Here is a 61,902-nt window from a genome sequence, read left to right as displayed (position 1 = left end):
TAGTGGTGGTTTGCATTCTCCCTGCTTAATTAAAGTCATAGCATACGTTGATTCAGGTCATAACATCTCATTTGCACTCTAACATTACTAGTCACACATGACATAACCACAATTATTGTGGTAACCACATAACCACAATGTATCTTATTTAAATTAGCACATTTACAGTATATATGCCAAAACCCAAAAGTGATGTCCAGACAAGGAAAACTGACCCATCACCCTTTAATCAAAAATTATTAAAAATGTGTTAAAGATTTTGTAAGCATATTGCATAGCTGTGCTTAAAAATTATTTGTTTTATTTGTGATAACGCAATGAAACATGCCAAATTGTGAGACACTAACCCAGGCTGTTATACAAAAATACACACACACACACTGCAACTTGTAGGAACTGGATTTGTTATACTAATATACCATATTGCTCATGTCATATTTATTTACTATGTTTTTGTGTTGTTACTTTCTCTATATTATATATTTTTTATACAATTTTAACAATATTTGTTGCTGCAAACTTTTCAATTCCACGTGAATTCAAGCAAATACATGTAATTATAACATATAATAATAAAGCCAAAGTTTATGTATGTTTAAGCAGTCTACTTTGTATCATGTATAATAATAGTTATATTTTAGTGTATAATCTTATTTAACTGTGAATTAGTAGCGCGAGTAATTTAGGCCTCGGCACAGTCGGCAGTGATTGACAGGTATGTGTGCAGGCACGTGCACAGGTAGGGCTCAACCATAGAGGGCTCAACCTGTGCAGAGCACATGCCCTTTTTGCTCTTACACTCGAAGTACCCTTTTTTTTTGTGGTGGTGTTTTTTTTTCTTCTTCAATAAATCAATGCTATTGGTCACCCTTTACGTCTGTCTGCCTGTTTTAAAAAATATTTAGCCAATAAAAGTTCTTAAAAAGAGCTTGTGTAAATCTTGTTCGATCCTCAAACTGTCAGTAAAGCTGATAACTCCGCCCCCTCTATCGTGACTAAATTAACTGAAGCTCCGCAGCGACCGCACAGCAGCTGAACGGAGTTTTGCAAGGGTAAATAAGGATCTTGTTGTTTGAATAAGTACTAAACACTTTGTCTATAAAAGCTCATATTTTATTTATTTGATGTCTGACTGAGACATGTGGGACCTGTCACCTGAGAGAGAGGTCTAGGCTAGAATTTGCCATCTAGTCATAACCAATACATAGCCTACACTTAAATAGCCTGTGCATACAGTAGCTTTTCATCTTTTATAAAATGCGATTTTGGCCAAATGTATTTTACAACAGGAAAAACTGAGCGCCTATATAGCTACAACAAACTTAACCCGTTGATGAAAATGTAACTTAATGTGATGCCGCCGGCGCCGTTTAATGACGGACAAAATGCACATTTGCACACATTCGCTGTTCAAAAACCCCGTAACTGTATTTGAGTTTGACTTTTGTAAAATGTTAACAATATATTCATAAGTAATACAACGTATAACTTGTTTTTACCATCGGAAAATCATAAGCACAGGTGCGCCCCCGCGCTGTTTCGTTCTGAAACTACACAAAGCGACTGAGTGATCCTCGTCGTCACCTAGATAATAGCCTATATTTTTAAGAAATTTTCTTCTTTGATTTATGATTGCTGATACACTTAATTTATTAACATTTCATCTTGTTATGGCAATAATATTAAATTATGGTTAATTCAAGCCTGTTGATATGCACGTATTCGCTATATTTTTTTTAATCTGGTATTCTATACTCTCCGCTCGTCCTCACATGTATAAATGTAGTAAAACATGGTTTTACTACAGTAATGTTGTAGTAGTAACTAAAAAAAACATTACAGAAATCTATTTTAAACATCACTGTGAAATCTTTATATTTTATCATGCAGAATGTAATTCATGATTTAATTCATTCCAATGCTTAATTTATTTGATCCAAAATACAACAAAAACAGTAATATTGTGAAATATTTTTACAATCTAAAATAACTTCTCTATTTAAATATTTTAAAAAGTAATTATATCTGTGATCAAAGCTGAATTTTCAGCATCATTACTCAAGTTCAGTACTCCTCAGTGTCACGTGATCCTTCGGAAATGCTTTTCACTGCAACTGTACTTTTCACACTATTTTATTTATTTATTTTCATTGCTGGCTTATTTTAGGGAAAGTGTAGTGAACAAGGGACCTTCAAGAGACCAACATTCCTGGTCCTCCACAGTATCAAGTTTTTGCCAGGTAGGCGGATACATGTTGGATATGCTATAGTTGTATGGCTACCATTGTATGGCTATAGTTTCTTATAATCTGGAATTGAGTTGGACACAATTATTTAAATTATATTTCAAAATAGTTTCTCAAAAATACTTGACTCATGTTTATGTGTGACATTGAGAAGAGGGGAAGGTAGAGTAATGTTAACCAAATAATACAAATTAGCTTATGAAACCAAACAGAATAGCTAAAAAATATATATATTTTATTGAACTTTTTGTGTGCAAAGAACAAAATATATATATATATATATATATATATATATATATATACACACATTTTTTATAACTATAACATTTATAAAAAATATATAAATGATATAACTATTTTTTGTACTTATATGAATTCTGATTACATGGTGGGGGAAAAAAGGGAGGGGGTGCCCTTTGTCAGTTTCAGCACATGCCCCTCAAAAGGTCTGTGCACGGCCCTGTATGTGTGTGTGTGGAGTTGAGCAGAGTGAACTGTATGCTACAGTAATTTTAAACAGGAGGTGTGTGAGGAGTCAGTGTCTGTGTGAGAGGAGCAATGGAGGCTCTTGAATGGAAAATTTGACTTGATATCAGAGCAGTCAGTCATCTCATGTCAGATCTCACCACAGATCATAGATGTACAAGACTTTTAATAGATGCTCATTAAGTGATAAAAGTTATTTATCCTTACAGTAAACTAGGGTACCAGATGGCAACATACCATAATGTTTTCTTACACTAAATGGTTAACATTATACCATGGTATGTAGTAGCCTAAATGAACTCCAAGGTACTTCTCACAAATAGCTTTAGGCATTGTTACTTGAAATAAAATAAACGTTAATTGAAATAAAATATTTAAAACAAACGTATTTTATTTCAGCTATTTGCTGATTTTCATTAAGTGATGTAACGTTAGACTACTAAATTAACTAAAGTTTGATTAACTTGATGTAAAAATACATCATTGATCTATAATAACTAAAACTAGAATTAAATTAGAGCATGAATAAATACAAAAGGTGCCAGATAATAATAAAAAAAGGTTACTGCGCTAACGTTACTGATCTATCAATATTAAACTAAACAATTCATCTAACGTTAACGTTACGCTATTAAAGCCGTTTTGCTTTTGCCACATACGGTATAACGTTAGATATGGATCAGCTAGAGACACATTTATGTTTACAATGACGTCTCATCTTGTGCAATACTCATGTTGCTACGGAAATAATTGCGTTCACTACAATACTGTACCGTGAGGATCTCGCCATGAAAATAGTCTGAATAGCTTACCTCGGGTTGTTGGTTTCTGACTGTGTAACAGAGTTAATAGTTTTTGGTTTAGTCTGGTTTCTCTTTCCTTGTGTCTCAACCTCCTCGATGATGTGAGGCTGGCTGTTATAAATGTTTAGTAGAACAACCGAGTCCCCAGACCCTAATGTAAAGCAACTGTTTTGATCCGTACTTGAGGGAGTGGGACCGTTGATCCGCCCTGCTGGCAACACTGCGCATGCGCGGTATAGTAGGAAACGACTGTGACCTTAGGACTGTGACAGCCAGTCAGTGGGAGTGTCTCCACAAAGGGCCAGTTGCACACTGAATTCAGAACCGCATACTACTCTTCCTATTTCCCCCTATTTCTTTCTATGGCACAATCAATTAGAATGCTGTTTTGGCCAGTAGCAGTTTAACCAAGCGGTAGTAATCAGTCTTACTTCTTCAATTCAAATTAGACCGTGAGCAGTAGGTAGGTTATGTGACTTCAGGCAGTAACAACTAATTGACATTATTCCAGTCTAAATATCATGAAAGTAAGCAGGAAATACAGAGAGAATATTTAAATTGGGGGGGGGGGGGGGGGGGGGGGGGGGGGGGGGGGGGATTGTTACAGGGATAAATCATGATAGTAGGCTACTGTGAAACATTTCCAAACACAAAACTATCTCTCAACATAAAAAAGCAACAACAGCAAAATTAATCAAATTGAAAACTCGATATATTTATTTAAACAAAAACTATGTACTATAGATATTTCAGACAGGAAACCAAATAAAACTGTGCTGATAGTCTCTATGGAAACTAACTCTGAAGGACTGTGCCACTAAGTATTCAAGAATATATTTGTTACAAACAATCTTTCATCGTTTTAAGTATTTGGTTTATTTAGTTACATTGTTTTAAAAGTGACTGAACTTTATTAAAATGCAATAAACACAAAAACTCATCAGTTCATCTAAGCAACATATATCTTTTTATTACAACATTTATTACAGCAAGTATATACACTAGATATATTCATTTTGGAGCTGGTGTATTTGTGAATGAAAAAAAATCTTAAAGTAGATAGTTGTCAACCTTGAAACATTTGAAATATATAATATATAATATCAATATAAACATTTTTTTAAAAAGCCTAATGAGCATAGGCAGTGCTGGTCTACTGTTCAAGTTTCACAAAAGATATAAAACACACATATGACAACAATTTTATACAGTAAAACAGGAACCGAATCAAACAGATAGTAGCAGTCTAGTGTGCCACTAAAATGAATGGGACTTCCCAGTGCACAATTCCTTTAGACTGTTCAGCTCTTCTATCAATGTCTGTTTCTGGTTCTCCATCATGGCGATGCGCGACTCTAAGCTCCGCACATAGTCCTTCTGCCTGCGTCTGTACTCTTTGGCCGCCGTCCTGCAAAAAGCACAAGCAACACGGGCAACACACCACACATTGACTGCCTCTGGAGCCTCTGGCCTCCAGCAAACACACATGCACACATCACCATCTTTCGCACGCGGGACAACACAACCATGCAGCTGTCATCTTATCGAATATTACGAGCGGTGTCTAGACATTGTGTGAAAAGCACGTTTGCCAATTTGTGGCAGCTCTGTAAACGACATAGTCTTTAGTGTTCGGCTTGCAATGGACTGCTATTCGGTTTTGTGACAGTATAGGTCTTTAAGAGCCTTGAGTTCTTCAATGAGCATCTTGTTTTGTTTTTCAAGCACGGCAACTCGGTTCTCGAGACATTTGACATATTCTTTCTTCTTCCGCCGGCATTCCCGGGCAGCTTCCCTGGAAGCAACAACAGAGAGGCTCTGTGAGCATGAATCCTGTAAATCTTACATTTTGTTTACAGGTCCCACTTCATGCAAGTCAGAAATGCAGAATATCATCGTGGCAAGCATGGAAACGCAAATTAAGTCCAAACCCGGAAAGCTTGAGTTGTGAGTACTTGTATACAATATGTGCATGTGCAACGCAAATGATTCCACAAGCCGAGTTTTTCTATTCTAAGCATTGCCATTAAACAACAAAGGCCTTTAGCACATGCTCCACACACTGAGACATCATTTTCAAACCCAAGCTGAAACAAGTATGAAAGCTGAAAGCAGGCCAATGGATGCAACAGAAGAACTTGTGAGGCCTCAGATGCGGAAAGAGCTGATGGAAGGACCAACCAACACACCAGGACAGACAAGCTGCTTATAATATCATGCAAAAAGAATAGGCTGATATAATGATTTCATGCTCTTAGGCTACAGAAAACAGTGGTAATCCTGGAATGGGGAAGGATGCCTGGGCATTACCTGTTTTTCATCAGTCGGTGTTCCCTCTTGCGTGACGCGTCCTCAGCCAGCTGCTGAGGGCTGGGAAGAGACCCGGATGAGCTGTCATTCACCTGGGAAAGGCCAGATGCCGGAGAGGAAACCTGATATGCAGACATACCTCCAGGAGTGGCTGCAAAAACACACAAACATATCCGTTTATAGAGGAACAGGTGTTTTCAAAGAGTTTTTTTTTTTTTTTTTTTTTTTTTTTTTTTAACAGGGACAATACACTAAGCATTGTTGCACATAGACAACCGATGCTGTGTACATAGGGCATATAGCATAAAGCTAGTTATTAGAAAACATTTACTGGACATGTTGTCATAAACAAGAATATTTTTATTTGCTGGCAAGTAGTTCAGTTTTTGACCCTGCTAATACTTTTATTGGCTACAAAAATACCAAAATAATATTTCATTTTTATATTTATAATAATCAATAAACTGTGCGTTTTATTTACAAATGAATAAAACTATTTACAACATATGACCCAAATCTCTCTCACATTGGTCCCAGGTCATCTTTATTGTTTAGCCCTGCACCAGCAATATTTAAGCAATAACAGTACATTGTTGTGGTTATTGTTATGGCTGTGCTGGGCATTACTGCTATTCCGGTTATATACAGAGGTCTCAGAGAGTATTTGGACACTAATGGCACGCTATGAACACATATTAGGCAAAATATTAAACAATTGTAAACCATTTTAATTCAAGATTTCAAACAAAACATTTCACAAAAATAAGTGTTCTAAAGCTTTTTTTGTGCCCACTTTATAACCAAGCTAATGAGTGAGTTATTGTTTTTATACAAAAGCACTGTGTATGCATTATGCAATACAAAAATAAATAAATAAATCTGAAAATAAATGCTTTAGTAAAGTTAAAATTTCAACAAAAACAACTAATTACTTTCCAGGAAATTTATTCTAGGTAAGTTTCCTATTACATGAATTATAAAATTCAAGGTTTTCCAGGATGAGTGGGACCCCTGACGGTTTGCAACAAACATGTCAATTAGGTCAAGCAGAGATTAATGACTTTCTGCCTATGACAGCTAGAGGGTGGATATTATCAAGACAAACTTTACAAGCATACCAGTGGTGACATTTAGACGTCAATGTGGTTGAGAGTTGCAATTGCTGATCTCCATGATAAAACAATCAGGGGTTAATTTGAAATGACATATTTGTCATGGTACTTGTCTCAAATTTAAAATAGAAAGAATGAATGCAAACACATCTCCATATTCTTATATGCATAACTTTAAGCATAAATAAAAAAGAATATTATCATTTATATTTACAGATTATAAAAGATTATACTGACATGGAGTTGTGATAGAAATATTTTATGTAATGGGTATTTTCAACAATAAATTAATGTACAGAGAAATGCAGACTAAGGATGCTCAGGTCAAAGACCATAATACTTACCCAAAAAGTGCTTAACACAGTAGAACTATTATGATTATCTTAGATCATTACAAACCAATTACTGTAACAAATCACAGTGAAGAGGACTTGAGTGACATTGATTTTTACTCAACTGTATGATTTAAATGTACATGTATCTTTCTATTCAGGAGACTCACTTGGTTGTTGTGACCAGTGATCTGACTGTGAATTAAACTTCATTCCTGCAAAGAGCAACTTGGGAGTCGTGTCAGGTATATTCTACGCTCAAAAAACCACCACAGAGACAGTGATAGTGTTGGAAGATTATAGAGCCGACCTCGGGGTGAGGCTATAATACTCTTGGTATTAATGATCCTGTGTCGGACCAGCGTACACCTGAGAAGGACGGTGAGAGTGTATAGATGCTAAAGATGCCGTCACCATCCTTCAGGGAAGTATTGGATTGTAAGTATTCAGGGAATTACCTTGAGATACTGTAGTTATTATTATTAACAACTGAAAGTTGTTTAAATTGTCCGTGGTGAAGAAGTCAGATTTAGTAGGTTGTATTCGTATTGATTATTTCTACAATTGAGAGTCTGATAGCATGAGTCCATGAATATCACCATGCTACTAAACAGGTCTGAGGATCAACAGAATCAAATGTCTGCAAGGTCCACAGGCATTGAATTAATACCCACTAGAGATCAGCAAACACATTGTGTTGCCGCTGAGTATGTCACAGTGTTAGACTGTAAACAGATCTACTCGTGGTGAGGTTATAAACTGGATTTCACACCAATAAAGGCTCCTACATATTTGTGCAGATTGCAACATGCAACCATCCTGCTCTTTTGAAAGCAGAGTGAATCAATTTCCACCAGAAGCCGCAAAACTATGTGGTCACAGTCACATATTACACCAAGCAGCAGGTCACATGGGAGACTTGCATGATTGAAAGTTCTTACTTTTTGATCTCTCTTCACTGAAACTAATGAAATAAATGTACAAAGCTCATGAACAATTAAAAGAAATACACAGCAAAATAAGCAACACATCTTTACGTCTCTGATTCTTGTTGTCTCCTTGGAGACTGTGGCACAGTCTAAAAGATGATTAATTTAGAAGTCTTGCTCTCGCAAAAGGAGCTGCTTGTATTCACAGCATGACTCTGAACTGACGTCAATGTACATCTTATTTTCTGTTCAGCATTTACATTTCCCTGCTGGTGTTCAATTCCAGGAAACAAGATGACGTCAGCTGCACTGTGAGTGGGCAGCGCATTCATGCGTTTCAGAGAGAGAGAGAGCAACAGAGGTGCTGACAGAAACAAGTGAGGGTAACAGAGGGACTCAACAGGGAGCAATAAAATCACTTATGTGAAAATTTAAATTTTACCCTGTTGCATGCTGTAGAGATGACCCATAGCAAGAATATAATAAGAAAACAGATTCGATACCCAAAAAAATCGTACATCATTTTCTAAGTACCATCTCTGTGTGTCTCTACCAAAACTTCAAAGTTTTGTTTGGGCATTTGAAATATTGATTGTCAGTTTATATTCTCTGAACATTGCCAAATCAAATTTAAAATTACCCAAGCAAATCCAGAGGATAAACAACCAAAATAAACGGAGGTATTTTAAATGCAATCTTTAAATGTATTAAATGTATTGTTAAACGCGGTGAAAAGAGCAAAATAACCACAAGAAACACCCAACGTACCTGATTCTGTGTCATCTCCAGTCACAGCCATATATAGTGAGCTGAAAGCAAGTCTGTCTCTCTCTGCTGTCAGCATGCAATGATGCCCAAACCACAAGCTAAGTGTGCAGTCACTGTCAGGGCCATTGACATCACTATGACATCATTGGCCTCCTGATGTCAGTAACGCAGTGGCTAGCGGAGCCAGCCCTTCCTTCCCCCACCCCCCTCTGTCGTCATTCACACATCAGACAGTGAACCGGACCAAAGCAGACTATAGAAGCAAAGGCAGTTTTTTATGTATAAGACTGTCTCTAGATTTTGTTTTCTATAATGGTTTCAACAGAAATAAGATGTATTATGTACAATGTCATGTGAAATTGTTTTGGAAAGCCTGCTTTTCATTTCAAGCAAGCAGTGCTGACATGAATTTATGCACAAAGGTCTTTGTAAGGCTGTGAATTGCATGAAACCTGTCAGGAACATATACGGATCACATTTCACCCAAAAATAAAAAAAAGAATTACAATACCATACATATTGTTGGGGCATTAAGATGTTGTGAAAGAAATTCAGTAAGGAAATTGATCAATGGCGACACAGAAGACTTGTACACTGTTATAAAGAATTCAGCATATTAGAATGATTTTTGAAGGATCATGTGACACTCAAGACTGGAGGAATGGCTGCTGAAATATCAGCTTTGCCATCACAGAAATAAATTACATTTTAAAATAAATTACAATAGAAAACATTATTTTATTTCAAGAAAATCTTTCTTGAGAAGCAAGAGGCTTCTTTCTAAAATATAAAAAAAATATTACTAACTCCAAACTTCTAAACTGTATATAAAAAATAATTAAAGGCACAATATGTAAGATTTTTTTCGCCACAAGAAGGCGCAGTTTCCAACAATAACAAAGGCGTAGGTTGATGACGCAGTGATGAGCTGAATGATGGGACTTGCTGACAAGCTGATGGATCTAATAATGTTTATGGATGAGTGCAAACATTCATGTTTTTTAACATTACAGTGGTATGAAGCAGGTCGTGATTGCTAAAGAGACAGATATCACACGCGAGTCCCGCGGATATAAAGGAATAAGGACATTTAATTCTATCGAACTACCCGCAAATGCTGGAATTACTCACACAGGTCAGTTTATTAGACAAATTAAACTTGTGAGGTAACGCAGCGCTGCTTCACTTGGTCTAATGTTACACTATCACACTAAACGGCATTTAAATGTGTGTTGTAAAGTTATAATGTTACGTGTTAGTTCGTTTGCTATACGAAACTAGCAGTGAGCTAGATCAACATTAGAATAACATACTGACCATATTCTAACATTTCATCATGTTGAGCTAACGTTATATAACATTGATTTGTTTTATGTACATGATTTGCTCACCTGTCTAATAAAGCTGTCAAGTTGTGACTCTTGAAGCTCTGTCAAGTCCAAGTTAGTCGCGGACGTGGAGCTCTCGGCATCTCAAAAACGCCACGCTGATATTGATCCTCATTTTAGTTCCCCTTTTTTGTCCCAAAGTCTCCTTGCAATGGTCTATGTTTGCAAGAAACAAGAACTGCGTGCCGCTAAACGTTACGCACTACACAGTTGTCCACGTCTGTCGCCATGGTTACGTCATGGCTATGGCAGTATGAACGGAAACCGAGGATAGCGCGGATATTGCGTCATTGACAGGCGACATTTTTTTCAGGGACGGCCACTTATTTAAAATAGGAATTTCTCTGAAATAAAAAATCTTTGGAGACTTTTGGGATATTGTAAGTACACAACTGCAGGAAATATATCACACTGTGCAAGTGATTTTTGGATATTTTATTACAAAATTCTTACATATTGTATATTGTATTTTTACATATCCTATTTTTAGAAAAACTAAGATTTTTTTTGCAAAACCGTTCTCGTTACTTAATTGTCATGGAAATAATGTCAAAGGCAAACAAAAATCTTTTGGTAAAAAAAAAAAAGTATCATTGTCACTATGCAAAATATAATTTATTTTGGGGCCAAAAGTGACCAGAGCATGTTCTCATAAGAATTACCCAAGCTTTATAATGGAAGTGAATAGACCCTGAGTATTTGAAGCTCCAAAAAGCACATCCATTATAAAAATAATCCATACGGCTCCAGGGGGTTAATAAAGGCCTTCTGAAGAAAAGCGAAAAATATCCATATTTAGAACTTTCTAAACTATCATCACTGGCTTCTGGTAACGGCCGTACGCGAGTCCAGTTTGGGCGGAAGAGTGACCTCTGGCCCAAATGCGTCTGACCCTTTATTAATCCATTGGAGCTGTATGGATTACTTTTATGATGGATGCGCTCTTTTGGACTTCAAAATCTAAGGTACCATTCACTACCATTATAAAGCTTGTTTTTTTTTATATGGTATTATAACAAAATGAGAGTATAATCCAAATGAATGAAATCAATGACAACATTACCTTGGCCCTTATTGTCAGACACAATGTAGGTGCCATTCCTGGAGTGGACAGCATACTGCATTATGGGAGACCTAGGCCATGAAGTGAAGGTTTCATATCTCTGCTGGCAGGGGATAAATTGGACACTGCCGCTCTGGTTGACGGACACTTCAGAATAATAAAACAAAGGTCACATGAGGACAAGGCTGTGCATTTGCATACTTTTGATTTTACAATAATGTTTAAGAAATCACCTACAGTGGCCTCAAAAAGGTTGTTTTTTTTAAAAGAAAGACAGCACAAGCAAATTTTAAAAACATTTCACAAAAAAGGTTTGCTGAGTTTTAAATAATAAAAAGATTTAAAATTGAACAAAGTATTTGAATACTTTTTAAACATTACGAGGAAATGGCTCAGAAAAGTAAAGTTGGTTGTTTGGGAATTGCCATTTGGTTTGATATTTTATTATATAATGCAATGGCATTCATTCATTTTAAAGTGTAACTTAAGATTGTGCCCAAAAGTGTCTAAATAGATTTTGGGGCCACTGTGCATGGGAAATATGTCTTTGAAACGCCTCACTGAAAGGGCCTGCATTGGTGTTGTTGAAAAGATTTCTTGAGGATGCCTCAGCGTCAAACTTCTTTTCTGCATCTTCATCTTTTAGACAGTCACCCAGATGTGTACTGGTAGAAGAGTCTGGGAGATCCCCTTTAGGGTTTTCGTCTTTACAAATTACTGATGATGCCTGAGTAGAAATAGGTTTTTTTGATTATTAAGATTTAAAAAAAAAAAAAACATAAATCATCAGAATACTTTTTTTTTATGAACTATTCCTTAAAAACTTATTTTCTGAATCCCTGATTTCTACCTGCCATATACATAGGGTTACATATAGGCTACAAGAAGGACCTTATGGTGATCTTGTGATGAATACCTACAGTAATCTATGAGGTTTAGATCACACACATATGATTTTCCAAAGCACAAAAGGTCATTCCTACGCTTTTTTCCACCTGCCACCTACATGCGCGACCAGATCACAGTGACGCTGGCGTCTGTGCGATCTGTGTGATACGGTAGCGTCTGAACCCACTGTCTTCAGTCACTCAGAGACACCACATAACACTGAAGCTGCTCAGAGGAGACTGTGCACTATTAAAAATGATCAATTGAGTTTTAAAGGGAACCCCTGTGACCAGAGGTTTTAGGTGCATCCCAATTTGAGTACTTGTGCACTATTTTGTAGTATAAATAGTGCGAGTAGTGTTTACACTGCATTTATGTCCATTTATTATGCCCTTCCCGTGCTAACTTCCCTCCAACTCGTTCACTCGGATGTACATCATTGTTTAAGTTGCACGAGTGTCCTCTACTGGTGGAACCCTTGCAATGTGTTTACGGTAAATGGAATGCCCTAGAGTGACAATACAATAAACTATAACTGTGTAAAAAACAGTCAGCTTAAGGTAGAGTATTACACAGTTGAATGTATGTCAAAATAATATGTCTACTGCGACGTCACAATCGTGTTTCATTGTGGTCTATGGGTCTGCCTGAAGTGTACATATATTGAATATACTTGGGCTGCATCCGAAATCGCATCATTCCCTATAGCAGGCGAAAAACAGTATGTGACAAAAGTTTGTCTGAATTCAGAGTACTCGTAAAAAAAAGGCAAAAAGTCCCCGGATGACCTGCTACTTTTGGCTGGATTATTAAGTGTGCATTCGATGGACACTTTACTATCCCGTGAGGACACGGGAGGCGATTTATGAATGGAGGTGAAGCAACGCATGAACTGGCGCATGATAATGACAACATGGCGAATATAGTACATCCAGATTATATTCATACTGCAGCTGCACACATTCACACTATATAGAACGTACTTTTAAGCGGTCATGAATAACTTATTCAAAATAAGTACCTAGTCAAGACAATTGAGATTTCGGACTTAATTTCGGATTTGATTTCTGTTTAAGCTAATTTTTTTATTTTTTATAATTTAATTTAACAGCAGAATTCATGGTGAAAACTATATTACCCATGATGCTGTACAGAAAATTACCAAATTACACCAAATAGTGAGTTTGTATGTAATAGAATCAATCTCTCTCTCTCTCTTTCTCTATATATATATATATATGCATGATTTGCATTATATAATCAACATTTGTTTTATATCTCTTCAAAAATGATTTGATTATGCTGTACGCAATGCTACATGGGATTGTAGTTCCTTTGCTCAATAAAGCTATTAAGTACAGTCTTGTACCTTTGTCAAGACTGGGGGGGGGCAAATAGAACTTAACGTTACTTCCGGAACCAGCGCTGCTGAAGAGAGACTGACTCCAATGTTGAATGACACTTATAACATTCATACACTAACATTACACGGTTGAGTACACAGGGCATATAAGTTGTATAAGTGCATAGTGCGCCATTTAGGACAAACCCTACATTTTTGACACAAAATTACCCTTTATTTTAAACTAAAATCCCATAAATTGTGGCAGTAAAGACAGTGACTTTTAAGTTGTAGCAAAGAGAATAAAGTAACGTTACCTTCGATACTCTTTGGTTGTAACTTAGGCATTCAGTTAACTTTAACGTTACCTGTGCATCTTCTGCAGACCGAGTGATTGTTTGACTTCCATCACCTGCATCCATACTGCTTTACACTAAAGAGATAAAATAGCAAATTTCTGTGTCTCAGATAAAATAATACAATGAAACCATAATAGTAATAATATACAAAACATACTCGGAGTGGTTTGAAAAGAAATTTTGCCTAAATTAGGATGTAATATATAATAAATATTTTAAGGTGTGAGGAGTATCGATGAATGAATCTGAATGTTTAAACTGGCTAACTTAGGTTTCGCAGTAAATGTTGTGTTAGAAGATAACGTTATGTTTTTTGAAAAAATATACTAGCTGCTAGCTCTATAAATATACTAACTTACTCTTCTCACAACACATTTGAGATGTCCTTTAAATGCTTTAAAAAGTGTCAATGGACAGAAAAGTGAACGTTTTCGTCGAATGTCATCTAATATTGTCGTTTAAAACAATTTCTTACCTTCTTCTTTTTATGAGAAAGTCGTTTGTATTGTAACGCGAACGAGTACAGTCGTCGAGTACACACGGCGAGGCGAGCGGTTTGGTTTGTAACGGTCAATTTCATAATAAGCGCGAGCTCTTAAATTTTTCAAAGTCAATTGACTCGCGCGCAGTAAAACTATATTAACGTTACCTGTACTACGATTTTTAGGAATTTAATTAAGTAAGTCCAAATTTGGGATGCCAAAACCAACCGAATAAACCACTGGAAGAGAGCTGGAAAATGTAATACATTGTCTTGGACGTTTTCTGTTTTACTAATAATACAGTTAATTGACATGGACTAATGGCGACATCCAGTGATTGAAGTTGGAATAGAATCACGTTCTCGTATCTTACGCTCCATGTCTTCTCCAGTCATTTTATTACTAAATATTTTTAAAATTCATAACATTTTAGACAGATTTGATAAATCGCCATTCAAAAAAGGCATTTGATATGGGTTTTCCATGATTAAAACCTTTAAGACAGTGTCCTTATAATTGCTATCTAACATCAAAAGTAAAACTAGAAAACTCCTAATTTATTATTGTATTTATTTGTTGGTCTTTTTTGAAAATACAAAACAAAAACACATTAAACATTACAAAACATTCTTTAACCGAAGTGACACAGGCAATGTTTAAAGTAAAAAGACAATGAAATTCAGTTACTGTGTAATCCTAAGGAAACAAACAATGTAGAGATTTGGGTCAATAATAACTAAACTCAAATTCACCTCTCCTCAAAGGTAACCACCAGTAGTGTTATCAAATCAACTTAATTGAGTTTTCTTTTTTCTTGAATTAAGCACATAAACAATTTACCATTTAAAATTTCGCAAATTTAGTGCGATTCCAATGTAAATTTTTCGGTCAGACTTTAAAAGTTAAGAAAACCAAGCCAGAGGTACACAAATGAGTAAGCATGCTCTCAGCACCAATACAGCTCAATCAACCAATTTATGTACACACACAGGCAATTAGTGCAACAATTAACTGCAGTGAGAGCGTGTAGAGTGATAAAACTTATCAACTAAAAACAGGCATATGAAGCGGAGGCACAAACTCTAAGGGTTCGTCTTCAAGCGGGGCAAAGCAGTAACAAACACACCGTCACCCAGAGAAGACGAACCATGCCTGCAGTTACAAATACCCAAATTAAAACCAGGAAAAATAACAAACAAAAAAAGTTATTTTAAATGCTAACGTTATTAATATCTTGTATGAAATAACAATTAAGACATTGCATTTAATGTACAGTTGTTTTTCTCCCAATCCCTTTGGATTTTTGCTCGAGATAACTGCTGATGGTTTTGCATCTGTCATATGTGGTAGAATGAGCTAGTGCTGATGGGATTTTTTTTGTCTCTTTTTTCCATTTTTAAATATATACATGCATTCAATAGGTATTCCAATTAAAACTAATTCCAACTCCCTTTCTGGTTTCACCATTTAAAGAGTTAGCTAAAAACTGCAAGACAGTCCACACAACACAATTCAGCATGAAGAGCTTGTCTGTTCTTCGGCCGTGAGATATGTCGTAGAATGAGTGAAAGATGGGAAGTTGTTACAGAGCCGGACTGGGAAGATACTCTTTCCTTTCATCTGCCAACTGGAGTCGGATTCACATTATGTTTGGAAGGAAGAGCAACTTTCTGATAGCACTTGTAGTGTCAGCTCCAATTGTAAAATACTGGACAGTGAGAATGCATATCTACCATCATTTGACCTAAAGATGACAAAAAGACAATTATTTCAAATACGGACAACAAAATCATGTTATTTTGTTAGTGTATACACCAGGGATTCTCAACTCTGGCCCTCGAGATCCAATTTCCTGTGCAGTTTATCTCCAACCCTAATCAAAGGCCCTGTTAACACCTGGTATTAAGATGTGTTTTGGTCGATCGAATCACAAGTGGACGACACTAAATACAGGTGTAAACAGGCAGGGTCTAAAACGCTTTGAGCTTGTCCACTTTCAACCACTTCCAGAGGTAGTCAAAAACGCATTCGCCCGGATTCCTTTCATAGTGTAAACACGTGGTCGAATGTGTTCGAACAGCCACAAAAGACCCCCTACTCTGCCTACTTACTTGCGTAAACATTACGAAACAAAAAGCTTCGGCTCTCAGTGCATTTTCCCGTAGTCTCCGGGTGCATATATATGTAAATTGCGTGAGCTTACTTCGTCCATTAGATCAAAAGATCTGAAAAAGCCCATACATTAACCTGCCTATAGACCCTCCCCTCGAAGAAATCAGGACAGAAGTTGTTGAAAGTGGACAAAAGAGAAGGATTAAAATACCAGGTGTAAACGGGAATGTGTCTCCCTCATATACTTGTGATGTGATTGAACAAAACATATCTTAATACCAGGTGTAAACGGGGCCAAACAAACCTGAAAAAGCCAATCAAGGTCTTCTGGATTACTAAAAAGTTGTAGGAAGGTGAGTTTAATCAAGGTCTGAAGTAAACTCTGGGGGAGTCGAGAACCCCTGATAAACTCAGAGAAGGTGCGATCACACTAGCAAAATTTGGTGAAATTTTACAGGCAAAATGTATCCATTTTAAATAGTGTAGTAATGTATGAAGAACAGCTCACACAGGAATCACTTTTAAACTAAGCAGCTGTCTGTCAGTCAACTTGGTGAATTCACGAGACCAACTGAACCCAATTCGAAATCTGCATGGGGAAATCTTTCGTCCTCACATGAAATTCCCAATAGTGTAGAATCCTGGAAATTTCGGTACATGTGAGCGCACCTTAAGAGCTGGTAAACATGTGGGATTTGCACTCACAGTGTCGTGTTCACCACTGCGGGGGCACGTAACTGTAGGTAGGAGTGGCGGGCTGGCGGTACGTGGGCATTGAGGGGTGGGGCGCGACCGGGGTTGGAGAGTGAGTGGTTAATAACGTCCCTGCGAAGGAAAAAATATTTTCACCCTTTTTTGTTCAACTAGATGAATTTCCATTGATTATTTCCATGAGACTCACCAGCTGACATCGCCATGGTGGTGCCTCCAACCATTCCCATGGCGACTCCATTAGGACGGGGTGGGGGAATTTGAGGGGCATACATGGCCGCCGGCATGCCGTTGGGCTGGACCACCGTTGTATGATGAATGACATGGGGCGGCGCTGCGTAAAGGGGCTGTGTGTAGTAAGTGCCTTGCTGCTGTGGAAAAAACATCTAATATCTTAAAATACAGGCCAGGGTTGACATTACTTATGCTTAATGACGGCATGAAACAAAATTTGCGATAGTATTTTCTTTCCTATTGACCCGTAAATCTGAGTGAAACGACTTCTCAAACAAGAAAAAATTTAGGATGGGACTTGATTTTGTCCTTTCGGGGTTGATTGGATGGTTGTCATTTGCTATTGCTGTGATGTCATGTGAGTGACAGGTTGTCCCGCCCTCGTGCCGGTAAACACGTCATCAGAGAAATCGTTGCAAGAGGGAGGGGAAGTTATTCAGATTTTTTTTTTTTTTTTTTTTTTAAATACTGATAAATCATTCATAATAAATACTGCAAAATTCCATAAAAAATAAGAATTGTACATTTTTATTTCATGGTTACATCGCCTTACCTGTGCGTAGGGGTTCTGCTGGGGGTAGGGACTTCTCACAGGGTAGACGGCAGCAGGGTAGGGGTTGGGTGATGAGGAATAGGGGGGTACAGCACCTGTTGTTGGGGAGCAGGACATTTTGAAAGGGGTCCCGGGAGCGTAACCTGTAGGGATGCAAATGCATTTAAAGAGGTAAAGAAAATAAAGTAATTTGCAACATGGCTTTTAAAAAGTGAGCATCACACATGACCCTATGAATAAAAATAGTTGTAAAATTAAGTACCACCCTGTATTTTTCTGGAACAAATTTTACACTGGAAATATGCAATTTTGTAGTAATGCAGCAAAATTTTGGCAAACAAAAATATTCATCCAGTTCAAAATCAGCGACCGAAACTGACATGATTTAGCGCTTCTCCGATGGTGTGTGTGTTGACCGTTTCAGTGTGTAATTTGTGAACCCAATGTGGATAAGCTACAACAGGTAACCAGCTGTGTGGATGGTAGAGCTGGATTGACAATAGCGATTTGTCGTTTTTAATCAATCTTCATTTTGATGAACTGGGATCTAGTATATGCCGGTTTCAGATGATGCGTGAACAAAACTTAACATTATTTGAAGCATTACCTACCATCCAATGATCGCAATATGCTTTCAATTTAAAAAGGAAATTCAAATAAAATGTTGTTTTGATGCTATTTACTGTGCCAAGGCCGACTGCACTATATTACATATTCATATTATTACTTAACCTGTTGTCTTTATTATTTAATGTATGTTTGAATAGATTTGTCATGAAAGCAAGAATTTATTACAGCCACCATTTAAATGTTTATATTTCAACAATAAATTGGAGTAGAAACATAATCATAGGCCTATCATTAGAAAGTTGATATAAAACTGCCTTACATGCAACTTAAATGTGTATATACAACATAGTTTTTATTTGACTATTTATTATTAAATGCATTTGATTAGTAAATTGGTTATTAAATACATTTGATTTTCAATTTCTCTAAATGAAAACTTCAACTTCGGTTTCATTGAAGAAAAAAATAATAATTTTGGTGCATCACTAAAGATTATGAAAGCAAAATGGGCAGTGAATGTCATTTCAAGTTGACTGTCTTTCAGCTGTACTGTTGAGGTATAACACGAAACGTTAAAGAAAAATAATGAAAATTAAAAACAAACTCCAAGAACTCCACTTTCTAGCTTCTTAAAACATAGCAAAAATCAAAACCTATGGAAATATTTCTTGGCTGAGCAAAGGAGAGCCCTGTAATAACTCATTGCATTATTAACAGCTGTGTTTTGGCTGAAAAACACTGTAAAGTTGAGCGAGTTTGGACTTCTCTTACCTGTAGGAAAGGCTGGAGTAGCACCAGGGTACATGCTGGGGGAGTACGCTGGAGCTGCCGCTGCATAACCCACAGGAAATCCCGCTGCAAGAAGTCCAGGAGAAATAAATAAAATCACAGCAATAAACAATAACAACAAAGACAATGTGCTGGAACTTAATTGTATATAGTGTGAAAACTCCAAACACTTCCAATCGATTGCATGCAAGTGAGACAGAGCTCATCTCTGGTTACCTGGGTATCCTATTCCTTTAGGGTTGGCATAAGGATTCCCTGATGACGCAGGGTTATAAACAGGGTTCATGATGTTTATCTTTCTGCACCTTTAAAGAGGAAGGCAGCAGAAGACATTACATACAACCAAACAATGACCTATTACTAGACAGTTGAATTTTGGATCACTTTTCTTCGGAAAAATTACAGACCAAAAATGTATGCACCTCTTGATTGAAATAAATGTTGTGATGTTATTTCCATCAAGAGGTGCATCAATTTTTGGTCAAGATCTTGTATTGACAATGCAAGAGTCCAGCACTCTGTAAAGTCTCCTCCAGCACATCCCAAAGACTCTCACTGAATTTAAGGTCTGGACTCATAGCCGATTCATGTGTGAAAATGATTCTTCATGCTCCCTGCCAACCAATCTTTCACAATTTGAGCCTGATGAATTTTGACATTGTCATCCTGGAATATGGCCATGATGTGTCTCATACATGGCTTTTTAAGAAATTATTAAAATGGTTCTCCATAGCGGCTATTGGACACAAAATAATACATATCAGTATTGGTAAGAACAAAGGGAAAGAAAAAATAGCTTTGCCAAGGTTCAGATTTATCATGTGAAACGGGTATTTTAATGAATTCAGTCCCTCTATAAACCACAAGTCATCCTCTCTAGACCTGTCAATCAAATTGATGTCTGGAAACACAAAGCCACATATATTTTGACAGATTTTTAATGCATTGCATGAGTTCAGTAACATGTAAAAAGATAGATTCTGTGTTACTCAATGACCTATCAAGAAATTGTCGAAATTATGAAAAGGAATGCGTTAAATCGCGTGCTGATGTCAGATGCAACGTCGAGGTCATCCGAGATATGAGATTCAAAACATGCACCAACATGGTGGGGGGATATAACAGATTCAAAGCAAATGTGCATAACGCATCGCATTCGTGCCTCCTCTGAAACACAAGTGTGGTTTTCAATTAGCCTGAAGTCCCGATTGTAAACTGACTCTACCGGTCGGCCAATTAATATTTTACATGCAAGGATAAAAGGATAGCTTTTAGCATCACTGCATATGACGACCGTGCTTTTATGCGCAAACACATCATAATAATAGACGTGACATTGTGCACGCAGGATGCAGCGCAGCGGCTCGGTGTTACAGGCCAACAGCAGCATCTCGCATCCCACTTTATCCCAATTCACTAACGTTAACGTTACATGACCCACTCCTCAATCCATCCGCTTATTTTCCCCAAACAAAATCCCGCACAAGTGGGCAGCTAAAGCTATGTATATTAATCGGATAGTGACTGTGGGTACGTACGGTCGCTGGTTGTTTTTGTAGCTTGCGAATTAATCCAGTATTTCGCTCGCGTCTGATGATGTTGTCTGTCTCGCGCTCTTACGTCGGATGCGAACGCAACGCACAGCAGCGAGCCCTAGCAGCACCGCGCGTCACATCCGCATCTGGTACAAAGCGGAAGAACGTATTCAAATCGGGAATGCAAGCCGAGTTTTTTTTTATGTAATATGTAATAGCACATTTTTATGTCTAGATTTGTTCTAAATGGTTGTTATTATTAAATAAAATCGCATGCTATGAAATAGGCCACTATTTGTTTAAAATGTGTAATCATGTGTTTACGTTCGTGTTGTGGTGGGTCAATTTTACTTCAGTTGTAATGTATGTTTTGTAATATATGTAAGATATTTTAAATAAAAGTGGAAAGGTTTTGTCTCAACCTTAAAAAAAATATATGTTTGCATACAAAGCAGTCCTTATACAGCAATTAATTGTTTTTTAAAAACGTTTTTTTTTAAACAACATATTTTACTATATATATATATATATATATATATATATATATATATATATCAACTGCCATTTTTAAAAACCATATGAAACTATTTTGATTTACGTTTAAGGCTACTATTTTCTAGAATAGGCTAAGTAACACTACTAATCAGATATATAATATTTGCAATTTAATTGCAGACAATAAAATAAATATATATATATATATATATATACATTATTGCAAAAACGATTTTCAACTTTGGTTATTTAAAGCATGATAACGGCAGGCCCAAAAATTAAAATGTATACATTTTTCCAACAACATACAACAATTTTCTTTGTATAGCTTTCAGAAATAGAAAACTATGTTATTCAGTTTAGTAGGAAAGCTATAAAGATCGCTATATGTCTTTTTAAGGTGTTTTGTTTAATACCAAGGTAGTGTTTATTTGTGGATCATACTATAGTAATTGAAACTCTTGAAAGGGAAAATATGCAAATAAAAGTTTTAATCTACTAAAGTGAACAAGAAACTGTAATTTCCGAGTAACACCTGTGTTACTTCAACATGGTAATTAATTAATTAGGTTTTATCTCCCGTACATAAGTAATATGTACGGTTTCCTAAAGGGTAAACCAGACTGTAAAAAAGGGTTAAACACTATTTTCTTCTTTTTTTTTTCTTTTTTTTTTCATATCTTTTTTGTTGTTGTTGTTGTTGTTGTTGTTGTTTTTTTTATTTTTTTATTTTTTTATTCAACAATTACACAGTTTACAGGAACGTTCATCTCCATTATAGAAATAATACATTGTGCAGTTTTCAACATTCCGGGTGTTTTAACATAAACAAAACATAAACAAAATACTCACATCATCACATTTTGCCAGGGGAAGTACGGATTTACAAAAAGATATCAAATTGTTTACATACATTCACAGTTTTTGTTGCTTTTTGATTAAGAGAATACTTAATCGTTTTGACATATTGCTTGACCTCATTGAAGCAATAAAAGATGTTTTGGAAATCTTTCTCAATTTTTTCTGCAATAAAATTACAAATATCAGACCAGAAACTTTGGACAAAAGGGCAGTACCAAAACAAATGGGTAACTGTTTCAATACTCATAGAGCAGAAAGTGCACATTACATCAATGTCTTTTAAAATTTTTTTTAACAATATGATCATTAGACGGGTAAAACTTATGAATGATAAATGATATTTCTCTAATTTTGTTGGTCAGCAAATATCGGTTGGGTAAGAGCCAGACCTTCTTCCAGTCAATGTTTTGCACAAATTTATTCCAGTATGGAACCAAATATGGGACTGTGATAATATCTGTTTTGAACAGGGATCTAATTAGTTTATTGTTCTTATTGTTACAAGAAAAACAAATCTTACCAACTGAAGTGTCAGTCAGCGATAACAAAGTTAGTTGTTGTGTGTCCAATCTTGGTTGAGCTCTATATAACATGCAAACACCAGAAGGAATTGCTCCAAAGACTTTGGCATAATCTCCAGGAGACACAGGAATTTTGTATTCTTCTAGAAACTCATTATAAGAGTAAAGACAACCATCCCTGTTAAATAATTGGTCAACAAAAATAATATTATTATTAAACCAGTAATCAATAAATAAAGATTTGTGTTAAAACAATATGTCTTTGTTGTTCCATATGTAATATTTGTTGGGTGAAAAGTTGTGTTTGAAAATAAGACCATGAACGGAAGGCCTGGCAAAAAGGGTTAAACCATAGGGTTAAACACGATTCATGATGATGGTGTGATGATGAGGTCATCATGCGTAAGGTAGCCGGTAGAGGGATCTCTCTCTCTCTCTCTCTCTCTCTCTCTCTCTCTCTCTCTCTCTCTCTCTCTCTCTCTCTCTCTCTCTCTCTCTCTCTCTCTCTCTCTCTCTCTCTCTCTCTCTCTCTCTCTCTCTCTCTCTCTCTCTCTCTCTCTCTCTCTCTCTCTCTTCCGGGCTTGTGTGTGGCGCTGTTCTCCTGACCGTCTCAGTAGGAAACATGGCGGCCGTCAGTAAGTACTTGACAGCGAAGAACTCCGCTGTAGCTGGCGGTGTCCTACTCGTTTTATACTTCCTAAAGCAGAGACGAAGATCCGCTGGACTTAACAGGTATGCAAAAACGCACATAAAGTGTCTAATGCATGAATTCAGATAATGACTGGAGTTCAGTGTCAGAGTGACCCCAGCAAATTTAGTCTACCGGTAGTTTAATGGCCATGTGTCAAAACCTAATATAACTGCGATGCTCCAAATGTGCTGTCTAGGCAGGCAGCTCTTTAGGTTTTAAGACGCAGCCTATATCATGACCTTAAATATTGAAATACAATCATTTAAATACAGATGAAGAAGTTTATTGAACATGATTATTAATTGTTGCAGTCTCACTGTCCAACAAAGGACTCTTTCATAAAGGACACTGTTCGTTGGACATGTTGCCACAGTCTGCATAAAAAAAACCCATCTACAGTAGTTTTTAGTGGTTGAAACAGTTAAAAATGATTCATGCTCAACCTTGAACTCACTTGATTTCTGAGTATTAGCATACTTTTCACCAAAAAAATAAACACTATATTTATATAGCGCTTCATATTCAATATGATTAGACCTAATCAACTACTATTGTTTACTGGTGCTATTATTATTTTTTGATCCATTTCATCATTCTCAACAGGAAGAAGGGTTCTCCCAATGATCTGAACAGTGAGGTGAGAGAACCGTATGTGTCTTTTACTGGGTTTGCTGCTGTAGTGTTCAAGGATAGTGACATTGATCAAATCTCTTATTCAGAGTTTTAATTGAGGTACTGAATGTCCTTGAACAGAACGGTCTGTACTTTTTTTCTGCAGTCTCTATTTTCACTATTCATATTTATTATTACTTAATAAGTGGTACTTTAGTTCAAGGTCCGGCTGTGTGAGACTATATTCCATGAGTTGCCTTTGACTTTCAACACTTGTTGTGCTTTAAAACCAACAGAAAGATGGCAAGAAAGAGAGAGCCGCTGTGGACAAGCTTTTTTTCATCCGGATTGCACGGATCCTCGGGATTATGGTGCCGAGATTGTTGTGTAAAGAGGTGAGAGTTGTAACCTACTTTGTGCCCATGTAATGGTAATGGCTTGACGACAGATGTTCAAATGTTGAAGTTTTCTCTTTTTTTGCTAATCAGAGGCAAGTGACATGCTTACAAAAAATCCATTTTAAATAAATGCTATTCTTTTGAACTGCCTATCAAAGTATCCTAAAGTAAAAATGTATCACGGTTTCCACAAAAATATTAAACAACTATTTACAACATCGATAATCATATGAAATGTTTTCTGAAGGATCATGTGACACTGAAGACTGGAGTAATGATGCTCAGTTCATTATTGTTGTTCACTTTATTTACTTATTGTGTGTGTGTGTGTGTGTGTGTGTGTGTGTGTGTGTGTGTGTGTGTGTGTGTGTGTGTGTGTGTGTGTGTGTGTGTGTCACAGACATGGTACCTGTTCCTGATCGCAGTGATGCTTGTGACTCGGACCTATTGCGACGTCTGGATGATTCAGAACGGCACTATGATTGAAAGGTACTGCGTGGATCTAGACTTCAAATTTGTTAGTGCTGTCAAATATATCACTATTTCACTTTGTGAAGACGCCAGGCACCCAGTTAAATATTGCTTTAATGTGATTTGATTGTTTTTTTGTTTGTTTTTTAAATCTTTGACAGTGGAATCATTAGCAGAGATATCAAATTGTTCAAGAGGCACTTTTATTCCTACCTGACTGTCATTCCTTGGGTAATTTACTGTATCTTCATGTGCTGTGAAAACTAATGTATTGTTACTGATGTGGTGGCATCATGTAATTTACATCACTGAACCTGTCCATTGTGTTTCCTCACATGCTCACTTTTCAGATCTCCTCTGGTCTACAAATGCAGTCATGAATGTGTGCTTCCTTAAAGAGAATTTGCATTCATTTTGTTTTTCATGCACATGAAGGAAAGAATGGCAGGATGTGTGTTGATTCCCTTCTGCATTAACTCTGACCATGTCTGCATGTGTTTGTGTGCACGTTGTTGTTTGCAGTGCGATCATTGGTCGATCCACTGAAGGTTTCAAGAAGTACTTATTCAACTTTATCACGGCCATGCCAATTGTAAGTTTCTGCTTTTTATCAGAGTCGGTAGTAATTGTTAATAGTCAGAGGAGTTCTGAGAATACTAACAGTCTAATCTATGAATTCAACACTAAAACTGCTTCCCAATAACAACCTTAATATGTACTTCCCGTTGACATCAGCACTTTTATGATGTTTGTTTAATATCAGTAAGAGAGCTGCATGCAAGAATTGTATGAGTTTGTTGGTATAGAAACATGGTGTAAATGTTTGCATTTCAATCATTCAGATTGCCTTGGTGAACAACTTCCTGAAGTTGGGCTTGAATGAACTGAAGCTGTGCTTTCGCGTGAGACTTACCAAACATCTCTACGATGAGTACCTGAAGTAAGACCCGTCACTGCAGTGACATTTTCCCCTATATGGACAAATTACCATACAATTTACAGAACGACTTTTTCGGTTCACACATGCAATGGCATTCTGTCTTTTCACCGGTAAGATACTATGTTCGTCTAGCTGCACATGTTTATAGAAAAACAATTAAAAGCAGTGGAACTTACCATAAATAGCTCAGACAGAGCTTTATGATTCCCTTAAAGCAAACTTCGTACGTCAGCATGTTCAGACCTCATAATCTTCACTCTTTGTTCACACACAGCATCATACCGGTAATGTTACAACTTCTCATACCGGGAAACTGTAACAACTGATTTACCGGCATTTTTGAAAAGGTCCTGTTGTTCATATATGATCTCTTTACAGTAATTTACCAATAAAGGCTGTAAAAGGCGCTAATGTTCCAACTTAAATATTCTTTACAAAAAGGAAAAACTGCATAATGCTATTTTCGCAAGCAGTGCGTTTTTATTATATTTGCTCATACTGGATTATGCGTTTGTTGTAATGTAAAAAATTGATGCATTGACATTAAAATTCTGTGTAAATATAAATTTTTGTGAAAAAATATTTATGTATTATTTAAAATAAGTATATAATGCTTTCATTTTGAGATTAATTTAACATTTTAGTCTTAAAACTATTAACTGACCACTATGTACAAAGGTAATGTAAACATATATAAAAAATACTTTAAACAAAAAATATTATAAGTAACTAAACTAATATCAGCCAATATAAGGACACCAGATTGTTGAGGAGAGTCAACTTTTACCTCACTGAGTGATAGGACTGATGATTATCTGAAGAAAATGTCAGAATCGAATTACTAATGTCACTATCTTTGGGTTCTTAGGGGATATACATACTACAAAATGGGAAACCTGGATAACCGCATTGCTAATGCTGATCAGCTGCTGACGCAGGATGTGGAAAGGTTCTGTAACAGTGTTGTGGAGCTTTACTCCAACCTCAGCAAGGTACAACACGCTTTTGTCTAAAATACCAGGTTTAATTTCCCATTAAGAGCAGATGTTTCTTTTATTTAGATGAACTGTGTTTGTAACGATTTTTTTTTTTACTTCCCCCACCCCTCTCCAGCCACTGTTGGATATCGGCTTGTACATATTCAAATTGACAACAGCAATCGGAGCTCAGGTGAGTTTAGGAAAGAAGATGTGAAATTCTTCTTTGGATAAATGCCACTGGATATTCTGAAGATCTGTTGGTCTCTTTGCACAGGGTCCCGCGTCTATGATGGCTTACCTACTCATCTCCGGCCTCTTCCTGACCCGTCTGCGCAGGCCGATCGGGAAGATGACAGTGACCGAACAGAAGTACGAAGGAGAATACCGATACGTCAACTCTCGTCTCATCACAAACAGGTGACCTTTCCTACTTGTATCTATCTAACAGTATAGATTTGTCTACCATAAATGTTTTTGCTCAAATTTTGATGCACACTTGTATTACAGTGAGGAGATTGCCTTCTACAATGGAAATGTCAGGGAGAAACAGACCATTCATTCAACCTTCAAGAAACTGGTGAGAATGTGACCATATGAATCTGAGCTGTAATAATCACGATTAATCGATTTGACAGCACTATATATGTATATTTTATTTATTTATTAATTAATTGTATTAATTATTATTTAATTAAAATATGAAGGCTATTGCGGCTTTGTTTCCAATCAAACTCTTTAGGATTTAGGAACACTTGAGAAATGAGAAACATTGTTTTACAGATTTTACAACATTACTAATGTTCATATTTTCATGATATGCATTTATGTTAACAGTACATGCATTTATGTTAATCGATTTGACAGCACTAATATATATATATATATATATATATATATATAGTATAGTGTGTGTGTGTACACATTATATACAGTATTTACAAACTTTTATGTTAGATGCGATTAATCGTGATTAATCGATTTGACAGCACTACTTATAACTAAAAGCAGATGTTTTAAATGATGCAAGTGAATTTAGGATTCACAACATTATAATGTACATTATGAAAAATCTTTTATTATACTCTTTTTGTTTACATTTAACAGTGTTATTACATTATTAGTGTTTTTTTTAGCATTTACCTTTGTGATCATGCAAAGGTAATCTGAATGTAAAAAATGAATTAATGAGCATCCACAATGAAATACATTTAATAATCTAATATCGACCTATAATCTGTACTGCATGGTTATTCTTGATATCTGAGTTTATTGGCTGAACTGTTTGTTTGCAGGTCGATCATCTGCACAATTTCATCTTTTTCCGTTTCTCCATGGGTATGGTGGACAGCATTATCGCCAAGTGTAAGAGGAAGTTTCATTATCTTGCCAAGATAACATATATATACATGATGAACATGGACCATAAAAGATGAAAGTTGTTCTCTCTTGTTCCAGATTTTGCGACCGTTGTTGGGTATTTAGTGGTGAGTCGTCCATTCCTTGATTTGTCTCACCCTCGACACCTGAGCAGCTCCCATGCTGAACTGCTGGAGGTAAAACTTCACTCCTGACATTGTGATTATTCCTACAGTAGTTTGTAGCCCTTGATTGCATTCACAATGCATGCTATTTCCGAGAAAAACTTCATATTTATTTGAAATAATGAGATACGGGGCTTGATTATCCATGTTCTCTTGCAGGACTACTACCAGAGTGGCCGTATGCTGCTGCGTATGTCGCAGGCGTTGGGCAGAATCGTCCTTGCAGGCAGAGAAATGACACGTCTGTCAGGGTAAAAGTTCACACATCCTCATCACGTTGCATCAGCATGTTTAATCAAGTTAATTGATTGCGCGGCATTTTAATTAAAAACATGACTTTGTGTGGTACAAGTACAGCACATTTGATGCTATAAAACGAGTTTGTCTTTCCCTTCAGCTTCACCGCTCGCATCACTGAGCTCATGAGGGTCCTGAAAGAGCTGAATTCTGGGAAATATGAACGCACCATGGTGTCTCATTCAGAGAAAGGTAAGCTTCTGAAACTGTCAAGCTCCAAAACAAACTTTAGAGAGATACGTAGTTGATTTTTAACTGTTTGTTCATGATTTTCATGAACAGACACTTCAGAAAAGCTCACACTGATCCCTGGAAGTGGAAGAATCATCAACGTAGACCATATCATCAAGTAAGAGCAGCTTCCCTCAGTCCTCTCAATTTCAGTGCTTCACCGTTAGGAGAACCAGCTATGATAAATTTAATATGCGATCTCTCATCAGGTTCGAACACACACCCCTGGCTACTCCTAATGGAGACATTCTGATCAGAGATCTGAGCTTTGAGGTGCGTTCCACTTGGTTATTACATGGTTTGATTTGATAGTTTAGACGATTTTTGTCAGTTAATGACTTTTCTCTCACAATTTTGACCTTGATATCTGTTCACCATTTATAAGTTCTAAGTTTTTCTGAATAGCAACTTTATTTTCTTATAATTTTACACCTCTTTACATTTCATAATTGTGACCTGTTTTTTTGCAATTGTGACTTTTTCATAATTGCTACTTAGATTTTCGCAATTGTGACTTTCACGAGAGGTTTAATTATCTCGCATTTGTAACTTTTTTCATAATTGCACCTTTAATTATCACTGCGTTTCATGATTTCAAATATATATTTTCTTGTAATTGCGCGTTTTTTTTATATATTGCAACTTTGTTTCTCGCAATGTGATTTCATCTCACATTTGCAACTTTTCTCGTAATTGCGACTTTTTCTTGTAATTGTCACTGTTTTTCATTATTTTCACAAGATGATTTCATATCTTACATTTGCAACTTTTATTGTAATTGCAACTTTAATTATAACCATGTCTTGCAATTGTGACTTTTTTGGAATTTCAACAGTTTCTTACATTTGCAACTTTTTTCATAATTGTGACTGTATATCTTGCTATTGCAACTTATTTGTAAACTTAATTTAACAATTACCTTGTTTACTTTTTTAGTCTGGTTGGAAACAGGCTTCCATCCCTGTCAGAGTGATGTTTGTACAGTGGTACAGTGCGTATATGTGTGTGCTCATCTCATTTTGTATTGCTCTTCAAAGGTGAAATCCGGAGCCAATGTTTTGGTGTGTGGTCCCAATGGGTGTGGAAAGAGTTCACTTTTCCGGGTTCTTGGAGAGGTGAGCACTTCTGTGGTACTCAGACTGGAATTCTGCCCTTGTTCTTGGCTCTCTGTGGAAACTCTTCTATTTTGTCTTCTAAATGTTGGGTTGTCTGTGTCTCTCCCTAGTTGTGGCCACTGTTCGGTGGGAGTTTGACGAAACCAGAGAGGGGGAAGCTCTTCTACGTCCCTCAGGTGAAAAAAACCCCTCCTTTCTCATAGCAGAACATCTGAATGGACCACAACAGCTGAATAACTTCCCTTTTTTGTCTGCTTTCAGAGGCCTTACATGACCCTTGGCACACTAAGGGATCAGGTGATCTACCCAGACACCCATGAGGACCAAAAGAAGAAAGGCATCTCTGACCAGGTACTGTAAACTAGTTTTACGATCTAAATTCCTGCAGCTCTAAAAAGTTTATATTGATCCATGTCTAGTTTTTAACATTTTCATTCCATCGTCCTGTTTTTTTGTGTGTTTTTTTTGGCAGGTGCTGAAGGAGTACCTGGATAATGTCCAGTTAGGACACATTTTGGAGAGAGAGGGATCATGGGACATGGTTCAGGACTGGATGGATGTGCTCAGTGGAGGAGAGAAGCAGAGAATGGCGGTAAACAAAGACATTTTCAACAAAGTCTGAGTTTGACTTACAGAAGTCAAAGGAACAATACTGATATTGTATACTGACTGTTTCACCTCATTAACATCCTGTTTTTGAACCACTGCACAAGAATTTGCGTTAAAGCCCAGATGTTTTACAATACTATTACACTACCACCCTTAGACTGAGCACATCCTGTCAGAATTACCTTACCGTAGTATTGAGGTAATAAATTAGAGATTCTACACTAATCTGAACACCTCCATTGACTCAGGACGTTTCTATTTATTTCGTTTCACATTGTAATTTAATTTTCCAATGCGTAGCCCCGCCCACACTGAAATCTAATTTGTCCGAAATTTGTACTAGTGTTTTTTTGGGGTTAGTAAATTAGATTTGTATGTTTATAAATGAAAATTTAGAGATGTTTTAAGGTTTATAAAATGATGTTTTTTCCATAGATGGCTAGGCTCTTCTACCATAAGCCCCAGTTTGCCATCCTGGATGAGTGCACCAGTGCCGTGAGCGTAGACGTGGAGGATTTCATCTACAGTCACTGCAGAAAGGTACCGGACATCGCATCACATCTGTGTTGAAGAGATTTCTCTATCCTAAAGAAATTTCCCCTTCATATTTCAGTACATTTTGCTGAAATGTCCCTGCTTGTGTGGTTTATTCTTTTTAATTGGCAGGTTGGCATCACCCTTTTCACAGTCTCACACAGAAAGTCCCTGTGGAAGCATCATGAGGTAAGATCAGTGGTGCTGCTCCATGATCAATATTTATTAACGTACACCATATGCTTAAAAGGTACTTCACGGCTGACAAAATGAGCTTTCAACACAACTTGGCTGTCAATTAAGTAGATAGGTGAACAAAATATTTTAGGTTGGTACTACCTTACTAGAGAAAACCGATAAAAAGGGCTGTTGTTTTCCCTCTTTGCTAAAATAGTTAGGAAAACTTCAACACCCATGATGCACTGGGCATGTTGCCATCCAAGGCCACTCAAATAGCGCCAAATAGTGCCTTGTTTGAGTAGGAAATACTTCTTAGTAAACTTTTAGTCACAATGCTGTCGACTTGTATTGTTCCCTGGTGCAAGTATTCAAAGAGTAAACATTGAGCGGGTGAGTTAGGATTCAATAAGGATACAAACTTCTGTGTTTGTAGTCTCATTTCAAACTGGATGACACTGTGTTTTAGGCCAACGGAGGGGGACTAACTGAAAGAAACTGCCATTTCATCAGTTAATTTGGAAGAGCACCGTTTCGTCCAAGAAAGAAAACTGTTGGCATAGTGTTCCACTTTTACCATAATGCTGTGGGTAGAGTAAAGTACGATACAATTTTCATTGATAACCCTAGTCTTACAATATCTGTTCTGTTAATAACCCTCCGTCGATCCGACTGCCTGTGGGTGGGGATACAAAAATGCTGAAGAATAATCTATAGTTTTCACGAAAGCCCTGAAGTGGGTTTTACGTCATCCGGCTGACTTTTTTGACAAATAAACATGAATTTCTCGTAAACATTGTTCATTTTCATATACTACCCACATTGTAACGATAAAAAGCGAGTTGAAGATTACCGAACTTACACTTTAAGCACAAATTGTCCTTTTTACTTTACAGCACTACCTCCATATGGACGGCAGAGGAAACTATGAATTCAAACTCATCACCCCTGAAACTGTGGAGTTTGGCTCTTAAAGAGGAGCGACAGCACTATACTATCAGCGGCCCTAGTTAGGGGCCCTAGCTATTTACTTCTGAAGGAGTCACATGCCAACCTAATCTAGGAGTTTGTTTTTAATCATCAATAACCTTTATGGGATGAAAATGTGTTTAGAAATGTATTAACACTACTTTTGTCCTCAACGATTGTACATAATTTTGTAATTTAAGCAGTCCAATTTAAAGGACATCCGTTAAGTACGCATGGGAACGTATAGCAAGGAAATACGTCTTGTGTCTGTGCACTAAATTGTTTAATAAATGAAATGTGTCTGTATAGGGTCAAACAAATCAATGCCAGCGGACTGAACCGAACGTTTAATATGTTAGAAGCAGGATAATGAACTATTATTGCCTTCTCATCAGCTAAACTTTCATTATGAATTCTTTAAGCTACTAAGTGGCCTTAGTGTTCACTGCAGCATGGTTGGGCGTTTTGGATGTGTGCGAGTTGCTTTTTGGTGCACTTTACCTGGCATGGTGATTTGAAAATGCAGGAATCCGTGTGAAGAACAACTGTTCGATGAGAGGTTACCTATGCACTTGTTTACGCCAGCTTTGTTGGCATTTCTTGATGTGAAAGGAATCTTTCTCTGCAGAACGGTTGTACGTAAGAACTGTAAGAAACGTCATTGTCGTAGCACTTCACGCATCAAGCAAATGAACCACTTTGCTGTATGTTTTCATTAAAAAAGATTGATACTATGAAGTCTGCCATTTTTTTTGGTCTTGAAGAAACGGTTGTAGATTGTGTTGATGATTTCGAGAGAGTGTCAATTCCGTTGAACTGGTTTATTGCACATTATGAGGCTGGTTACTTTAGGAAATCTTTGAAAAGACGAATGTTGACCTTTATATCAAATGTAAGTGAAAGGTCATTTAGATTAGACGTTCCTTTGACCTTTCACCCTCCACATGACAATGTATTTTACATAAAGTCACCTGTTCTTGGCCAAAGGTGGTAAAACACAAACTCGGACATCTTATTGGGCAAAAGTAATACTAAGTAATATTGTGCTGTTTGATATTTTAAACTACAATCCATCTTATTTTATTGATTTTAAAGTTTTTGTCTTTGGCATTATTATGTTTTTTAGTACCGTGGTATTACCATTTGGTACAAGCACTTTACCAAGACTGCAATGGTTTTGTAGCGTAGGCTGTGCATGACTTGCTATTCAGTGTATGTTAATGATTTATGAGATCTGCTGGATAGCTTCTACTGTAAACTCTAACCAGAGCCTTGCAAAACACATATCTGCTTGATATGATATGAAAGATTTGGTATATTACAAATGGATCACTAAACAGAGTTTCAGATTAACTGTGGTTGTCATAGTAACACTGAAGATTTTATTTCACAGAGAATTGTTTTGTAAAAAAATATATTTAAAAATGTATGTGACGTTGATTATTATAATTTCTTATGTATTTAAAATTACAATTAAAATAATATAGAAAAGTAGATATGATTCATTTTATAATAAATAAGTTTAATGATTTATTTTATTATTAAGCACTCTTGTTTGTAATTGTTAAGATTTATTATAAATATAATTTAACTGATTAAAGTATACAATAATTATTAACAAGAAAAAAAGTATTATTTTACATATATGACACACTGTTGTAAGTGTCGTAAAATGTTTAATGTTCTTATTTATTTAAAATTATAATTAGCATTAATAAAGAAAAATAAATGTTTATATGATTACAAATTTAATTTATAATACTACTAATAGTAGTTATTATGATTAAGCACTCTTGTTGTAACTAAAAAAAGATCATTATATTAAAAATAATTTGAAATAATATAAATAAAAATTACAGTTACAAATAATAATTTTTATTTTTAATTATTAGTATACACTTTTGGTAGCTGGTCTTATTAAAAAAATATCAATTTTATTACAATTAAAAATAACAACTCGTATTAAATTATTCTTATTACCAGGAACAATTAATATATTATAAGTAGTTTTACTAATATTGCTATTGTATTTCTAAGCACTTTTTTTCTGATAGCTGATAATGAAATGCTTACAGTGTAAACTGGTGAACATTGTCCTCTGCATCATGTGCTTCACTCTTTCATTCGGAACTCAATACAGGAAGCTTGTCATAGACCACATCTAGTTTCCCTTTAGGTGCAGAGACTAGAGTGTTAAGCTGTTTGTGGCTTGTCAGTGTCTGTGTCTCTTTACACTGTGACCGTTTCCAGGATCAGATCAGCCATCAGAAGGCATGAAATGGCGTGGTTGGCCTTCCTTCTTATCTCCTGCCTTCAGATATTCAGCCCATGTCAGGCGAATGAACAAGGTAGAGCATTTCTGATGTATTTTCTTCACGATCTATATGATTACACATTTTTTAAATGTCAGGAAGTGTAATCATATTCCTGGACACATAATTACTAGTGCAGACAAACCGGTTCAGTAAGAATGTTCCATGTGATCTAGCATGGAACGGATCTGTTGAATGTGCTTTGATATAAGTCTTATTTCTCTCCAGCTTTTCTAAGGTTTGTTGGGATTGGAGATTGGGGTGGACTTCCTTCGTACCCCTACTACACGCCACATGAGTTGGACACAGCGACCGAGCTGGGCAGAATTGCTGAGAGCTCAGGTCTGGATTTTGTCCTCAGTCTTGGAGATCATTTCTACTTCAGTGGGGTCAGGGATGTAGATGACACCCGCTTTAAGGTTTCCTCTCCTACATTTCTTTCTTAAAGTTGCCATGAAACGTAAGCTGTGATAGTCTTCCCTATTGTGATGTATATTTGTAGGGCTGGACTTGATTTTGTCTATTTGGAATTGATTGGATGGTTGTGGTTTGCTATTGGTCGATCTCATGTGAGTGACAGCTTGCCAGTAAACACATCATCAGAGAAGAGAATTGTTGTTGCTGCAAGAGGGAGAGGAAGTTATTTTGATTGAAGATTATAAGGGTACATGAGTTAAAAAATAGTGGTGTGCACGGATAAACTATTTATTATAAATACTGCAATACTCCTTAAAAAAAAACATGAATTGTCAATGTCACGGTGACTTTAAGTGCTTGTGAAATTGCACAAACCTTTTGAGGTATCCATCATGTAAAATACAAGGTTTCCTCAGGTTGACATGTATTTCAGGCAGTATAACTTCAAGGTTTGATGTCTGGTCTGGTGTTGATGATGTAACTAGGATGAGACAGACAGTGGGACCTTGTCCGGGGTACTTTAGTGTTTACACCATCAGGGCTGCGTTCCAGTCCACTTTTAGACACGCACTTGCAAACTTCCCAAAGCACTTCCCCTTGGGGGAATCCCTGCCGCCATTTTGAAGTGCGTTCCACTTCCACGAAGTGGACGAGGGAAGTTTATATGGACAGACCCTCGTTCCCTTGATTTTGACCGAGGGAGCGAGTCTACTTCACATGTACACTTCAGGCAGCTCCATATACCACAATGCAACACGATTATGACGTCACCGCAGATCTCATCTAATCACCAGCACCACAAACAACTCTGACATATTAATTCTATTTTTTTTTTTTTTTTTTTTTTTTTTAAACAACCCAGACACACCTATATACATTTGGATGCTTCATTAAAGGAGAACTCCGGCGCAAAATGAACCTTTGGTCTAATTACACATTGTTACCTAGTCAACCGTTATCTGAGATTTGTTTTCATGATTATCGAATGTAAATAGTTTTATCTCTAAAAACAGTTTAGCCTATAAAGCTAGTATAATGCTAGTATATTGGGCATAGTGTAATGACAAATAAAAATCGCTTGTTAATACCACTAACAAGGCTCAAAATAGCCCCACACTAACACGGTAGCATAATGAGGGTCCATACCTTCAAACCGAAGCATTGAGAACTTTGTCAGTGTCCAGACAGTTTAATAAGAAGATATTTTAAACATACAGTCAACTTCGCGTATACAGGCAGGAGCCATCTTTGAAATACAGTCTCTACCAGTCGATCTACGAACGCCGATCCAAGCCTGCTGTTCGCGCTCACCTTATCACAACTTATAGCTCGTTCACATCTCACCAGCGCACTTGGATCAGCGTTCGTAGATCGACTGGTAAAGGCTGTATTTCAAAGATGGCTCCTCCCTGTATACGCGAAGTTGACTGTATGTATTAAATATCTTCTTATTAAACTGTCTGGACACTGACAAAGTTCTCAATGCTTCGGTTTGAAGGTAGGGACCCTCATTATGCTACCGTGTTAGTGTGGGGCTATTTTGAGCCTTGTTAGTGGTATTAACAAGCGATTTTTATTTGTCATTGATCTATGCCCAATATACTAGCGTTATACTAGCTTTATAGGCTAAACTGTTTTTAGAGATAAAACTATTTACATTCGATAATCATGAAAACAAATCTCAGATAACGGTTGACTAGGTAACAATGTGTAATTAGACCAAAGGTTCATTTTGCGCCGGAGTTCTCCTTTAAACAAATTCTTAAAAGAAAAAAAATAATAATAATAAATCAACTCCATAGCTGATTCCAAGTGATCAAGGGCTTAGGACGTTCCAATAGGCTATATGCACGCATAAGTTCCGCATTTGACGCAAGGATGCTCTTCAGTTTCCGGTTGGGGAGATTTAAAGCGGAGGAAAACCGAGGAAAACGGGATTATGGCAGAGTCTTCAAAATTTACTGTCCTCTCGTCTTTGAAACGAAACTTTAATACGTTTAGATGTAATTTTATATATAGTTATGTTTATTTAATATAATAAACAAAGAAGCATAAACAAAATGAGGAGTGTCTGTTTTGTCTGTTTTTGTGACTAACGTTTCTTTAGTATAGCAATAGAGTATAAAAACCAATATAAATTCTCGGTATAGCATTGGACTCTACGATCGGCGGAAGTAATCCAGCATCCTTAGACCTTCACCGGAAATACCGCCGTGCATAGAGCCCATTCAGCCCATTTCAGTTTCCGCCAGTAGTGGGCACTCGTGCGACTTAAGCAATGACGTACATCCGAGTGAACGGGAAGTTAGCGAGTGAAGGGCATGACAATTTTGGACTGGAACGCAAAGGGGTAATCCATCAGCCGGAAGTTGAAGCCTCGCGGGAGCCGCCATTGTAGCAGACCATCACCTGCTGTTAGCATCCCATTGACTCCCATTCATTTTGGCGTCACTTTGACAGCGAATAACTTTACATCTGAGGCGTCCAAAGACTCCATTTGTCCATTATTTATTTCTAAAGAAACACGACAATGTATAAAATGTTCCATTACTTTGTATCTTACGTTATAGCCCCGTAGAAGCCGTTTTTTTTTAAAATAGGCTAAAGATTGCGTCATAACCACGGGACTTTCTGTCGCACAATAGAGACATTACCGTATAGACAGGAGGAGAAGCTCGCAGGCAATCTTTAACTGTCTATGAGGCAATCAGGAGTACATGGAGGCACAAAGTCAAGGTAGAAGCCCATAAATAGAGAGTCTATAAAAGCAATGGGACAAAATATTTCAACAACGTTTTTGAGGAATTAGGTGATTCAGATTTATCTTGGCACAGCTACTATAAGATTTTCAACTGCCAGACTGTCGTCACGCTCAGTTTGAGCCTGCGCAGTCGCTCAGACATCAGACAGGAAGTGCAATAATCGGGCTTCAAGTCTTCTCCGTTGAAATCAATGGGGTCGCTCTGTCCATTTCTTTTACTGTCTATGCTGGAACGCAGCCCTGGACATGTGATATAGTTTGTGTGAAAGACAAATAGGTCCCTCTAGTGGTAGAGGAACAGAACACACTCAAGCTTTTGCCTTCTTTACCGTAGTTTGTGAATAGTAATAATATAGTTTTACCACAAATAAAACTGGATGGCTCCTTGTCACCCTATTTAGATAGATGCAACTACGGTCATTGTTATTAGTAGCCTAAACACATTTAGAAACTATAAAATAAAATAAATAAAAATATTACAAAAAAGTGCCACGGTACAGTGAGGTTTCAGATGGTTATGCCATTGTCCATTGATATATTCTGTAATATAGGACTGAATGATACCATATGAATGAACCATGGTGTTTTATTTTATGGTATTTTATTTGGTTTACTGGTTGCATTTGTATTAGGACCAAAGTAAGTACAAGTAAAACTGGTTGGCTCCCCATCACCATATTTACATCAGTGTAAATAAAGTAATTGTTAATTGAAGCCTAAACAAATTTAAAAACTCTAAAATAGAATAAAATAATAAAATAAAAGTGCCATGGTACAGTGAGGTTCCAGATGGTAATACTATAGTGCTTTCATATATTCTCTACCATGGTACTGAGTCATACCATATGCACAAACCATTTACATCTCTTAAAAAATTACTTACTTTTACTTAAATAGCTAAATGTACTTTTATAAATAAACATTAACTTTTATTAATAATGATTACTTTTATTTATTTACAATATTTAATATTTTAAAATGTTTAAAGTTATTTCAATATATATATATATATATAAATACTTTAGATTTATATATGCAATTACCAGTATATATAAAATGTGTGTGTGTGTGTGTATATATATATATATATATACATACACACACAGACATTTAAATATATATATATATATAATTTAATATTTGTAATGGAAAATATATGTTTTTTAAATGATGTTCTAATGAGGCTCTAATAAATTCTTCAGTCTACCTATGAGAGTGTGTTCTCTCATCCCGCGCTGATGGACGTGCCATGGTACCTGGTAGCAGGAAATCACGATCACCGTGGAAACGTGTCAGCCCAGATCGCCTACTCAAACAGATCTGAAAGATGGTGAGTCAGAGGTCAAAGGTCAGAATCTGTGCATTAAAGAATGTAAACATGAGCACTCGTGACCACAGTGAGCTGCTGTTAATGTTTGGCAGGATCTACCCAGACCTCTATTATGAGCTGAACTTCAAGGTTCCTCACAGCAACACGTCCATCACAGTCCTGATGATCGACACAGTGGTTTTGTGTGGCAACACGTATGACGGGCTTGAGCCCGTGGGTCCCGAGGACTACGTTGCTGCTAGCCAACAGCTAAAGTGGATCGAGCAGAAACTTCAAAATACCAAGTGAGATATTAGTACAACGACAGTAGTTAATTAACACACAAATGCAAACACTTGCACAAGCGGCCCGATATCTAATATAGGTGAACAAACAACACTGAAATCCAGTGTTTTGTTTTTTTACTGAGCAAACATTAGTCCTGTAACAGGAATTTTAGGGCATGTTTTAAAGGCCCTGACCTGTCACACTCCTTTCACTCCTCCATTGTCACATTCCTTCACTTATTCTCTCTCACTCTTTCACCGCCTCAGATCCACCCTCACATTCTCTGAAATCCCAGATAGGACCTGGAAAACACTCCTGGCATTCTTTTCTAAATATATGACTAAGTCTTTAAGACGAAGTTCACCCAAGAAGTAATTCTGTCATTATTGTCAACATAAATGCTGTTATGTTTTGTGTGGAACACAAAGAAGAAACGTTTAACCCTATAAAGGCTACTGTATCATAGTTCATACATGAATTTCTAAGGCCTCTAAATTATCAATACGATCAAAACTGAAAAATACAATATTCTATATGTGTTCTGTCATCTGTGTTTGGGAGTTTATACTTTTTTGCAACCAAAAGGCCTTTTAGTACTTTAGTAAAACATTGATCATGAAAGAACATGAAAGATCATACTAAAATGTGTCAAAAATACATCAGGTTTTTGATGAATATTCATTTGTACATCTCTCAATCTTGCATTGCATTTTGTATTTTGCCCCCATAATCAAAACTACAGAGCTTTGATCATAAATAAGCAGTTAAATATCATCTTATTAACACATATTATTGGGAGATATAGAGTGACAACTGATAGTAATATGCATTTTATGTAGTCAGTTACACCATGGAGCCCCTAAAGAGAAATAATAATGAAGGGGAAAAAATTGAGTTCTGAGGAAAAATAATATGTTCTCTCGCAAATGTGTTGCGTTCCTCTGAGAAACTTAGCGTTCATTAACATTTTATTAACATCTTAACATTTTGAGTTCTTTGCGAGCGAACGCAAAGTTTCTCAGGGGGACGCAAAAGTTTTGAAATATATATTTTTTCCTCCATCTCTTATTTTTTCCTCCACCATGTCCCTTTAGATGCTCTGTATTTATACTGTTATGAATATAATAATCTTACTGATTTTTATTTCAAGCTATCAGAATTTCTTCTTACTTTTTGGCCATATAAATAAAATCTATACTGCATATTTTTGCTCAGAATAAAATGTAAAAATATTGATACTCTCACAGTCATACTATAGGCCTATGGGCCATAAAAGCCTGATGTATAAAATATGATATGGAAACTTCTTTTTTTTCCATTTAAAAAAAAATATTTTTTCTGACCATTATTTCATATTTCAGGCTTTACATGGTTAAATAATCTTACAGCTCTGACTTTTCCATACAAGGACAGTTTATAGTACTAATAAATGTGCATCAAACCTTTTTTAATTGCCCAGTTTTATGAATTGAAAACACAATTCTTACGAGTGAATACCTGTTAACTGATCTTGAAAAAGGACGAAAGGTTAAGGATTGTGTTTAATGTACAAACTGTTAGCAGCCAGATAAACCTAAAGTCAAGCCGCACATGCCCTCACACGTGCAGGGGGGAAAATACAGTCAAAATCCCACCGAGAATAAAAGCGGCATGCGCATGCAAACACTCACAGCTGTTTTCCACATCAGAAAGTCAAACAAAGTTGATATTCATCAAATGCTTTTATAATAAATGCATCTTTTGCTTTCTAATCCTCAGGTCAGATTTTGTCATTGTGGCCGGTCACTATCCAGTCTGGTCTATTGGCCATCATGGGCCGACTAAGTGCCTGGTATCGAAACTCAGGCCCCTTCTGAAGAAGTACAGAGTCTCTTTATATCTGTGTGGTCATGACCACAGTCTACAGGTCGGTATCTTGAACATCGCATTATCGTGTAACAGGAAATTAAGCAGCTTTTTAATAAAACATTGTATTAAGCAAATGTATTGAAGTGACTTCCATACGTTATGGCTGTTACTGTATTGACCAATCAGCATTATGCAATGGAACTATAAATATGTTCTAAAAAGTATTTCTGTTTCACCAGTTTATCAGAGAAGACGATGGAAGTTCGTATGTTGTCAGCGGAACTGGGGTTGAAGAGGATATTTACACCGGCCACAAGAACAGCTTCCCGTCCTCTTGGCAACTTTTCTCCAACATGGTGAATCAGACGACAGGCGCATTTGTGTACTTTGAGGTCGGTACGAATGAGATGCTGATAAGTTACATCCAGCCAGACGGGAAGTGTGTGTACCAGACATCCGTCCCTAAGCGCAAAGTCCAACTTTGACATCATTATTTGTCCTAGTCTGCTTTTAATAAACACAACAGTCACTTTGGCGAAAGTCCTTTTTTAATTGCACTAATAATTCTGTTGTATATTTAATTTTATATAAACTGTTGTTTTTAGTTAAATTCCTGTTTAGTTTGCGGTGAACAAAATAAAACATTTACATTTCATAAAAAGTGATTTGCTTAGATTATTGCAAAAATACTTCTTTTTTTTACGTGTATGCGCAAAATCATATTTTATCAGAGTTTCGAATGCAAGTTTGCAGTCTGTATTGAATGTTATGCAAAAGAAACTTGGCAAGAAACTTTTTAACGAGTTGTCCTATCAGGTTGTACATACAATGCAACCAATGTTGTCTGATTCTAGCGAATAATTCGAGCCAATTGGGTTTCAAAAACATGCAGCACAACCAGTGTAGTCTGATTAATGACTCTTATGAACTGGTTCTTTTTAATAAAAAAATAAAAAAACATACAACAAGTGTAGTATGATTTCAGAAGGAATAAGTTTCCAGTTTGAATCAGTCTGATGAATCCTTTACTGAACTGAATCGATCAGAGCTGTGACTGAATGAACTCCTGACTCACTTACTGAAATGTAAAATATATATATTTGTAATTATTTTAAATAATTCAACTTAAATATGTGTTCGATTCGATACATATCACGATACGATATTATTGCGATACTCCAAGACATATGATAAAAGGTAAACAAACAATGTACTGTTGTTTAAAATGCTAAATTTCTATATTACATTGTGTGTGTAAATGAATAGGCTTGGACTTGGTGCTGGTAACCCAATGCACCAGACAACGGTGAAACCAGAATAAAAATATTCATGATTTTGAAGCTGAAAATACAGAATTATTTTAGACGAATATGCTTGTACTCTGTCCCCGACTAGATATAATTAAAATAATGTAGGCCACTTTTTACTAGTAACATAAGACATTTGGCATTATCAGGAGGACCCAAAAATATTCCCAGATTGCATTATTATACATTATATATAGTAGTTTAATGTAGTACTGACACAAAAACTCTGAAAACTTGAATTTTTTCTCACACAGTCATTTTTATTTTGGGTGAATTATACACAATACATAGTCACTATCAACGATACATATTGTTGCATTTTTGTATTGCGATATATTGTGACACGATATATTGTTACACCCCTAATATATATATATATATATATATATATATATATATATAACAACTTGGACCTGTAAATATCTAACAGTTGATTCACATTTAATGTAACTCTACTAACTTACAATTGGGGGCGCCATTGAGCTATTTAACATCTGTATATCTGAGTTTGATCTTTCTAACCGAACGTGCCTATATAAGGCATAATATTTAACATGTTATATATAAGAAGTTCTTAGAAAATATAAAGGCAAAGATCTAAATGCTGATTAGTCCACGTGTGTATTTTTGTATATTTATTTGTGTGTTTTTAAATCCACATCAGTACCATTTTTACTGGATTCACAGGTCTGAAGTATAATCATAAAGTTTATGCACCAAAATGGCAACAATACACCAGATATAACATCATTTTTTGATTAATGGTTAGCCATGTACAGTTGCAATGTGATAAAACTTAAATTAAAAGAGCGTTTCACTCTTACAACAAAAATACTTTAAAAAACGAATACAGTTTACAATATTAGCTAAAAAAAATAAATTAGTTCTTTCATTCCATAAAATATTATCTGATTTTGATTCTCCCAAGTGCGTACAAAAAACCTCTCTTAAATCGTACAGTATTTCCATTTGTTAGCAAGTAGATGAAAGAGGCAGTGCTTATAAAAATGTTTATACAGTACACTTCAGTGCCAGACTAAAGAACCCGCCACCTGACAATATAAAGGTCTTGTCTTGCTAAATTATATGTCTAACATATCTGCATTTTGAGGTTTCACAGAAACACTATTTTTTTTTATAGAAAAACGGCACACCATCCTCCCTTCATAAGGGAGAGTCTAATTTAGACGTACCAAAAAGAGCATCCGCATTCCTCACACACCGTTCAATGGTAATCCCTCTTTTCCTGTGTTTTTCGGTTGCTTTCGTCGCCTGCAGCACATCACGATGACAATAATGATTGTTGTCATTGCCAGAATGATAATAAAAATGGCTCCGACGATGACACCTATGCCGTACTCTGCAAAAACATTACATCATCATCGTCATTATGGTCACAAACACTCGATTCAATGAGTTTAATTGGACACCACAGGAATTTTGCAGTTCTATTGGTCCCTAGACGCTGATATGATTCATTGACACGTTACTATCATAATCCGCCCAACAGACACATTTCTTATCAATTATGGGTTGCATTAAATGTCTCAGCGCTGTGAATCACACATTCATAGAGTCCATATAATCCTCTGATATGATACTATATCAGCTATCCAGGCACTTCATAAATGGATGCGTTTCAGCGAGAGTCCAGATCAGGGGAGTGAGTCTATTTTGGGAAAATGATTCATTCCCTATCGGACAAAATTCCCAACGTTTGCTTTTCCTTGCGATTGTTGTGCTGAAAATCCCTGACAGACCACTTTAAAGTCTTGTTATTTAAAGAGTGAAAGCATTACCTTCAAAGAATGATGCGTCATCTTCTGGAGAGCACTGGATGTGGCTGAGCTGCCCGTGTTGTTTGTCCAGAGCGCGGGAGGGGAGGTAGACCTGAATGTTGAAACAGTAACTCACTCCTTGGTCCAAATCCGTCAGCTCAATGGTGCTGCTTTTACTGGTCATCTCTTTCTGAAGAGGCAAACACATAAAATGATGTATAATACGTATAATGTTTCATATAGGTAACACTTTATTTTACAGTGGACACCTTAAAATAAAGTGTAATAAGGTCCCATTCCTTAAGGTTTTAACAAAAAGCAATACATATGCTACAGTATTTATTAACCTTTGTTAACGTTAGTTAATACGATCATTGTAACTTCATGTTAACTCATGTAGAACTCATGTAATGTTAACAAATTAAAAAGTGTTTGAAATAAGGCTGCATTCATTTGATATGCAAGATAGAGTAAAAGAATAATACTGTGAAATATTAGTTTTATTTTAAAATAACAGTTTTCTATTTTAAAATGTCATTTATTCCTGTGATGCAAAGCTAAATTTCCAGCATCATTACTCCAGTCTTCAGTGTCACATGATCCTTCAGAAATCATTATAATATGATGATTTGCTGCTCCAGAAACATTTATTATTATCAAGTTGAAAACAGTTGTGCTGTTGCTTATTTTTTGTGGAAATCATGATACGTTTTTTTCCCCCCGGATTATTTGATGAAATCGAGAAAAATATGTATTTAAGAAATCTTTTGTAACATTTGTCTTTACCTTCAGTTTTGATCAATTTAGTGCATCTTAGCGGAATAAAAGGATCTAAAAATCTTACTGACATAAAACTTTTGAAGAGTAGTATAGATTATTTGGCAGAAACTATAGTTATATATATTAACTATAGTATATTTTTGTAGCTGGCATGTCTATATTGTGCACTGTGATATCATGGTGAGTAAAATATATATTTTTTAATAATTGTCAGATTTATATATATATTTGTGGAGGAAGCTTTTAGTCTCTAACTGAAAAAAAAAGTGGATGGTTCATTTTCATTTAATATCTAATGATTTAATAAATGCAAGGTGCTAAAACGGTTAAATGACTTTGTGTTTATTATTTAGTTAACAGGGTATAAATCCGGATTGTAATTTACAAAGTGGCAAAAGCGCTCAGAAAAGAAAGAATGATGAAAGATAATACATTTTACAGACAACACTAACCTTTCCTGTGCTCTTGGCTTTCCTGTAGATAACCTTATAAAGCAGGTCGTCCCCAAAAACATCCCGAATGTTCAGTCTCTCATTAAGATTATTAAAGAGAGCTGTGGGGACATCCGTTACAAGCAGTGTCGTCTTCCTCTCGTCATTGTTTACTTCTATTTTAAACTCTGGTCTGCCAATGCCAGCTGAAAGACAATCAAAGCAGAAGATCTTTGTAATGGTTCGAAATCTTCATGTCATTAAATAGAGTGTAAAGTTGGTTGTTGAGAATACTGACTGTCATAATAAGGGGAGAATCTCTCAGAAGTGACATGAGGGAACTCAACCAAATCCAAGGAGACGCCCCGCATGGGTTCAGACAGGATGTCGGCTTTGTAACTGGCCTTTAGGTTTTTTAATTCTGCAGTCAGGTCGCATTCAGTTTCCATAGTCCTGATACAGTGTGGCGTCCGTTGTCTGTCCTGGCTCGGTCTACAAACATTTACACAGACATTAAGAATGTAAATACAACTTTTGGAAATAATAAATTACATTACATGAGAATCGGTGACAGGTTGGTGCCTGCTGTAACAAGTCATGGGTGTGGAACTATGCTAGAGTTGCCAAATCTAAACATTCGGGAGCGTTTTTTTTTTTTGTTCATAAAGGTTTTTATGGGTTACACATTAATAAAAGATTGCCTAAAATTGAAATTGTAAGTTTAATCGCTGCCCTAAAAAATTGGTTCGAAAGTTACAACCTGCAGAGTTAAATCCAATTCACTTTTTTGTCCACTTTTGATTAAATTAGTGGTGAACATTGATAGAAAATTGAGTATAAATGGCAGAAATTATTTTGACATGTTAAATAGATGGTAACAAATTAGAAACTCTATAATATACACTTATAATGCCCATACACTTTTATTGGTTTATGGCCATGCTGAGATTACACAGTGAGAAACCTTTTGAGATAATCAATGAATTATGACTTGATTGGTCAGAATCAATATGATCCAAGTAATATTAGATAGGCCTAACTGCAATACATATGTGTACATTTCACTTTCATATTAAACTTGGGGAGACTAAAAGATTTAGACCATTTTCTCTTTTGTGTTCTGACTATATCTTTTGATGTGATGTACTAAATTACATTTTTAAATTAAACCCGGTTTTGCTAATTCCTGCGCATTTTTGATAGCTATAATACTGCATTCAGAACAATGACTGTGTAATAATAAACAACCTGACTACGAACTGTATTGTAATAAAACATGACTTACTCTGAAAATTCAACAGTGTAGGAATAATTCGTTGGTTTTGGACTCCATGTTAACATGGATTTAAAATTAAAAGAGGACCAGGCTACTCTCTGTGCTTTTGGAAAGATGTCTATAAAAAGAGCAAAGCAAATGAATCAATTAGATTGTTTTAAATGACACAATAACTAAAGTAAAACGATAGAAATTGTTTAAAATAGCAGTTAACAAACTGAATAACATTTCATTTCACTGAATTCAATCGTTGTCACAGGTAAGAGACTCACCTGAGGCGTAAGCCTTCGTGAAAAATGAAACCAGGACCAATACAAGCATGCGAAATTTCATTTGCCTGTTGCTTTCCATGTTGTCCCAAGGTGACAGTACTAATCCAACTACAGTACGTAGACCAAATAAAACTCCTTTAACCAGGTAGGATAAAAAATATGATAGTGTATCCTGCTCCCAAGTGGTTTATAAAGTCCTCCTGATTGTGTGTGAGCGCAACAAACCTAGTCAGACCAGTTGGGATCCGAGTGAGACTAATTAAGCCCCGCCCTCTAGAACAAGTGGGTCTGTCCACTTATGCATTTGACCATTTATGGATTTCCGCATTGACATAGTTGCCTATTACACAAAATGACATAAGAGCATTGGCGTTTAAATAACGCGCGTTTGAAAGGAAATGAATATATTACTAAATGATAAAATAATATGTATTTCTTTGTTTTTAATTCATTTATTTAATGTACTGTATTAGTTTAGTTTATTAATTACCTATGTAGTTGCTTTGAAATTAACCCCTACAGAGAAACAATTTAATAATTGTTCACTGATATTGAATTAATATAATATTTTTATCCTGACCCAAAGTGCAATAAATCATATTTATAGTGACTGGAAAACTGGGGATAGTTGTCACACTATATACACTTTATACTTTATAGTGATTTATTTATTTATTTCAGATTTGGTTTATTTTTGAAAGTCAATTTCGAAAGTCAATTTCAAATTGTTGTAAATAAGTAATGAAAATTTCCAAAAGTTGATCTTTTGAACTGACCAGTATAGGCTCATTTGATGTGTTTAGTCACTCTTTACACATATGTGCACTGAAAAATAATGCAAGAAAAAATAGATGTCTCAAAAATCTAAAATGTGCAAAAAGTCAACTTATGTAACTTATATCTCCCTTTTTATTATTATTATTATTGCCGAATTTATACATGCATACAAGATCAGGGGAATGAAGCATGCTTGTACCGTTTCTCTTACAATGAACAATCATAATGACAAAAAAAAGACAGCATAAATATTATGGAAAACATAAAGGAGACTTTTTTGAATTTCCTTTCCTTATATCTCCCTATCAGAAAACAGCCCCCCCGATTACAGCATCAGCTTTTCTGCAAGTTATGTAAAAACAACAATCATATAGGCAAACCATTTCAAATGTTACATCTGAGAGCAACACAACATCATATCTCATTAAAAAGAAATCTGATTTCATAAATAAATTAGTTTCGCAAAAAAAAAAAAACAGTTTTGAGATTATTGTATTTGAATGACAAATGTCATTTGAAGCATAATTTGAAGTGACAACACAAACGAGACTCCATGATGTAATCATGCATTGTGACACGTAAATGGCTTTCAACTAATTATGGACATAAGCCCCTCCGATGACCACCATGAATACACAAGAAAATTACTCATGACATGCTAATGATTTGGTATTCCGGGAAGTATGACTTCATTTCTGTCCCGGTTTCAATTGGTATGTGACGCTGGCACCTCTAAAGTGCTGAATGCCAGCAGGGATCTTTTTGCCCATTCAGATCCTTATGCTAATGAGCAGCTTAGCCCACTCTCGCGTGTGGCTTTGCATGTTAAAACGCTCACAGGACTCAGCGCTTCCAGAGAAACTCACCCAAAACCACTAAGAGACTGCAGATGAGACTGGAAAATGCAGGTTTTCTTGTAAGCGTCATCATACTTTCCTGTTTGATAATATTTTTAGACAGTTTTCTGTCACCCTTTTCAAGTGTGCAGGGAAATTCAATGCCTAAACATGAACTTAATAAATTAATTTAAACAATAAAGTCGTTAATTAACATCCTTAAGCTGAGTGGCGGATGTTTTGCATGTTTAACATTGAAAGTTACAATGAAACCAAAACTGACAATTCATTTTTTTATCAGTGCACATCTTTTTTTTTATTCATGTGCCCTCATGATCTTTAATTAAAATAACTTCCCCTCTCTCTCTTGTAGCGACATCTCTTCTCTTCTCTGATGACGTGTTTACTGCCACGTGGGCGGGGCAAGCTGTCACTCACATGAGATCGACCAATAGCAAACCACAACCATCCAATCAATTCACCTTTGGCTAAGCCCCGCCCCCCTTAGTTACTGTTGCTACGTCCGACAAACAAACTTCATCTGGGCTCTGGTATCAACATGGCTTATGCTGTGACAGCTCTTCCTGCTGAAATTTTATCAAACTTTTATAAAGCAGCAAATAAAGTGTCCGATAGAAGTAGGCAAAAGGGTCTGTAATTTACGTTCGAAGGCTATATTCACGACATACAGGTGAAACGCAAGGAACAACAAAGCATCCAAATAGAGGCAAAAGCATACCGGTCACAGTCAAAAAATGAACCACCGCATATCCTATTAATCGAGACGGAGGCTGGGACTAACAATATCAAGGAGCAACACTGTTCATGCAAGCTGGGTAGGTCTCTATTCACTTCTATAATCGTTATTACAAAGCAAACGGACTACGCGAGTATAACGTTGTATTTATTAGCAGCGTGAGCTACACTTGTCAGGATTTGACTTCGGTTTGGGAAGGGAAAAAAACGGACACCCCCCTACAACCTCTCTGGGAAACGCGTATCTGTGTTACAAATGCCCCAGGCACAACGTTTAACCATATTTTTCATAAAATTACGACGGTAATAGCCTGCCGAGACCAAAAATATGAGACGCCTGTGTTAAAGTCAATGGAGCGCTGTGAAAAAGTGTCGGACCTCTGTGGGAGCTGCGCTGTGATTGGTCAATCTACATTCTAGGGTGTGGCTTAGCCAAAGGCGAATTCCCTGTGCACAAAATCAAATCCCGCCCTAAATTTTTTCTCATTACAGAAGCCGTTTTACTCAGATATATGTCACAAGAAAGGGCTATAGAGCTGGTAAGTCCCACCCCTTCCGCTTACCCCGCTGGACCTCTAGGTTGAAAAATCGTCAATGCAAGTGAATGAGAGAAAATAATTATTTTCTAATCCCGTTTGAATTTTGCAATGAATGAGAACATATGTTGTCTGTGAATTTTTTATATTATTTTTCGTGTAAAGAATGCTACAATTTAGCGGGTAGAATTTTCATACGGTTAGACTTTGTGTGAGAGCACTTTGTGGACTACAACTCTTCTGCTTTCGACGCGTTTGATATACGTCACCACCACTAGCACACGGATCCCGCTAAACATGCCTTTGTTTGAATGGTGACATTTGGGTACAAAACACACAGGCATCTCGATCTAATTCCTTAGATTATCGCACCGTGATTTGTGGAGGGAAAATGTGTTATGCAGTGACGTCACATATGCGACGTGTAGTCTTTCTCGTTATGTCTATTCCACAACTGCTAGCCAAAGAATCATACAATATACTGTCAAACTCGTTACATGAGAAATTATATAAAAAAAATTCACAGACAACATATGTTCACATTCATGGCACAATTCAAACGGGATCAGAAAATAATTATTTTCTCTCATTCACTTGCATTGACGCTTTTTCAACCTAGAGGTCCACTTGGAGTTTTACGGATGGGCGGGACTTACCAGCTCTATTGCAACTTCTGTTTAATGCCGACTTTAAAGGCCCACTGAAGTGCCTTGAAACGCGCAGCATTATTCAATGTGTTGACGTAATTTCCACTGAAACAGGAAGCAGGGCGGGACATATTGAACAGCTCCGCCCCTTTTAAAAACATGGCCAATAGCGTTTCGTTAATATCAGCTCGGCCAGAGCCGCTGAGCTCAAAGACTCAGTTTCCTCCTAATATCTAACCATTTCTCCTCCTAATCTCCTTCATATCGCTTTGAAATATACATTCTGTGCAGAATTCAAATAGGTTCGATACGCATTGTGTGGTCAGCGCTGACTCGTGCATATGATCCGCTCTGTGCTATCAGTCCACGTGACACTAACATGAAACCAGACTTTATTCGCCCCAATAGAAAGTCTATTTACAGTGTCTGAATCGCTCCTTATTCACTATACAGTGCACTATGTGCCATGTAGAAAATAGTAAATATGTGAACAAGTGACCGATTTTAGCCGCAGCTTTATTTGGTGGCGGGACACTAGATTCTAGAGAGCATTTGATTGGACAGAAGTGAGAGACTGTAAGGTTTGAATGCTTATATCTTCTAAATGTGAATTTTGTCATTGTTTTGGAGCACACTAGCTTATAGATAACAGTAAGGCTAACATATTTATACTAAAATAACCAAAAAACTTCAACTGTTTTGATTTCATGGGGACTTTAAGGTTATGGGTTTGTTCAAAGTATGCAGAACTAATAATAATACATTTTTAAAGTCTATAGATTATTTATGTAATGGGAAATGGAACAAACAGTCGACTTCTCCAAATGTCCAGTATTAAAATAAATGAGTTTTAGATAAACAGAAAACAGAAATGTGATTATCACACATGTAGTCCTTGTGCGAATGAATCCATCATCCATTTTTGTTGTACAATAAAAAAGGATCCTCTGCAGTAACCATTTCTCCTCCGGGGGTTTTCTGACCTCTCTGATTAACCAGATCATCTCAAATGTCCTGGAGAAACCTAAGAGAGGACGTGAGGTCTGAAACAATAGGAAGAGATTGTTTGGCTGAACTCATTTACACTCTGTAAAAACCCACACACACCGCTTAAGAAAACATTCAAGCCTATACTGTAAAAATGATTGGTTTAGGAAAACATCTATAAAGAAACATTAACAAAAAAATGCTTTAGTTTGTTTGACCTTTCCAGAGATAGAGATACAGGAAGTGACATATTAACCTTTCTGCAAGTCCTTACTTTTAAAGGCTGCTACATAAAACTGGGAAAAGGACAACAAATGAATTATTATTAATATTAATAACCTAAATTATTAGTTTCTATGATAAAATACTAAAAACTCAAATCAATTATTTTGTGAAGTGAATTTAGGCATCAAAACAATGGAAATAATGAAAAATACATGTTTTGAAGATGATCAATTTGTATTAAAATTAATACTTATGACTGCATCTTAATATGAAATTAGGGAGAATGAGCACCAATTAAATATATGAAATATATGGGAAGGGTGATATTTATAACGACTTTATATTGTCTCCTCAGATCTTGAAGAACCATCTTTGTATGAAAATTTGTAAAATAACACCATACAGGTTTGGAACAACATGATTCGTGGACAATGATACAACATGAGTAAATGATGACTTGCGTATTTTGATTTTTGGATAAAGTATTCCTTTAACAAAAGGCATGCTGGAAAATTATGTCAACTTTACTGCATAACCAAATTGTTCCTGTTTCAGAATGTTCCTGTATTTCCATGGCATTATTGCTCTCTGAATTGGAAACAACATCCTAATTTAAGGATCAATAAATTATGCATCAATGGAAAGTCCCTTGGGCCGATGACAGATTTGTTATTACTTTTAAAAAGTTTTTGTGCGTGTTGTTGGCTTGCACCTTCATCCTTTTTCAGGTTCATATTCAACCTACAAAGAATTTAGTGTTTTATATATTTTAGGAGTGAAACAAAACTTTGCAGTATCTTAGAACTCAATATTTAAAAAAAAAATTCATGACAGTTAAACACTCTTGTGGGCACATTTTGGGTCTGCTAGCCTACTCATGAAATCTGTTTTGTGTTTTCTTGACAGAGAAAATGTGAAGACAAGCACGCATTGCTGTGAGTTTAACCCCTATGTTTTGAGAGACGGTCTCCAGTCCAGGCTACACTTGATTTACCCCAAGACATTGGTACACTTCATTCACGTGTGTCATCCTGAATCAGACTTCCGTGCCATTCTGATAAGGACATGACGAAGACAACCTGAAACTTTATTATTGACTTTTGACAGGCTTTTACAGTAACAAGTAGCAAAAACACCTGATAACCTGAAACACCAGACGCATACGCAGCCAACGAATAAATAATTCCATATTGACGGTATATGGAGTCATATACGCCAACCATATTAATCTTCCAGAAATTCCACATCAGCTGAAGGTTCACACGGCATATCTTGTTGTAATCACTCGCACCATTATAGCAGGTCTGGAAGCAACTTCCTGTTTAACTCTGGGTCTCATCTATCAACTCTTTATGCTGTTAGTCCAAATAGAGGCTGGAGTTCCTGTGACAAAAAGCAAGAGCTGCATTTTTTTCACAATTATGTTAATTGTTGTTGGGATCGGTGCACATGTGAACAGACATTACTCACTCCTTTCAAAGCTGCAGGCTCGGAGTCAAACAGCGAACAGCAGCTCTGTTCTTATCTTCAGGCTCAGGACAGATAACAAGTGAACAGATTTACATTCTTTCTACTATCAGATGAAGGTGTTCCAAATGCAAACCAAAGTGGCAGCTTGCAGTATAATCACTTAATAGTGCCCTACGAAGTGGACTTCACAGGACCATCTTAAGATTTGTATAGGATATATAAATCGTTTGCTGCTTAATATTTTTGTGGAAACTGTGATACATTTTTTTCTGGATTTTTTTTATGAATAGGAAGTTTAAAAGAACAGCATTTATTTGAGAAATAAATCTTTTGTAACATTATAAATGTCTTTAAAGACACTTTTGATCAATTTAATGCATCCTAGTTGCTGCATAAAATATTTCTTTTTTTCTTCTTCTTTTTATTATTATTTTACTCTTACTAACCCCAAAGTTCCCTATCGGTCAGTCACTACAACGTAGGTCAGACTGACCAATAGGAATCTCGCTAGAGAGGCCAATCTACTTCGAGTGAAACTAAAACAAGCCAATGCACATTGGCATGCAATCATTTGCATCAGCTGCGCGTCCTCGTCAGCGCGGGTATTTAACAGCAGCTGTTATGATTGCACACTAGCTTTTTGCTTCGGAGCCAAACGCTTCATGGTAATCCTACAGAGTGTGAAACTTGGCAAGCCTTCGTTGGATCTCTCCTTGTTCGGTGCGGGCGTTACAGCACGGCAGCGCGAGCAGTCTTGTGTCCTCTCTCTTCTGTCTGTCTTTTTTGTTTTGTTTTTTTGAGCAAATTCAAAAAAGCTGTTTTAACAGCTGGTAAGGTGCGCAGTTCAGCGCTCAAAGGCTGTTCTCACAGCCGGTAAGACCTGCCAGCGAGAGAGAGAGACAGCGCACAGACGGGTGCACATTCCCGTCTGTGTTCGCAGTGACTGTTCCCCTGCGTGCTTCAGCACCAGTGAGATTAGTCCCTAAAAGAGCTTACACAGATAGACAGCGTCTTTAAAAAAAAAAAGAAAAAAAGATGACTTTCTATCTGTGTGTTTCTGGATGCGGTCGTTACCTGGGCTCACAGGATGGTCACAAGCGCTGCCTCGTGTGTCTGGGCATTGAACACGCTGAGGCAGCGTTTGTGGATGAGTCATGTACCCATTGTGGGAAGATGACCATCACGGAGCTACGGTCGAGACTCCTGTTCCTGCAAAGGGGCGGAGTCCCCGTGCCTCTGCCTCGTTCCAATCCTCCTCAGAGGGTTGCTTCGGGCGGGGGCGCGGGTGACCTGAGGATCACGGTGAGCGCGTCTCCTTCGGGGAACCAACCCCCTAGGAGCCCTCACCCCTCTCATGCTCCGCAGCCAGTTGAGCTTCCATTGGAGAAAGCTGGACCATCCTCGAGGTGTGTACCGGTTGTCTCCTTTGGGGCTCCCAGTGACCAGATGTCGATCGCTGCATCGGAGGGTGGGTCAGACCTCTCTGCGGACGACGACTCGGCACCGCTGCCTCCTTCGGGGTTGCCAGCGGTGCCTGAGACGGACCCGGAGATGATGACCATGCTCTCCCGGGCCGCCAACGGGGTCGGGCTCGTGTGGAATCCTCCACCGTGTCCCGAACCCTCGAGGTTGGATGATTGGTATCTCGGGGTGGCGCGCGCTGGTTCTCAGCAACCCACCCCAGTGCCTTTCTTCCCGGAAGTGCATGAGGAGCTTACGGGAACGTGGACGGCACCTTTTACTGCCAGAAACCGTTCCGGTGGCTTCTCCTCCCTCACCACCCTTGATGGCGGGGCAGCTAAGGGATACACGCGCATCCCGCCAGAGGAACGGGCCGTTGCTATGCAACTGTGCCCTAACTCCACTCGGCGCAGAGAACCGTGTCTTCCTTCCCGGGCCTGTAGGTACTCGTCGGACCTATTCGACGAGGCTTACAAGGCCTGTGGGGAAGCTGCCTCTGCCATGCACGCCATGGCGTTGCTGCAGGTCCATCAGGCCAAGGCACTGAAGGACCTGCACGAGGGTGGTCATGATCCACAAGTTCTCCAGGAACTTCGTGCCGCAACGGACCTCGCGCTTCGTGCGACGAAGGTCACCGCGCGGTCAGTGGGTCATGCGATGTCCATGACCCACTGACCATCTCTGGCTGTGTCTGGCAGACATGAGTGAGGGTGAGAAGCTACGGTTCCTCAACTCCCCCGTGTCCCAGACCGGCCTCTTCGGCGACGCGGTCGAGAACTTCGCCCAGCAGTTCTCGGCTGTACAAAAGCAGACTGAGGCCATCAAGCATATCCTGCCGCGGCGGTCAGCTGCTGCCTCCAACCCACCGCCTGCGGCTCCTCAGTCTGCTCGTCGCCGGGGGCGTCCTCCTGCGTCTGCCCCTGCTCCCGCGCTGCAGCAGCAGCCTCCACCTAAACGGCGCCGTGGAGCCAGTCGCAGGCAGGCCGCCCCGCCCGTCCAGGCCCCCGCCAAGAAGGGTGGCAAAGCCAGAGGTAAGCGGCCCCAGGACGGGCGACCCGGAGATGGAAGGGACTGCTCTCCAGGAGACGATGACCGCATCGCTCCTTCCCCCGGAAGAGGGCCGGGTGGAAAATCCTGTGTTTCGTTTTGTTCCGCCGCTGGCCTTAAAACCAGCGGTACCCAAATTTTCAATAAAAGAGCAGTTTCTACCATCTCTGGGTCCGAAGAGGACCCGGAGAGCAATGGGGGGACAGAATCCTCACCACTCTCATCCGCCTCCTCTGTCGCCAGTGAGCAGCAGTGTGCAGTTCGAGAACGCCACCGAGCCGCCTCCTGCACCTCCTGCCCCGTGGAACCAGGTAAGTGCTGCACAGCACACACAGACCCTGCTACGGGCCGCCTCCCAGAGAGAGCCTCCCGAGCCACGTCCCTGTGTTCCACCTCGCTGCCCCACTCCGGGTACGCCTACAGTCCCTTTGGTCCCGCTTGCACGGTCTCTGAGAGCCTGGTTAGCGCTCCCCAGTCCGTCTCGCTGGCTCATTCGGACCATCAGGCTCGGCTATGCGATTCAGTTCGCCCGGCGTCCCCCCAAGTTTCGGGCCATCCACTCCACTACAGTGAGAGCAGCCGATGCCCATGTCTTGCGTGCGGAGATCGCAGTCCTACTGGCGAAGGACGCGATAGAGCCGGTCCCTCCAGCCGATATGGGGTCAGGGCACTACAGTCCCTACTTCATTGTACCCAAGAAAGGTGGTGGGTTACGACCGATCTTGGATCTGCGAGTTTTGAATCGGAGCCTCCACAAGCTACCGTTCAAAATGCTCACGCAGAGACGCATTTTCGGATGCATCAGTCCCCAAGATTGGTTTGCAGCGATCGACCTGAAGGACGCGTAGTTTCATGTCTCGATTCTTCCTCGACACAGGCCGTTTCTGCGCTTTGCGTTCGAGGGTCGAGCATATCAGTACAAGGTCCTGCCCTTCGGGCTGTCCCGGTCTCCCCGTGTCTTCACGAAAGTCACGGAGGGGGCCCTTGTTCCCATGAGAGAACAGGGCGTTCGCCTGTTCAACTATCTCGACGACTGGCTTATACTAGCACACTCTCGAGATCAGTTATGCGAACACAGGGACCTCGTGCTCACGCACCTCAGCCAGTTGGGCCTTCAGGTCAACTGGGAAAAGAGCAAACTCGCCCCTGTGCAGAGGACCTCTTTTCTCGGTATGGAGTTGGATTCGGTCGCACAGACAGCGCGCCTCACAGAGCAGCGCGCTCAGTCGGTGCTGAACTGCTTGAACACGTTCAAAGGCAGGACAGCGGTCCCACTGAAATTTTTTCAGAGGCTCCTGGGGCATATGGCAGCGGCAGCAGCGGTAACTCCGCTCGGCTTGCTTCATATGAGACCGCTTCAGCACTGGCTTCACGGCCGAGTCCCGAGATGGGCGTGGCATCATGGCACTCACCGGGTGGCAATCACACCGGCCTGCCGCCAGACCTTCAGCCCGTGGTCAGACCTCTCGTTCCTTCGGGCAGGAGTCCCCTTGGAACAGGTCTCCAGGCATGCTGTGGTTTTCACAGATGCCTCTGCCACCGGCTGGGGTGCCACGTACAACGGGCATGCAGTGTCAGGGGTGTGGACGGCTCCCCAACTGCATTGGCACATCAATTGCCTCAAATTGCTAGCAGTACATCTCGCTCTGAGCCGCCTGAAAAGGCCGCTACGGGGCAGGGACGTGCTGGTCCGTACGGACAACACTGCGACCGTGGCGTACATCAACCGAGAAGGTGGTCTACGCTCCCGTCGCATGTCGCAACTCGCCCGCCATCTCCTCCTCTCGAGTCAGAAGCGTCTGAGGTCGCTTCGAGCCATGTATGTCCCTGGCGTGCTCAACCGTGTGGCCGACGAGCTATCACGAGCTGTGCTTCCGGGAGAATGGCGACTCCACCCCCAGGTGGTTCAGCTGATCTGGAGAGAGTTCGGAGAGGCTCAGGTAGACCTGTTTGCCTCTTCAGAGACCTCCCACTGCCAGCTGTTTTACTCCCTGACCGAGGGAACACTCGGCACGGACGCACTGGCACACAGCTGGCCCCGGGGCCTCCGCAAATATGCGTTTCCCCCAGTGAGCCTACTTGCACAGACACTGTGCAAAGTCAGGGAGGACGAGGAGCAGGTCCTTCTGGTGGCTCCCTATTGGCCCACCCGGACTTGGTTCCCAGAACTCATGCTCCTTGGGACAGTCCCTCCCTGGCCCATTCCTCTGAGGAAGGATCTTCTGACTCAGAGACGGGGCACCCTATGGCACCCGCGTCCAGACCTCTGGAAACTCCATGTCTGGTCCCTGGACGGGACGCGGAGGTTCTAGGTGACTTACCCCCTGAGGTACTTAACACCATCACTTCAGCACGGGCGCCGTCCACGAGACGTGTTTACGCCCTGAAGTGGAACCTGTTCGTCGAGTGGTGTTCTTCTCACCGAGAAGACCCCCGAAGATGTTCGATAGGGTCTGTGCTTTCCTTCTTGCAGCAAGGGTTGAAGCGAAGGCTGTCTCCCTCCACCCTCAAAATACATGCTGCAGCTATTTCAGCTTATCACGACCACGTAGATGGCAAAACAGTGGGGAAGCACGACCTGGTCGTCAGGTTTCTTAGGGGGGCGAGACGATTAAATCCTCCTCGACCCCCCTCCATACCCTCTTGGGATCTTCCCCTGGTGCTTCGAGCACTTCAGGATGTTCCCTTTGAGCCTCTGCAGTCAGTAGACTTAAAGCTTCTTTCCATGAAGACTTTGCTACTGGTTGCACTGGCCTCTGTCAAGAGGGTAGGAGACCTGCACGCATTTTCGGTCGACGAATCGTGCCTAGAGTTCGGGCCGGGTGACAACCATGTGGTATTAAGACCCCGGCCTGGCTATGTGCCCAAGGTTCCTACCACTCCCTTCAAAAACCAGGTAGTGAACCTGCAAGCACTGCCTTTGGAGGAGGCAGACCCAGCCCTGGCTTTGCTCTGTCCCGTTCGCGCTCTGCGTATGTACGTGGACAGAACTCAAAGCATCAGGACCTCAGACCAGCTCTTTGTCTGTTATGGAGGCCAGCAGAGGGGAAAGGCTGTCTCCAAGCAGAGGATGGCCCACTGGATAGTGGATGCCATCGCCTTGGCTTACCAAGCTCAAGGCGTGCCCTGCCCGCTCAGGTTGCATGCACACTCCACGAGAGGCGTTGCATCCTCCTGGGCGCTGGCACGTGGCTCCTCGCTAACAGATATCTGTAGAGCTGCGGGCTGGGCGACACCTAACACGTTCGCTAGATATTATAGCCTAAGTGTAGAGCCGGTCTCCTCCCGTGTTCTCACCCTAAACGGGTAGAAGCACCGAGAGGCCCGGCTCTGTCGGCTTGCTGCACCCTACTGTGCACCCTTATTGCTCCAGAGTGAAAAACCTGTCGAGTCCTCCAAAAACCCCTCGGCCCGGACATGGCGGAGCGTCCGGTGCCAGGCCTTTATCCGCTGAATCCTTGAGAACCGGATCTGGGCTGGGTTCCATATGTGTGACCCTACGGGGATCCCATATGTGTATATTTTCCACGGCTGCTCCTAACGGAAGCCCGTGTCTTTCCCTTGGGCTAAGTCACCCACTATCTCATATGTAGTACAGCCTTCGGGCTAGTCCATATGTATTCCCCACATAACTCCTTGAAGTAAGTGGCTTCCGCAGCGTCCTCCTTCCTAACTGAAGGGCACGCTTTCCCAGTGTTATCCAATAATCTCACTGTATGGGTTATTACGGAACAACAGTGACAGATACACTCTGTGTGTAGCCTCCTCCTATCGTCCTTCTAGGCAAGAAGGTGTAGAGGCTTGCATGGGGCGCTGGATGGGGTGCAGCAGCTGTGGCGCTTTGGTAGGGATTCCTATTGGTCAGTCTGACCTACGTTGTAGTGACTGACCGATAGGGAACGTCTCGGTTACATATGGTAACCCTCGTTCCCTGAGGGAGGGAACGGAGACGTAGGTCCCGTCGCCACATCTGCTGCCGCCCGCTGGGGCGGCCAGCTTTTTCAGGTTTGGCTCCTCAGCAAAAAACTAGTGTGCAATCATAACAGCTGCTGTTAAATACCCGCGCTGACGAGGACGCGCAGCTGATGCAAATGATTGCATGCCAATGTGCATTGGCTTGTTTTAGTTTCACTCGAAGTAGATTGGCCTCTCTAGCGAGATTCCTATTGGTCAGTCTGACCTACGTCTCCGTTCCCTCCCTCAGGGAACGAGGGTTACCATATGTAACCGAGACGTTTTGAATGGTAGACTATCACAGTTTCCACAAAAATATTAAGCAGCAAAACTTTTTTAAACATTGATGATAATGTTTCTTGAGCAGCAAATCAGTATATTAGAATGATTTCTGAAGGATCATGTGACACTGAAGACTGGAGTAATGATGCTGAAAATTCAGCTTTGCATCACAGGAATAAATTACATTTAAAAAAATATTAAAATAGAAAACAGTTATTTTTAATTGTAATAAGATTTCACCATATTACTGTTTTTACACACACACACATATATATATATATATATATAAACACTGTTCAGCTTTATATATAGCTCAGTAAGAAAGACTTTCTCAGAAAATGTCTTTCAGCGCCCAATGGTTCGCATAAACAGAGAATGCAGATTATTTATTCAGAAATGCTTGGTTTAAAATTAATAAACACAAACTGGCATTCAGCATATTAGCTCTTTCAAGTTAGTGGATGAAACTTATCAAGTGTACTTCAGGCGTATAAGAGAAACATAATATTACAAAAGCAAGAATGTGGTCCTGCCATTATTATTCTTGGCAGGCTGGCATGATCTTACTGGCATGCTCTTGAAATCAGAACAAAAAAAACATTAGTAAGAAAGATATTTAGTTTCGCTTGAATGTGTGCCCTGTTCTCGGTGTAGCTGATGAGTAACTGAAATGCCTTAGATGTTGATTTATTAGTTCATGCATGGCTTTCCATGCAACATTGCTTGTTATTCCTAGGCCCAGGAATATCTAAACTATTCATGCAAAAATCAGCAAATTTTTGTGGAATGGATTTAAACATGGTCAAATGATGAAGAGAATGACTCTTTCATTTAATTTTTTTTGGGTGGATAAATGTTTCCTATTCTGGGATTTAAAAAAAGGATCATGTGTATGGCTTCATGGGATGTTCATTGACCATTGTATGATCTCACATTTATTCACATCAATATAACTTATGTGTGGATGCATAGGTGACCAAATTATTGTTCAAGCTAAATTTTAGGTAAAAAAAAAAAGGTCAAATATGTTAAACAGAGTTTAGAGTACTTATTAGTAGCTGACATCATTTCAATAATGACATTTATTTAATAATGAAGCAAAGATGTGGCATAGCAAAGTTCTAACAACTGCAACACCCTGGCAAACACACACAACACAGTGGCATTGTAGCGGTGAGTTTTGCACGTCTGAAACATGTATTTAAATGTAAAGAGCTGCTTTTGTTATTATCAGAAGGTCCAGATGCATTTTTCCCACACTACATTAACTCTTTTGTTTGTTGGTAGAAAAGCCTTTAGGCTGTTATTCTGTACTCACTTCTCTGTAAGTGGCTGATCAGAAACAAAACAGGCACCCCTGCACGGGTCCCTCCAGAAAACTAACATCTGTACCGACCGCATGCTTTTACATGTGGCTAGACTTGTGGCAGACTGGATTTGTACTTTAGAGGACTTTGGTTTATGAGCAAGTCAAGAGCAATTACATTGCTGCCATTAACGATGGTGGTAAACACTGTAAAAAATAGAAAAAACAAGTGTTCATAGAATTTTTAAAAAAAATTAAGGAAACATTTTGCTTTTTCTTATAGCTGAAATCATATACATATTTAAAAAAAAAATCTAAATATAAGTTTTCATATTTTAAAAGCAAATGCTATATTTGTGAATATTTGTCTGATCCCCTCCAGGAC

General features: G+C 38.3%; 5 protein-coding genes across 8 annotated transcripts; 2 read left to right on the top strand and 3 right to left on the bottom strand.

Annotated features, from left to right (window-relative positions):
• Positions 1-4,537: 4,537 nt before the first annotated feature.
• Positions 4,538-9,079, bottom strand: cremb (cAMP responsive element modulator b). 3 transcript variants are annotated; one of them, XM_056249237.1, is made up of 3 exons: positions 8,987-9,079; positions 5,846-5,996; positions 4,538-4,943 (listed from the first exon to the last, which is right to left on the bottom strand). In XM_056249237.1, the coding sequence occupies exons 1-3, from the start codon at positions 9,060-9,062 to the stop codon at positions 4,793-4,795; spliced, it is 378 nt and encodes a 125-aa protein (XP_056105212.1). In that variant the 5' UTR covers positions 9,063-9,079; the 3' UTR covers positions 4,538-4,792. The 3 variants fall into 3 exon arrangements, with proteins under 3 accessions (XP_056105212.1, XP_056105214.1, XP_056105213.1); XM_056249239.1 differs by lacking the exon at positions 8,987-9,079 and adding an exon at positions 8,327-8,876 and having other exon boundaries at positions 4,539-4,943; XM_056249238.1 differs by having other exon boundaries at positions 4,859-5,330; positions 8,987-9,032.
• A 5,982-nt stretch (positions 9,080-15,061) lies between these two features.
• On the bottom strand, positions 15,062-21,132 carry fam168b (family with sequence similarity 168 member B). Of its 2 annotated transcripts, none has more exons than XM_056249235.1 (7): positions 21,016-21,132; positions 19,694-19,782; positions 19,460-19,543; positions 18,119-18,261; positions 17,522-17,717; positions 17,326-17,445; positions 15,062-16,252 (listed from the first exon to the last, which is right to left on the bottom strand). In XM_056249235.1, the coding sequence occupies exons 2-6, from the start codon at positions 19,761-19,763 to the stop codon at positions 17,336-17,338; spliced, it is 603 nt and encodes a 200-aa protein (XP_056105210.1). In that variant the 5' UTR covers positions 19,764-19,782; positions 21,016-21,132; the 3' UTR covers positions 15,062-16,252; positions 17,326-17,335. The 2 variants fall into 2 exon arrangements, with proteins under 2 accessions (XP_056105210.1, XP_056105211.1); XM_056249236.1 differs by having other exon boundaries at positions 17,522-17,702; positions 21,016-21,077.
• Positions 21,133-23,461: 2,329 nt separating this feature from the next.
• abcd3a (ATP-binding cassette, sub-family D (ALD), member 3a) lies at positions 23,462-33,188 on the top strand. The gene is made up of 23 exons (XM_056249234.1): positions 23,462-23,621; positions 24,184-24,217; positions 24,489-24,587; positions 24,991-25,079; positions 25,584-25,653; positions 25,904-26,001; positions 26,870-26,993; positions 27,115-27,171; positions 27,256-27,398; positions 27,489-27,558; positions 28,274-28,343; positions 28,437-28,534; positions 28,682-28,773; positions 28,920-29,011; positions 29,102-29,168; positions 29,260-29,323; positions 30,088-30,165; positions 30,276-30,341; positions 30,427-30,516; positions 30,638-30,757; positions 31,210-31,314; positions 31,441-31,497; positions 32,382-33,188. Exons 1-23 carry the CDS (start codon positions 23,512-23,514, stop codon positions 32,457-32,459), a joined length of 1,971 nt encoding a protein of 656 aa, XP_056105209.1. The 5' UTR covers positions 23,462-23,511; the 3' UTR covers positions 32,460-33,188.
• A 1,441-nt stretch (positions 33,189-34,629) lies between these two features.
• On the top strand, positions 34,630-41,877 carry acp5b (acid phosphatase 5b, tartrate resistant). The gene is made up of 6 exons (XM_056249233.1): positions 34,630-34,802; positions 34,995-35,185; positions 39,147-39,274; positions 39,367-39,558; positions 41,300-41,447; positions 41,629-41,877. Exons 1-6 carry the CDS (start codon positions 34,733-34,735, stop codon positions 41,872-41,874), a joined length of 975 nt encoding a protein of 324 aa, XP_056105208.1. The 5' UTR covers positions 34,630-34,732; the 3' UTR covers positions 41,875-41,877.
• Positions 41,878-43,330: 1,453 nt separating this feature from the next.
• f3a (coagulation factor IIIa) lies at positions 43,331-47,465 on the bottom strand. Its single transcript, XM_056249232.1, has 6 exons — positions 47,234-47,465; positions 46,971-47,079; positions 45,984-46,177; positions 45,707-45,891; positions 44,496-44,664; positions 43,331-44,056 (listed from the first exon to the last, which is right to left on the bottom strand). The coding sequence occupies exons 1-6, from the start codon at positions 47,310-47,312 to the stop codon at positions 43,911-43,913; spliced, it is 882 nt and encodes a 293-aa protein (XP_056105207.1). The 5' UTR covers positions 47,313-47,465; the 3' UTR covers positions 43,331-43,910.
• Between the last annotated feature and the right edge of the window lie 14,437 nt (positions 47,466-61,902).

Source organism: Rhinichthys klamathensis, unplaced genomic scaffold (genome assembly GCF_029890125.1).
Source record: "Rhinichthys klamathensis goyatoka isolate OS25496 unplaced genomic scaffold, OSU_Roscu_1.1 h1tg000059l_1, whole genome shotgun sequence".
NCBI classification, from domain to species: Eukaryota; Metazoa; Chordata; class Actinopteri; order Cypriniformes; family Leuciscidae; genus Rhinichthys; species Rhinichthys klamathensis.
The sequence above is the reverse complement of the archived record's forward strand: the minus strand, read 5'-3'. Positions and strand labels throughout refer to the sequence as shown.

Excerpts from the sequence above, each read along its gene's own strand:
- cremb (XM_056249237.1), bottom strand. The coding sequence starts at position 9,062 with ATGCTGACAGCAGAGAGAGACAGACTTGCTTTCAGCTCACTATATATG. Across the intron at positions 5,997-8,986 it reads TGGAGATGACACAGAATCAG|CCACTCCTGGAGGTATGTCT; the intron begins GTACGTTGGGTG and ends GTGTTTTTGCAG. Across the intron at positions 4,944-5,845 it reads CACCGACTGATGAAAAACAG|GACGGCGGCCAAAGAGTACA; the intron begins GTAATGCCCAGG and ends TGCTTTTTGCAG.
- fam168b (XM_056249235.1), bottom strand. The coding sequence starts at position 19,763 with ATGAACCCTGTTTATAACCCTGCGTCATCAGGGAATCCTTATGCCAAC. Across the intron at positions 18,262-19,459 it reads TACTCCAGCCTTTCCTACAG|GTTACGCTCCCGGGACCCCT; the intron begins GTAAGAGAAGTC and ends GCATCCCTACAG. Across the intron at positions 17,718-18,118 it reads AGCAGAACCCCTACGCACAG|ATGTTTTTTCCACAGCAGCA; the intron begins GTAAGGCGATGT and ends TTAAGATATTAG.
- abcd3a (XM_056249234.1), top strand. The coding sequence starts at position 23,512 with ATGGCGGCCGTCAGTAAGTACTTGACAGCGAAGAACTCCGCTGTAGCT. Across the intron at positions 23,622-24,183 it reads AGATCCGCTGGACTTAACAG|GAAGAAGGGTTCTCCCAATG; the intron begins GTATGCAAAAAC and ends CATTCTCAACAG. Across the intron at positions 30,758-31,209 it reads GAGAGAAGCAGAGAATGGCG|ATGGCTAGGCTCTTCTACCA; the intron begins GTAAACAAAGAC and ends TTTTTTCCATAG.
- acp5b (XM_056249233.1), top strand. The coding sequence starts at position 34,733 with ATGGCGTGGTTGGCCTTCCTTCTTATCTCCTGCCTTCAGATATTCAGC. Across the intron at positions 34,803-34,994 it reads ATGTCAGGCGAATGAACAAG|CTTTTCTAAGGTTTGTTGGG; the intron begins GTAGAGCATTTC and ends ATTTCTCTCCAG. Across the intron at positions 41,448-41,628 it reads GTCATGACCACAGTCTACAG|TTTATCAGAGAAGACGATGG; the intron begins GTCGGTATCTTG and ends CTGTTTCACCAG.
- f3a (XM_056249232.1), bottom strand. The coding sequence starts at position 47,312 with ATGGAAAGCAACAGGCAAATGAAATTTCGCATGCTTGTATTGGTCCTG. Across the intron at positions 47,080-47,233 it reads CACGAAGGCTTACGCCTCAG|ACATCTTTCCAAAAGCACAG; the intron begins GTGAGTCTCTTA and ends CTCTTTTTATAG. Across the intron at positions 44,057-44,495 it reads TGACGCATCATTCTTTGAAG|AGTACGGCATAGGTGTCATC; the intron begins GTAATGCTTTCA and ends ATGTTTTTGCAG.